We start from the raw sequence: 72,089 nt of genomic DNA, 5'->3' as shown, positions 1-72,089 counted from the left end.
ATTATTATTATTATCATTATTATTATTATTATTATTATTATTATTATTATTATTATTATTATTATTATTATTGTAGTTATTAAATTTATCGAAATGCCAAATGGTTGAAAAATCTTTGATTATTATTCATTGAAGTTTAGGTACATGAGCTTTGAGTATACATGCTGATGTTTTTGATGGTTATTTAATAGCAAACTCTCTTTCAATGGAAATGTTATCAGTATGAAAACTTGCAAGCGTGCTTATTAGCGTATATTTATCATGAACTTCCCTAAGTGCTTCACCGCTCCGGTGGCCTAGTGGTTAGAGCGTCCGCCTCGGATGCGGGAGGTCGTGGGTTCGATCCCCGGCCGAGTCATACCAAAGACTTACAAAAAACGGTACTAACAGCTGCCTCGCTTGGCGCTCAGCATTAAGAGGTTAGTGTTAGGACTGGTCGGCCCGGTGTCAGGATAATGTGACTGGGTGGGACATCATGCTACATGTCTGCAGCATGATACCCCAGTGCTAGACATCACTATAAACTGCCACATTGCAGACATCGTAGCGATATGACTGAAAAATTGTTAAAGCTACGTTAAAAATCCAAATCACATCACACACACCCTAAGTGCTTCTATCTTGACTTTTGGAAAGGTTTCTTTCACTTGTACATTAATCACATATTAGTCCACGAAAGCGTGCATGTTCGTCAGTTCATTCAGAAGTATATAGTGGAACATTAATGAAGCACGGGAGTGTACGTTGTTCTTTGGAGGGTAAGTATACGTTGCTTTTCACAGTCAGTGAAGACACGATCGACGATAATGAGATTGGCAATATGTCTTTATCAATCTGCCCTTTGTTTTTTGTTTTGCTGGTTATTCAAGGATCGAATCGAATCCAGGACCTGGGACCGGCAGACCGGGGAGGCCACCAAGAAACCATGCACGCTTGAATGCCTGTGTTAGAGAAGCTGTCACTGCTACACATTGAGACTTTGAAATACGGACTGGAATTGATTCAGGTATGACCGCAGGTCTCAGTTGAGATCAAACATGGCGTATCAGTGATATAAATGAGCTGGTATCGATCTGCTGATCCACCAAGAGTAACATCCCCATAGTTTACTCAATCAGTTTCCGCATCAAGGTGGCACGGTCCAGTTTCGTAAAATGGCCCCTGACAAATTTCTTAATTAAAGGCTAAGGTGTGACTTTTTCAGCTATTATTGTTTACTATTTAAAGATATAGATACATTTGTGAACTAGTTGTTTCGGGCTTTTATTGTTCTTGAAAACTGATGTCAGGCATGTACACCTTCCATAGTTACTACGCAGTATGTTGATAGTGAAATACCAATAGTCGTCTAGGAAGAAGAGCTAGCCTCCCATATCAGTAAACACATGGGTTTGGGGCAAGTAGAATATCTCAAAAACGGCTTAGATGACAGCTATTTTCAATTGCATCAGCCTGTTTAGTACACACTGTTTTGTAGAATTGTCATCTAGGAAAAGGGCTTGTGTTTGCACTGTGAGCATCACATTATTATGTTACCTGTGTAGGCTCGAATAAACAGTAACACAAGAAAGAGTGAAAACAAAAAGCTATACAAAATTTAACAAATTCTTTATTTCCCTGGAAAAATACTGTAAAAATGAAAAAATAAGAACTTACGGTTTTAAGAATCAAATCCGAAAATAATCCAAGAATAATGCACGAATAAAATGTAAGAAGTCCTAACAATAAAATGTTCTAATGATTTCAAGTTTGAGTCCCGACGAAGAATCCAAGATGGAAGGCGATGACGTATGCTGTATCCTGTACTATGTTGAAGTCTACAGTTCTTTGTAGAAACACAAGAAATAATCCGGTGTTTGAATAAACGAAATTTCTTTGTTCAAGAATTCCGTATGAGCACTCAAAATATTTCCAGAGAAACGAATTAATCCTTTAAATCCAAATAATTTAAATAAACATTAAAATGTATTTACCAAAAAAGACACAACAAAAGAAATGCCTTTACGTCCCAATGATTAGAAGCCGGACTGTGAGATCTCTCTCTAAGTAATGGTTTAAAACTTGAATATAACGTCAAAACAGATGCCCGGATAAGGGTCACGTGATCACGTTTACATCACGTACTCTTAGCTTGGCCCTGACAAGAACCAATCATTTTACGTCACTAAAATCTAATTACAAGTCGAAGGTCACGTATCTAACACAACCTCGATCTCAACCTTATTATTTCCACAATAAAAATAAATTTAAAAAATCTTGTTGACGTGACTGTTATTAATTTTGAATTAAGGTCGGGAACCAGGTCAGCCTTATGTGTTTACAAAAATGAACAGTCAAGGTCAAACTATTCTGGAAAAAGTATCGAGTTCCTAGTAAACAGAACTACGTTATTTTGACATAAAATTAAATTAAAAAATAAAATGATTTTTAAAACTTACAAACAATTAAATCAGATATAAATTAAATCAAATATACATAATTCACATGGTGTCAAAAATGACCTTCGGACATGAACATTGCAGGAAGAAATTTGGGGTTTGGGTACATAAACGTCTTCTGCTATGAACTGCCATTGACTTCTTTGGTCAAGTGGATAATATACTTATGCTTTGTTTTAATATAGGTGTCCAAAAATATGGACCTTTTTGACCTCACTTGTGTATTTGATTTTTTATGATTTTTTTACACTAGGTTGCTGATTGCGGCATTAAATTTGTACATAAAAACTGGCCCCTGTCCCCAAGAGTAACATCCCTTTAGTTTACTCAATCACGGTTTCGCATCAGGAGGAGCCAGGACAAGGATTCTGGTTCGAAAGCCCCCAAAGATCAGATAATCCTATACACATCACATGTGATAACCGTGCTTACGTCAGACGCCTGAACGATATATTCGACTGCTTCGAATTTACAGTTGAACAGTTAAAAGTGAAATGAAGAATTGAAGGCTCACAACATCTTACAAGAAAAGTGAATGATCTAACTGAATCAATGTCAAGTCTACAAGTAAAACTGTTGGACAGAGAAAAGAAACTTAGCAGTCAAGAAGCGCAATCACGCAAAGACCACTTAATCTTTAAATTCTTCATACATTTAACACATGACCGAATATACTGTGTATTGGTATATTGCTGGTATTTTTACATATTTAGGTAAACTATGAATAAAGCAGTGAAATGCATTAGGGTGCCTCAAAAATTAAGTCATTATGCATTTTATGTATTATATGTATTAACCTAAGTAGCAAAGGGTCATGTTAATATATATATATATATATATATATATATATATATATATATATATATATATATATATATATATATATATATATATATATATATATATATATATATATATATATATATATATATATATATATATATGAAACACTTGTATGATAACACAAAGTAAAAGTTATGTTCTTCTGTGTAGTGTTTAATAAATTAACATGTTATTTTTTCAGATCCTGTTCAAAATGCATGCAGAAAAGTGCTTTAAGTCGACTCTCTTGATTCTGGTCTCTTGGTCATGATACAAAAGGTAACTAACACCTTTTATATGATTGCTGACATGAACAAAATCTTATATTTTGATTTCATTGCTTAGATTGAATTATTTCCAGGCATATTAACCTATTGCATGTACATAAAGGATGTTCTGTCGTTTCTATATTGCACTTTACTCCTTTTGGAAGTTTGGTTATTATTATTTTTTTCCCTTCAAGGTACGCAAATGAAACACAGTGCCTAGGAATCAGTTTTGATACGTCGTCAATTGAAAGAAACGTGCGTTTATACTTTAAATTGAATCTAATAATAATGTATAATGTTTTTCATTAGAACTGCAGCATTTCAACTTACTGTAAAACCAAATTAAATATTTATCAGAAAATACTAAATCCCTTATTGCCCCTTCCAGATGGAGGGTCATTGGCAGGAATCAGGTTTACGCAATATTTATGTTTTGGGTGGTAGCATTGCAGGATTAGGCAAATATCGTTCGGGTGTCTACTATGGAATGAAATAAACAGATACATGTGAAAGCCCATTATTTATTTGGTTGAAATTACTACTGACTGCTGGATACATCTAACCAAAAGAAGTACCTATGCCATACTAGCATACAGTAATGTGGAATGTGTTGTTGGACAGCATGCTGTCGCTCTCTCTCTCTCTCTTATGTTACCACTGCTTTACATTCCTAATCTATTGATACAAACGATTTTATTCTGCGAACGCCATTCATGAAAAATGGGTGCAACAAAGGTAACATTAAATACCATTTTTTATTTTTTGGAAGAGGTTTTTAAAATGTTCGTGTAGGTTGATACTTTGGATGTGTTTAGTAAAAAGAAAAATATTTTTATTGGATGACGTTACGTTGGACGGGTTCAGTAATAACGTATTTTGATGGGATGAAGTCAAGTTGAAAGGGTTCGGTAATAAAGTATTTTGATAGGATGAAATCAAGTTGGACTGGTTCAGTAATAAAGTATTTTGATCGGATGGAATCAAGTTGGAAGGGTTCAGTAATAAAGCATTTTGATAGGATGAAGTTGGACGGGTTCAGTAATAAAGTACTTTGATGGGATGAAGTCAAGTTGGACAGGTTCAGTAATAAAGTATTCTGATGGGATGAAGTCTAGGTGGATTGGTTCGTAATAAAGCATTTTGATAGGACGGTACAATATTTTTCCGTAGCGCTCTCATCTCACACTACACCCAGCCTATCTTCAGATAACGGCTATTAAATTTCTTCGGTCACGCATTCATTCACATCGAAATACTCATACGTTCTTGTAAGGTAAAACAGCGTCCTAGAAAAGCACGGAATCAGTTGCTTCTCATACATATTTCAATAAATTGCATCACATCAGTACATGTTCCTAATCCCATTATACTAAACAATATCACAACAATCAGACGCGTTTCTTTACCTTACAACTCGTACAAAATAACAAATATTCAAATCTCAATGATTTGAATTATCCATACATCAATAGTAACTAATCTTACACACTTCGACGATTTTCCGAATTCACATTTCAAGCATCTGTAAATTCTAACATAGCACATTAATACATACACTTGTTTACTACGAAGTAACAGTAGTATAGTGGGGCTGTTTGGGAACAATGGAAAACCCAGTCAAAAATGTCGCTGGCACGAATGGGGACAATGGGAATTTAACAAGGACAAACCCTGGGGCTTTTTAGGGACAATGGGAATTTAACATGGGGACTAATAAATATATATATGGCATGTATAGGGACAGTAGGAATGGAACAGTTGATGTGCCGTCACGGTAATGGAGATTGGTAACAATGTAGCAAGGGAATGACCTCAATCGGACCAAACAGCGGGGAAAAAACCCTGAACGCTTGGCGGGACAGAGACATATTATACATTCAACATACAACATACAAACACAAACAACAATTTTGTTTTAGGCAAGAAAGCAAATCTTTTCAAGGTATATGAGTGGCCCTGAAAAAGGATTTTGGTTTTATGTTAACATCATTCCGTTAACATAGAAGGCATCGCATAGGTCTTCTTCTCTTTCTCAAACTTCTTCTTACTTCTTGTCCGTATATAATGAGTCTCCTCAAACAGCCTTGTCTCTCCACATAAATTCTTCTTTTCTAAACGCTCGTATCTGTGATCCAGATAATTATATATGATGATTTGACATACATGGGTAAGTCCTTACATAACAGCATTGACAATATGAGAGGAGATGATTCAACATTAGTTAACATCTTGTGACGAGAACAGGGGAAGGTAATGCATTGAACTGCGGTTATTTATAGTGGAAGAGTGGATTGTAACGGATTGAGTTCTTTCACCAATCCTAATACGCGTGCAAAATCCAATCTCAGTCTGTGACGTCACATTCCCTATATAGATGCGCTAGCGTCTGTGCGCAGTAAATCCATGCGACAGAGTTTTAGAACATGACGGAAACTAAGAAGACGATAAAATTGGGGTGCACCGGCCGTGGAAACGAGAAACGATGGTATAGCAGCTACCAAAGTCAACACAGTCCTACTTCCAGAAGAGGTCGATTTTAATTGGGATTTAGTCAGATTTCTTTCTTCTTCGCAAGAAATTGTCCCAGTACCAGCACCTTCGCCACCTTCTCATTCTTTACCGCACATCGATGATGTTAAACAGAAAGAGAAAGAAGAATTGGATAAATTTTTACAACAGCAGAAAGAAGCAGAACAAGCTTTTCTCCTTCAACAGCAACAACGAAAAGAAGAAGCAAGAAGGAAAAGACAGGAAGAAGAAGAAGAAGCAGCAGAGAAGAAGCGAGGTCTAGGAGAGAAGGAAGACAGTGAAAGTCAAACGTTGACGGTACTCTTAGATATATTGGCAAAGATAAGGAGTCTGAAACAAATGTATCAGACTTCTTTATTACTACCCAAGAGAAAAGACCTTCCCGAGCCAAACAGCCCAACCCTGTTGCTACACCTGAAATTCCACCCAAAGTGATTTTTACCAAATCATTGACAGAAGCAAGTCCAGAAGTAGGCCGTGGCCGTGGTAAAGGCTTAAAGTAGTTAAATTTGATTACGTCCCGTTCCTTATTATTTTTTTAAATACACAAGGGTCCTTTTCAGGGCCACCCACTTCTCTCGAAAAGAGATACCACTCATTTTGCCAAAATCAATTAAAACTCAAAATCCTTTTTTTTTGTCCCATGAGGCACGTATGTGAATGCGCGAACGTAGGTTCTTATTCTAAAAAATCAAAAACAAGAGACACTTACGTCTTCTATCTGGTCTATTCTGGTACAAATTTTACAATCCAATTCACAACACAACCTTTTAAAAAACTTTTTTTGTCTTTTGTTCACTCTCTCTCTCTCTCTCTCTCTGTTTTGAATTTCTTCACTTTGATAGGTTTTTCCTCCTCTTCTTCCTCACTTTCTCCTCGTCTTCTCTTCTTCTCGTTTGTCTCTTTCTGGAGGTGTCTGGATTCTTCCTTTAGGGAGGGTACTTCTTCTTCTTTCTGTTCTGATCCCCTCTTTTCCGCGGGCTCTTGTTGTTTTTACTAGAGCATTCTGATGACCAATGTCCTTTCTCTTTACAATGAGAACAGGTATCTTCCCTTTGGTCTCTTATGGCACCTGTCATGCTTTTTTGAGGGCTTGCGCACTCTGTAGCCCAATGTCCTTTCTTCTTACAGATGTAGCAAGTATCTTGACTTGTATCTCAAAAGGACAGGGAGTAGTCCGTCGGTTTGTCTGAAGAAAACTTTCTTATGACACCTCGCAAAGCTCTGGTCAGAAGTTCGGTCTGTTTCGGTTCTTCCATAGTTCTGTTCGGCTTGAGAGTGAATACTGGGAGGGATGACACTAACCCTTTATATATAAGCTGGTCTGACATGGATAGAAATAGACCCATGGCATTTAAAATGTAGGCATTTGACTTTTTGCAGTCAAGATGAAACGATCGCATCATGTCATGGAGAAAAGAGAAGAAAGTAAGAGGTAGAAACATGATTCATCGCCTCGCACAGTAACTGAAGCCTTGGCTCAAATTCATGCCAGTGATTTGACGATGACATGAGTGAGCTAGAATCCACATCCAGACGCTCTACACCCAACCAAAGTCCACCAGTTTTACCCGAAACGTATTACCACATTGGAGAAACGGAAAAGCGCTCCTCTAGAAAATTTAGAACCACGGCTTACACTTACACGATGAAGTTTAAAGATTTCAAGTCCAACGTACAGCTGGAGCAAACATAAGAGTTCATCACCGAGGTGTGGGATTCTTTGTGAACGACAATGTGAAGCCAAAGAAGACGATCGCTTGAGACTTTTCATTCGTCGCGATAGTTTGAAGTCCCTTGTTTGGATCGAGTTTAGTAGCCCAGCAGAATCGACACCATCCAAAGTCATCGACAAGATTCAAAACGTACAACAATCCAACGACAAGTTTGACATCACAGATGGAAAAGCGACGCTGTTCATGACCCACGTGTCTCTTCCGCAAGGGACAGGACGCAAGAAGGTGTCATTGGTGGACGACATTCGCAGCACCAAAAAGAGTCTCGTCCTAGTCAATAACCCTCAAGACCAGATGTGTTTAGCCCGTGCTATTGTCGTGGGACAAACGTATGCTGACAAGAACGACACGGTAGAATGGAAAAGAGCACGGGGAGCACGGGGAGAACATTCGAAAATCGAACAGAGTCCAACAACAAAGAGAATCAGAACTCCTGTTACAGCAAGCGGGGCTATCCAAAGACACACCCTGTGGCATTCCTGAAATGCAAAAATTGTAAGATGTCCTAGCTCCACGCTACATCTTGAAAGTACACCCTCAAGAAGTGCGCGGAACTCTCTTCTTTTGAGGCAAATATTTCAAAGACGGAAAATACATTCACGTCTATTATGACGATGAACATTTTGAGAGAACAACACACACATTGTGGATCGAAATATGAGGAATGTTTGTCCTCTAAGCCTTGTCTGGAGGACAAAAGCGCATGCATTGCCCTGTTTGTCAGCGTACTTTATTCGGTCCTGCCAGTTACCAACAACTTCTAAAGACGCAAGGTTCACAGCAGAAAAGTGCTTGTCAACTCCTGCGATTGTGCCCTACGTGTGGACAAGACATAGGTGCCAATAATGCCTAGGTACACATATGTTCAGGAAAAATCGTGGACTTGGAACACGAATGTTGCATTAAAAAATACCATTCCAATCAAGAGGACGAAGACAATGAACAGAAGAAAGGACACTTAATATTTTTCTATTTCGAATGCATGCAAGAGACCGGCATTCACATTCCTAATTTCTGCGGGGCTCATCGTGCTTGCGAGAAGTGCATCCGAGAGCCTATCTTTAGTCATAGCCCTCTCTGCAGCAAAATTCCTGAAGGACGTAAATAAAATCTTTCGTGGAATGAACACGCTAGCCAAATTCGCCCAATGGATCTTAAACCCCAATGACGAGACGTGGAGTCAAGAGGACATCGAACGTTATGGAGATTGCAATCGCCATGCAACGGTGATGGCCCACAATTTCCCGGGATGCGATGGGCAATTTCTTCTTAGATACTATACGGAACAATGTACCGACCGTCCGAAAGTGACTTTGAACGTATCCCAAATCATTTCCATGCAAGTGGGACAAGTCCAGTTTAAAGATTCAGTGAGCTACTTGGCCATGCCATTGAGTTGAATGCTTAAACGTTTGGAATGACAGAAATGGCCAAAGGCCATTTCCGCACTTTTTCAATACCGAAGCCTGGAAGTAGCGGTTCTCTAGTAAAATTCATCATTCGCTCCCGCTTAAAATAGGATCCTAACGCCCCCAAAGTTCTCCCCGAGAAAAAAGTCACTCCCAAAATGAACTCTAAAGAGGAATAAGAGCAACGGTCACAACATTAGGTCATAATCCCAGAAAAAGAAAAGCCCACAGAAAACAGTTTTTACACGCAAGAGAGACACTTCACGCAGGACGCAACCCTACATTCACAAACCACGGCCTGCAGCGACGGTGACTGCGTCTCCAGTATCAGATTCTTCCACTTCTCTATTGCTGGGGATGGCAGCCAAATCCGATTTGACACCTGTTCTTCCTCGGTTGGAATCCCGCGTCTCCGAGAACTTCTTCCGCGGTGACAACCACCTCCTCTTTAGCTGCAGTGGCACCTGCTCACAACGTACCTGCTCCCAAAATCAAAGACCAAAAGAGTTTGGGCATGTTACGGAGTTTACGGGATTTGTCAAAGCAAGAACTGTCCCGATTTAGTCCGTTGTGAACCCTATCACAACGTATTATGCCTGTCATCAGGTTCATACGACGTAAAGACAATCAGTGGCGACGCGTTCCAGTATAAAAAAAGACCTGAGGCAAAGAATGGGAATCAGTGTTTTTGTTTTCATGAACACTCAAAGATGTCACATCCAGAAGCCATCCCTCTTCTAACCCCAAAGGAAAGAAAAGGAAAGGACTACCTCCATTAGTCAAACATGGGGACTTGTTGTCCGTTCTGGCCAAAGCTTCTCCACCCTTGGGAAAAAAACCTCATTCAAGCCTCCTCTAAAGATGTTATCGATACCGTGTGCGACTGTTGTTTGAACGTCTTGAAAGGCATGATACCTTAATCTAAACACCAGAAAAAATATGCTTAGCCAAACATCGTCACGTTCTTCGCCAAATAGTTCAAAAGAAAATACCCATTCGTCAAAAGAAAAAGATGTTGGTACAACGCGGAGGAATTCTGCCCCTGTTGTGGGACCCTGGCGGATAGAATACCATCGTTGACAAGAACAACAGACCCTGTATTTGCCTCTCAATCCGAATTTTACCGCGTTGTCCCAGTTACAACACGAATTGCAATCGTTGATGGGTCTCAACGATTTGTCCGAAACAGAAACATCGCAAACATAGTCATTTCTTGCAACGACTACAACTCTTTCACCAGAAATCTTTAAACGAAACAGATCTGCCCACTCTGAAAAATGTAAAACCTTGATGAGAAGTCCTTCCTCATCACATCACAACCACCCTCGGCGGTCAAGAGAGACTCAGCATCACGAGTGACTGAGGAAGAAGAGGTACGAGAAGTCTTTTAAACACCGTCACCAGCTTCCATTCCTAGTAATATTGAAGCATCCCTGTTAGACCCCTTCATATGCTCCTCAACGAGAAGAACTGAAAGCTTGGGTTAAAAAGATGATGTCCATTCCTCATTCAACAGAAGTGAAAAAGAAAGAAGGGAAACCAGAAGTGAAAATAGAAAAGAAGACCAAAGCCATCCCATCATCATTTCCATCGCCACCACTACCTTCGATTGCTACTCCCGTGGCACATCGGACACGTAAAGCGGTTTCCAAACCACCATTTAGAACCATCCAAAGAAGCATCAGCAAAGAGTGGGTGACGTATTAAAAAATGGAGAAGGTGGTAGACAGCATTTACTACGATCCATCCCAACCTGCAGGTTACGGAGGAGTTCAGAAATTGTATCGTGCTACCAAAATCCGTCTGAAAAGTCTCCGTTTATCTCAGTTGCAACGATGGTTACAAGAACACGCCACGTACACTTTACATAAACCCATTCGACGAAAATTTTTCAAAAGTCGCACCCGAGTGGAGGGCATTGATAATCATTGTTAAGCCGATTTAGCAGATGTCTCTCATTTGGCATTGGACAATCGTGGCTACAAATATTTGTTTTGTGTCATCGACGTCTTTTCTAAATTTGCCTGGCTCGTGCGATTGACTTCCAACTTGAGCAGTAAGCAGATGGCAAACTGACAAAGGCACCAAATTTCTGATCCAAGATTTCCAAAAAGAATTAAAGAAACGAGACATTCATTGTTTTCACCACCGAGAATCACGAAACCAAAGCTAACATCGTGAAACGTATTCTACGCACCTTGATCTAACGCATGTGCAAGTATTTTACGCATCAACACACTCTCAGGTACATCGCCGTCTTACCACACCTGGTTCAAGCGAACAACCAGTCTTACGATCTAAACATCGAACGTGCCTCCAAGAAGTGACACTCGACAATGAAGCGCCCCTATTTGAGCGACTAATTGGTACATCCACGACAGTGGCTGTCCCCAAGAAAAGTGGAGTGTTGGCCGCAGTAGATTGGGTGCGCATTGGCAAAACCAAATGCACTTTTGACCAAGGTTACTTACCCAACTGGACCACCGAATTGTTTCGTGCCACTGGACGAGTGCGAGGCCGTCATCTTGCCGTCTATAAATTGGAAGACATGAACGGGAAAGTGTTAAAGGAACCTTTTACTTGCCCGATTTACAACGTGTAACCAGAAAAGAAGACAAAGTGTACGATATCGAAAGTATTCTCGAATGCAGAAACCGTAAAGTGGGAAAACGTGTCAAGGAAGTCAAAGTACGTTGGAAAGGATATCCTCCCAATTTTGATTCTTGGATCGACGCTTCTCAAGTCATTGACTATAAAAAGAAGTAAAAACCATGCCCTTCCACACAGCCAGAGTGTCCACTCCTTCACCGAGTTCTTTTCTGCAAGATCTACAAAAGCAACCCTTGTAGGTATGGTGTGGAGAACGTGTGCCTAAATCGAAAATTTTCTTTTTCTGCCAAATCTTTGTGGTGCATTGTGTCATCGGTGCTGCCATTGTCAATTTGAATTTGCAGCAAGGAGACAAACATTGTGGACCATTTTACTGAGCAGTTGCCTCGGTTACCTGCTTCCCAATCCTTCCCTAAAATACTTGTCGAACGGAAACAACGAGAGTCTTGTGTCTAACGCAAGTCACCACCACATCAACAACCACAACATCAATCCTCTTTTAGACACTTTTCTGACTTCGAGTGACCCCTCAGACAGCAGCAGACCCCTGGAATTATGAACAACAACCAATTTTACTTAACCTTATCCAGTGATATTTCCATGGAGGTGTTTCACCACAACTCTTTGCCCTTTTTCACGGCCAAATTACCTCAGTTCATTGGGAAGTGGCTTAGGTGAAAATGATTCAACCTACACCAATCCAAAACATCACCGAACATCAATGCACTTTCCACGTCGAAATTTTGAACGAACAAGTGCAACAAGAGATGCCTAAAATCAAGTTTTCAGGTCCCACGAAACCAGTACGCAATCCATCATTCAACATCTACACTGTGACAATTCCGCCAGGCTATTATTTTAGCGGTCAACGTTTTTTGGACACAATTGCTGACAGGTTCGAGGGAACGTTAGCAAAGCCCTGTTCAAAGCCAAAAAAAAGCGTTACGATTGAATACCATCAAGTGGCTCATCGCCATATGATGAGATTTCAGGATACTGACACTCTGAGCACTACTTTTAAAGGTAATTGGTTAGAAATTTAGGGTTGGCATCCACAAATGGTAAAACAGAATTCCCCAACGAATTGGAAATCAAAGGACAGCCCGAAGATTACATAGATCTGAAAGTCAAAGTGAACGACACGGATGATACCGAACAGGATGACGATGAGAAAGTAGCTCTCATCAACAATTTCTTGCATTCCTTGTTCAGCTCAGTGGATGTATACTTGAATAACAAACTTATCAGCAGTAGGATGGATACTTACCCTTATCGAGCGTAACTAGAAAATTTCTTGACGTACGGAAAAGAAGCCAAAAACACCCATCTGGATGCCTACGTGGTATGGAAACCTGACACACCGGGCAAGTTTAAAAACCTAGATGACAACATGGTTTTAAAGACCGTAAAGAAAGAATTGCTAGAATCGGTAGTTTAGAACTGATGTATCGTTTGCATTTGGACATGTTGTTGCAAGAGAATTATTTGCTGAACGGGGTGAATGTTCGTTTGAGACTGAATAGAAGCAGTACCGCTTTCCATTTAATGTCCGAAGCTACTGTTATCAATAACAAAACCAGCATCCTAGAAGCCAGACTCTACGTGTGACACGTGGAAGTGTTACCTAAAGTGGGAAACGACATCAGTCACACTTTGAGCAGAACGACTGCCAAGTATCCGATACGACGCGTAGAAGTTAAAACCTTCACCATTCTCGCTGGACAGTGATCCATGATCGACGAACATCTGTTCCAAGGATAGTTACCCAAACGTGTAATCATTGCTATCATCAAGAATTCAGCCTTCAACGGATCTCTTGACGTGACTAAGATTGAAGTCAGTCGCGATGGTAATACTTAGTGTACCAGACCTTCCAAACCTGACTTTAAGCAGAAAAATTACTTGAGGTCGTACATGTCCTTGTAGGAAGCCACCGTGGAGTTAGGGACCAACACCAGTCACGTTATATCGTACAAGGATTATGCAGAAGGCTATGCTTTGTAAGCTTTAGATTTCACTAAAGACAAAGGCAGCGAGGACGGACATTTCCACCCTATAAAATCCGGCCAGATTAGTGTGAAACTTCAGTTTAAAGGATCAATGAAGGAGACAGTGAGTGTCATATTGCATCCCAAATTCGACAACACCATAAAAATCAATAGTTTGAGAGAAGTCATTCTAGAATATTACAAGCTATGGAAGACTGTAATCCCTCTTTGACTGGTGGATAATCTATGGAAATCGAATGGAAGGATTCCACGGAAGCAGAACCCCACGACAAAGACGAAGAGAACATAGGGATGAAGTCCAGATGGCCAGAAGAAGAACAACATTTAGTCTCCTGTTTTGCCAAACACCTGGCAGAACAAGTTACGGAATTCATCAAGAAAGATTGCAATGGATATCAAAATGATCATCCCAGTCAAATTCAACGATACATGTCTGATGCTGAGACAAGAAAAAACAATGGACGAGTATCTGGACGAAGCTTGGAATCTCATCTCGGAAGAAGACGTGTTGCATCAGTGGTATAAAGATTTGCTCTCCTCCATAGATGAAACTAGAGATCCATCACATCGAAGCTCACTTGGTTCAAAGTGCGGAGACGAATCGAAGAAACGGTTACTTTTCAGACATTTGCAAGCAAAACTTAACGATTGAATTGATAACTTATTATTACCTGTGAAGAAGAAGAAAGAAAAAACAAGAAAAAACAACACAAAAGTGGATACCTGGGAACTTTATTACCTTTTGAACCATAGTTCGTACATTGCTTCTTGGAAGGCTGTCGTGTGTGCTAAAGATGAAATGCCTCATCGCAAACCTCAAAACCATCAAGCTTATGTCATCAGGACGGACAACAGTCATCTTTCAGGAACCCACAGAGTAGCCGTCTACTTTCCTAAAGATGGTTGTGTGGAGTATTTTGATTCGTATGTATTGCCACCTTTGGAAGACGACATCATCGACTTTATGAGAAGAAATGCCCAGACGAGACGATTTGATAATGTGAAATTACAAGGCACAGATTCCATGGTGTGTGGACAATACCGTGTTTATATTTTTGAACAATGCAGTCATGGATATTATTTAGAACATTTAGTGACTTATTTTGATTGTCATTCTTCTAGAAACGATGAGAAAGTAGATCGACGGTTTTGTGACCATTAATGTTATCTTTTGTCTTTAGCTATAAAATGTAGTCGAAATCAGTAACCCAATGACTTCCATCAGTGGAAGTCTAGCTAGACTTCACACCGTTGTCAGCCTTGTCAAAAATAGGTTATTTTAAAAAATGTTTGATTGTTTGTAAAAAATGTTAATTGTTGGTTGTTAGTTAATTGATTAAAAATTTTGTTTTGAAAAATATGCGCCTGTTATTTGTTCTCATCCTAGCGTACCGACTCTAAACAGTGTAGGAGTGTTTTCTATCGCGTCCGCGCTTGAACTATATAAAGCGCGGCAGTCTCCAGTCTGACCATCCATTGTTGACTCATTCTCCTATGAAGATGCGCTCAAACCTAGCCAAGCTGAACGAAGCTTACGTGAATTATATCGTGTCAGGCAAAACCTGATATCCAAACGTGAAGAAATGAGACAGTCAGACCTTTAATAGTGACTGAAGACCCGATAGAAGAGCTCTTCAGAGAGGAAATCAAGAAAGAAAAAGAAGAATGGACAGAGAAGTACAGACTTCAGAAGCACAGAGAGCAGAGAGAGCAACATCATGAACCAGACAGACGTTTTGTCGACTACCATGTAGACACAAAACTGTTCTCCTTCTCTTTCCTAAGAAGCAGACCCTATCCTGTGGGAAAGCCTACTGCCAGATGGGGACGCAATCTTAGACGATAAATGATTGCCATAACGTCCTCGTCCACAAAATAACAGCCGTTTCCAAGGCTACCCAATACTCTAGAAAAGTGATACTAATTCAGTTGCCAATGGTATGTTAATAAGTTAAAAAGTTGAAATATGTCTATAAGCACTTCGTTTGTTTGACTCTTTTAGAAGTGTATATATAAGCACTTTGTTTCCGTAACTTGTCAAATAGTGCGTGAGTTTTGTTAGTAGTTAGGGTTTGTAAGTAAATTAGTGAGTGAGTATTTCTTATAAGCCCACGCGTTCCATGTTTCTTTGGGTAATGACATGGGCAATGAAGGTTTTGGTGACAGGAATGTTTTCCTTCACGTCCGTGCTTGCCAAAATATAAAGGGAAACGCTAGCCAGTCTGGCCTCCCACCATACTGGAATTCTAAGGGGGACAATAGTAAGTTTGGTTAAACCTTCGGGTAATGATATTCTGTGTTGTTTCTTTTTCCATATTTAAACAACAATTAATCCCATCTAATCCTAAATTATAATTTACATGATTTAAGTACATAATTAATTAATCTAAATTAAAGGTAAAACTCTTCTCTACGTAACTATATTAACAATTCCTACTAAACTTTCTCAGCACAACTATCAGTTTATTCCTAAAAACAACCCTTTTAAGTGATTAATTTGAGCAATGGAGTAATCAGTATTGAAATTCGCAAACAGGCGCTAGGAACCAGACTAGCACTCGTCTGGATGTAATCCTTGCAAGCCAATGAAAGCTCCATTTGATGACCTCTGTAAGATTTTGCGTCATTGATTCTGAGCGGGTTATATTCGGTTGCTCTTCATTTAATTATAATACACAATTCATTTAATTCATTAATTTAACTCATAATTCACTTTTTACGGATTATTACTACCTGTGCACGATAACTGCGTACATTGGCTGATGGAGACCACCAAAACCTTTTTAGTGGCCTCCTGCTTAATCAGTGATTACATATTGATTTTTACGAAACGTCTAGATGTACAGATATTGGTTAAGATCATCAGTACATACAATTACACATTTGAAGATATTATAGGTTGACATTGTGGTATTTGGATTTGGATTGGACAAATTTCACTCACGACGCCAAACAATCATTTCGTTTAATATTACCTCACTTCATCGGCTTTAAGTATCAGAAAATGATGGTACCTCTCAATTAGTGACTGATAAGCTCTCTTGATAGTGGGAACAATCCACTTGGAAATAGTGGAAGCCGAAATATGAGAAACCATAAAGGGGTAGAAGGAAACGATTCCGACCTCCCCTTCTCTCTTTAGAGGAAACCAAATAAAACTTCAAAGTCATATTTGACTACAGGAGAATATATTAATCAACCCCAGCACAAATACAAGTAAGAATGATAATCTCATTAGAAAGATGAGCTCCTTAAGGTAACTGATCCTTAACCAGCAATCCAGGATGGCAAAGAAGAAAAACGAATTATAATTACCGTCTAATAATAAGCAAACCTTTCCTACCGACGACGCAAGAAGATCTTTCCTTCTTAGGAATCACGCTAATGAGGGCAGGATAACAATGGAGGAATCCGTAGAAACTCGAGAACGCTAAAAATGGCAGTGATATGGACAGTAATAATGGACACTCTACATTTATTTTATTTCCTGGAAAATGATTGCAGAAAATCAGCAAATGTGTTTAAAGTGGAATAGCTAGGATCAGTGAGTTTCCTACTGCCCTAATTACAGAAAATTATCCACTTTGCATCGTAAACACCGGAAGCAGGTTCATGGCGGATTCATTGCATAAAATAGGCCGTAAGTAAGGTTGGAAGATCAACGAGCTACTGTGGAGTAAAGATACCCTGTCTCCCGGACTCGTCTGCCAACAGATCTAATCGACAGTTGAAACACCGCCTTTGGAACTGCCAGAATAAACGGAGCAATGACGATCCTGACTTGGTGTGGCACGTGGGAGATTGGTTTGAAAAGTCGGATAGCGTACGCGTACAGATGATCCCTCTTTAGACTGAAAATGTATGGTACTGAAGATGCATAGAAAGGGCATTTGTTGTTCAATCTCGTTGCGAACATGTCCACCAAGGGTGTCCCAGCAGCTTAACAAACCAACAGTGCTACAAATCGATATAAAGACCATTCCCTGAGGACTACAATTATGTCTGTGAGGATATTCCTATAGTCTAGAATATGGCGTACTTGGAGAGTGATCCCCTTTTAGGCTTTTGTTTTTAGGAGATTTATATACAGATTTCATATTTTGCAGTACCAAAAGAAACACCAATTTTACGTTTACTTTATTACTTTGATGCTGCCATTTTATGATAGGCAGTCAAAGTGATAATGCCAACGGAAAGATGCCCTCTAACCAATCTTACTTTACCAACACAGAGGGTTTAACAAGATAAATGGTAACGCTAATAAACCCATTAACTTTAAGGAAAATAAACATAGAGTAAATTCAACGCACATAGACATACAATATTAAAACATCACAAAATATATTAATTGAATTGAAAACCACTAACAATATATATATATATATATATATATATATATATATATATATATATATATATATATATATATATATATATATATATATATATATATATATATATATATATATATATATTACAGATTTTAGTGATAAAATTTAAACGATAAAATATGCTTTTATTTCGACCCGTTTTTCAACAAATTATATGTAAGTTTGAACAATCGAAAACAAAGAAAGAGTATGTTGTCGAACGAATCGTTAATAATGTGTGTAGGACAAGGGAGTATGGGCAAAATAGACGGATAAAAAACTACGTATAAAAAGAGATTAAGCGGATTAGCAAGATCTTATAACGATAGAGATCTGTTCTTTTTGGTAAATGTTATTAAACTGGCCAGATTTAGCCATCATGGTGAGAAGCAACACAATGATACCAGTACCCAACTCTGAAGAACCACACTGACCCTTCTAACTATAGTCCTATAACACTAGCCAATTTTTGACCTTTCTAACTATAGTCCTATAACACTAGCCAAAATTTGACCCTTCTAACTATAACACTAGCAAAATTCTGACCCTTCTAACTATTGTCATATAACACTAGCCAAGTTTTGACCCTTCTAACTATTGTCCTATAACACTAGCCAATTTTTGACCCTTCTAACTATAGTCCTATAACACTAGTCAATTTGTGACCCTTCTAACTATAGTCCTATAACACTAGCAAAATTTTGACTCTTCTAACTATAGTCCTATAACACTAGCCAAAATTTGACCCTTCTAACTATAGTCCTATAATACTAGCCAAATTTTGACCCTTCTAACTATAGTCCTATAACACTAGCCAAGTTTTGACCCTTCTAACTATAGTCCTAGAACATTAGCCAAATTTTGACCCTTCTAACTATAATCCTATAACACCAGCCAATTTTTGACCCTTCTAACTATAGTCCTATAACACTAGCAACATTTTGACCATTCTAACTATTGTCATATAACCCTAGCCAAGTTTTGACCCTTCTAACTATAGTCCTATATCAGTAGTCAATTTGTGACCCTTCTAACTATAGTTCTATAACACCAGCAAAATTTTGACCCTTCCGAAAATAGTCCTATAACACTAGCAGCAATTTTTTTAACCTTCCAACTATAGTCCTATTAACGCTTATTAGTTGTATTTGCAAAGGAATGGAAAACGTGGCAATGACATATTTCTCTGGTCTTTGAATAAATTACTAGGTGTCTTCTCCCAATTATGTGCATGATGCAGAATTATACAAGTTAGAGAAACGAAGGAACGTTTGGACATTTTCCACTAAATTATTGTTTGTCCTCTAGGACTCTCTATAACAGTTTCTTAAATTTTAAATTTAACTTTTTATTTGGCAAATTGTATTCTGTTAACAAAATTTGTCTTTTAACTCATGTTGCAGAATAAAGATATTATCTTCGATTCAATCCGTTGTGTGTGATTGTGTTTTAATACCTTGTAGACTAGATGTATACATTTATATCAAGTCTTTTTTCTCCGTGGTACAGACGTAACATTGAAGAAAGCGATTACCAAAATTTTCTTGAATGGTTCTTGTATATTAATATATGCATGTATGATAATGTTTGTGTGGGGTTTTTTTTGCATTGCGTATCAAATAATTTCACCATGACCTATGGTTTTCACGTACATTTCACAACACCGTTTCGCACATAAATACAATAATTTATCGTAAATTTACAATTCTAAATTTTCAAGACTTGCCATAAAGCAGGATTTCCTTAGAACGACTGCGTCGTTATTCTTGCCATCCAACTATGTTGAAGTATAAACATTAATTGTTGTTGTTGTTGTTGGGTTTAACGCCATTTTTCAGCACACGATAGGCCAGTATTAATGGTGGAGGAAGAACCCGATAAAACCCTGGAAAGAACCACCGACCCGTGAGAAGCTACCGGCAAGCTTTCTCACCTACCCACATTGGCCGAATCCGAGACTCAAACCCACGCAGACAGAGGTGGATGGAAGTATCAATAACGGTGAGCGCTTTAGACCACCCGGTCACTCGGGGTCCCACTTTAATTTTGTCTTCACTGGGTTATTAATATTTGTGCAACTTTTAGAGATTCAATAATCAAAGAATCAAGTGTTCGTTTTCATACCCGTGATACACTCCGCATGTAATTCATATATTCATTTTCATTATGATGTCACAATAGCATATTTTGTCAAATTTTACCAATACACCGGAAACACGGGTGGATAAAAGCATGAATGTATATCTGAGCAAGAAACAAATGTACACATTAAAGGTTTATTTTACACACACACACACACATCCATCCATACATGTGTGTGTGTGTGTTTTAGTACCTTTCTCTGTCCGTGTATATTTTATATAGGTATAATAAAATCTGAATCAGCACATAACCAGTCTGGAAAATTATTTAGCAGTGTACAATTTTTTCTTCTCTCTCTCTCTCTCTCTCTCTCTCTCTCTCTCTCTCTCTCAGAGGAGACAAAATTATTTTGCAAAGGTTATGTTAATCTTTAAAAAATAACAGTTTGAAACAGTCGATTATGGAACCTTCATAGAGAGTCAAATTTGAAAGAATATCGATGGAGGAAAATTGTATTTCTCATGATATTTCTCGAGAATAATAGCAGGAAACAGTATTTTTGATCATGTATTCAGCCTTGGGAAAAGGAATAGTGAGTGTCAAAGGTCACATTCTCATAGATGCTATGCACACCGCCCAGTACCTTTAACTACAAAAACACCAAATGAACAAAAAGGAGATCAGATTTGAGACGTTACGCTTGGACGAGTCAGTAAATACGAATATTTAGAAATCCGAACGCAGCCTTCAGAATAAAGGCGAGGATGGTTGTAAAGAGTGAAAAAAAAAATGTCGATGTTTGCGATGTTTTCCATATCTAGGTGAAATCGTTTGAAATCATAACTCGATTGAGACGGCAGTGGCATCACTAGGGTTGGTGTCACCACCATGGACTTCCTTCCGTAACAGACCATACAGAATCCTTAGTAACGTTTTTTTGTACTAATGTTACTCGTAAATCGTAATTTCCGTATATCACTGAATGTAATGGCAATAGTGACAAACAACTATCAAAATTAAATTTACACCTTTAAATTATAATATCAAACGCATTTGGTGTCACCTCCTCTGATCGTGTCACCCGGTGCGTTCCACCCCCTAGTGACGCCACTGTGAAATGGCCTTTTTCTATATTGTTCTGTTACGTACATTTGATTTATTTATAATTGATTTAATTGTGTTTGCTTTTTTAAAAATATTATTCCATTACATGTTATCGTAATGCAATTTTGTTTTACTGGATTTTGACATTTTCCAGAAATTAGTTGGACTTCTTTCGTAAACACCTAACTTTAGAACTTTTGTATCTTAATGCTGACCTAGTTCCTGACCTTAATTCAAAATTATTAACAGTTGAAGTAAACAACTTTTTTATTTTACTAGTGTGGATTTATAGGGTGGAATCGAGGATGTACTGGATGTACGTAACTACACACGTAGGTAGCCTCTATTTCAAAATTCTGGTTTTACTGGAATTGCGCAGTATTCCGGTTTAATACTGCCGTTTTGAGAAATAATCTCAGTTGGGCTTTTAAACACTTAGATATCAATGTTTTTTCTCTTGTAGCCAGTTGAAGCTACGTTTTAATTTTTCTTCAAATTATTTGGATTCTAAGAGATTAATTCTTTTCCTTGTAGAATATTTAAGTGCTCACACATTTCTTGGACAAAGACATTTATTGAAATTTTATTCGAAATTCAAACAAGGGAATATTACATATGGTTCAACGAAGAACTGTATAGACACGTCAGTGCTATATGGACTACAGTATACGTCATCGCCTTCCAGTTTGGATTTTCGTCCGGATTCGAACTCACATTAGAACATTTTATAACTAGGACTTCTAAGTTTTAATTCTTGGATTATTCCTGGATTATTTTTCAATCTGATTCTTAAAACCGCAAAGTCTTTCTTCATTTTTATCTTGTTTTTCTAGGGAAATAAATTTGTTAAATTTTACAAAGCTTGTTGTCTTCCCTCTTTTTTTGTTGCGTATTTTAAGAGCCTAAACGGAAAACGTTCACACAGTAGAAGTTTCACCAAAAGTAAATGTACATGTAAATGCATGCCGCTTCATTCCATATTAAATTATCAATCTAATTATGATTAGTGATTATTTATAGTTTAATACATCAATGAAATAATCGAAATTTTAGACACTTATATAAAGGAAATGCATGCCTTTAAATTGCCAAGTCATCATCATCATCATCATCGTCGTCGTCGTCGCTATTATCACCGTGGTTGCCATTGCTATTGCTATATCATTGTGTAGCTGCAACCTAATTCTGCTAGTTTATTTAGAACTTGACCACCTAAAATGTTCCCATCACAGAATCCATAGACGTGTCTGATTATAGAATAGGAGTTACAAATTTGTCGGGGCCCCGAGTGGCCGAGTGGTCTAAAGCGCTCACCGTTCTGGATCACTGCCATCTCACCTGTGTCTGCGTAGGTTCGAGTCCAAGGCTTGGCTAGCGTGGGTACGTGGGAAAGGCTGCTAGTAGCTTCTGGTGGGTCTTCCCTGGGTTTTCGAGGGTTCTTCCTCCACCAGTTATACTGGCCGCCATGTATAGCATGTCGTGTGCTGAAAAATGGCGTTAAACCCTACAACAACAAATTTGTCACAATAGTGTAAACTTTGTAGGATTCGCAGCTACAGCTACAGTGTATTATAACTTTAAAGCTGAAGTCCGTTATTGCATGTCGAATAGATTTGTAAATATATAAATAAATATCTTTTTCAAACTGAAAACAAAAGAATGAATATAAGCACATTATGTAAATGCAGTCAGATGAACACATAAAATTTAAAATAAAACTCATAAATGGTATTTTATTAAAGGCTGCATTAAATATTGAATGACGTTTTGAATCAATGATTGGGACAACATTTGTATTTTAATGTCATTAGAAAAGATGCATTCGCTTTTACCGTCACAATTTCATATGTTCAAGCGAATTCATTATTTTAAATTTCAATAGCCATATTTTTTGGGACGTTGAAACTGTACTAAACGGATTTTAGGGAAGGGGACATTTTGATATGCATATTTGTTTTTTATGGATGTTTATTTCATTATATTCAAAAAGGTTTCTTCAAATAAAGGATTTGCCTTCTTATCTCTCATTTCATAACAGTGGCCGAGTGGTCTAAAGCGCTCTCTGTTACGGATCACTGTCTCTCACCTCTGCGTGGGTTCGAGTCTCCGATTCGGCCAATGTCGTTAGTGAGAAAGCTTGCCAGTAGCTACTTGTGGGTCGGTGGTTCTTTCCGGGGTTTTTCCCGGGTTCTTCCTCCACCATTAATACTGGCCGCCATGTATAGCCTATCGTGTGCTGGAAAATGGCGTTAAATCCTACAACAACAACATTTCATAACAGCAATTTAAATTCAAGACATTTATTAATAAGCCTTGTACCATTGTTATGCAACGGACATAAATACGCTTGAGGGTACTGAGCAGTCAGTCTGGAAAGTGGAGTTCGACTCTACTATATAACTAAAAAAAAATTGTAGTGGACACTTCAATAGTAAACGTGACTGGCCAAAACAGTCAAATGTATGATTTAAAAGCATTATCTAAAGACATTTTAAAATAGTCGAAATGAAAAATGTTTAAAACCAAACTATAATGTTCTTTCTGACCCGTAGTTGTGATTCTCAGTGCTCCCATACGTCTGCGTTTGTGCGTTAATGGCAGCACATTTCCAGGTCTGTAATCTTTATGGAGATAAAATAGCTTGACCTGGCGTTTAGATCCAGAAAATTGATAAACGATATTTAGGAAGATTGTGAAAAGTGGCAAATTTATGGTAATATGCAACGAGTGCAGCCATTTGTGCAGCGGCACTTGTATTACTTGTATAATCCTCATGTTCAATGAACTGCAGCGGCACCTGTATTAATTGTATAATCCCCATGTTCAATGAACTCTCGTCCGATTAATGTTTTTAAATTTACGGATAAACCACATTTTGTGTACGAGATCTTTAATCTAATGGTTTTGAATGTTTTGGCCTCTGGATTTATTTTAAAACTTTTGTCTGAAGAATACATACAAAGGTACTTGTGGGCAGACTAATATTTGGGACGGTAATCTAGGTTAACCGTCATATGCACTAGTGTATGGTGCTGTACCCAGCCATTGCACAACTTCCCGTACAGTATTGTTGCTATTGGCTCCAGGTCGTGTGCGTGTTTTGAACCCGCGACCCTCTCTTTACGTGACCGACGCTCGACCAACTGGGCTTACGCTACTCGCGTAAAAAAGATTTAACCATTAAATTTGAAATGCACTTGCCTGGTGTTACACTTGTCACTATTTTATTAGCTTTTGTCTCTTCAATACTTTAGGTTTTTCCCCCACTTCATGGCTAATGAATGCGTAGCAAGGAATACTTAACGGAGGAGAATCTAAATACTTGAGATCGACCAGTCATCGTTCTAATTGTGAAGTTGCGCATTGCGTCATTTACATTGACGTTCGTATTAAGCGGTCTGTCTGACCGGCTGAGTAGAACATGCATGTAGTTCTCCATAAACTTTAACTTGGAAAATTTCCATGTTGAAGTTTATGGAAAACTACATACACTAAGCCATCATCGTCTCAGTACAGCAGTTGAAGAGGTATTGCACGACTTGGCAACGTGTTGGATGGATGACCTTAAACGACTGATCTAATTTTAGTATTCAATTTAGCATGCTGGAGTAACGCGCGAGGCGCTCTAACAATTGCTCAAGTCGGTTTAACGACCTTACATGCTAATTCGGTAAAGTTTTTACCGTAATACTAATTGTAACAATTCCTTGATGATAATTATTCAAGATTTTAGCTCGATTCAGGAATGGCTATTCCACAATGAAGAGTAATTGTTACAGCCTCATTTGAATTTATTAAAATACAAAAAGACTTGCGCGCTTGTTGATGTCAAAAGCGACTTCGTTAATGTTTGGAGTTGGATTATATTAAACTGTACTCGGTAGGTAAGAGGAAAAATGTTTTGTTATATTAAGTATTTAATATGATATCAAAGCACGCGTCTTTGTAAATAAATGTTCGAGGGTGGTGTGTTCTGATGTGAAAAAGGTGCTATGACAAAGGGTAAAATATATCCATTATTTTTCTCTATAGTCCTAAATGACCAAGAATCATCACTAGTAAATGGGTATCGAGGATGCGCTGTACCCTCGAAACATATCAGACTTCTTAAACATGTTAAATACTATTTTGCCATGTTTTTATTTTCACGATAAAAGATTTATACCTCATTTTTACACTGCCATGACTAACGTTTATAAATATAATCAATACAGTTAAAGTACGACTCTAATTATTTGCATGTTTTGAGATTTGTTTTCCGAAATCCCCGTTACACATTTAACATCACACCCGATTGCGTTTTCCGAAATCCCTGTTACGCATTATTTGTCGCACCCGATTTAATTTTCCGAAATCTGTTACGCATTATTTAACATCACAACTGATTGTTTTCCGAAATCCCTGTTACGCATTATTTAACATCACCTTATATTCGTGTATTGTTTTCCTTTAATGCCTCCTATGTTGTAAACTGCACAACCCAAGTAGTAAAGTCTTGTCTTGTCGCTTGGCACAATTGCATCTCCAGTTATCTACATTGTCCCAACGTTCCACGCTTCCGATAATGATGTATACGCTGTCAAGTTTAGAAATTCTATCCATACGGCATTATTCACGAGTATTGACATTTACAATATTTAACGCTTAATTTCTTTAAATTACTTTTAGTTTCTGGAAAACTCTTAAGGACAAATGTACAGAAAACATACTGAAAAAACACCCACTATAAAGCGTAGGATTATTCATACATAAACTTCTTACTGAGGATAGAACAGATGACAAAATCCATAATTCTTTATGAATCAGTTTTTTAATTCTCAACAGAATACCAAAAAGAAATGCACATTCGCCAACAGTTTAATGAAGACTTCTGCATGTTTCTACCAACCATTGTTCACAGTAAATTGGCCTGAAAAGAAAGTTAAAACAAAGATTACTAAATATAGAAATTTCTTGTCAAAAAACAAGTACTTTTTACTTTAAATTCCATTTCCATTTTTAAGGTAGCGTTTAAAAGCTGATTTTCATCAAACTTCCGAAATGACCTTTCCCAAAGGGTTAAAGATATGGAAAAAGTGATGCACATTTCCTTTTGCATAACATCTTTCAGAGCACATTAAAGGGGTCGACATTGCTATAGTATGCAAATATTGCCCTTGGTTTGGGATTATACGGAGCACCCCCAACACCACCCCGGGGGTACGCGTTATGCTACCCTTAGGTTAGAATAAGGAAAATCATAATTACATCAATACATGTGACACAATTTGAGTCATTATACACCACCAATTAGTTTATTTTTGTACAACATTTCTAATCAATTATAAAATTAGTCGTTACAATCGTGGAAAATCCAAGTACTACAGTTCCGTAGTTAATAGATTTAAATACTTTTTATTGCAGAAAAAATACGAGATTCAACCAAGTAAAAAGGTATTCCGCACCAAAACTGATCGAAACGCAAGTCCATTTAATTATAGGTGACATTCGATTGGTCAGTCATTGTATGTTCACAGGCGGTAATGGACATTGTACCTACACTTAATGAATAAATGTGAGCTTCAGCATGGTTGCTTAACAGTGTTGGTAAATCACAAAAATTAGGTAACATCGACCTTTGGCTTTAAGGTTTAATAGTAATGGTGATGCATTAAATTAACGAGTTTTATGATTGGAATATAACATTCAGCAACTTTTATATATAATTTGCGTACATATAATTCATCATGCTGCTTGTACTGGCCTAATTTCGCTTATATTTTATTACTTATAGCATGAACAGTAAAAATATCGAATTGAACCAACCAAAGTCAGTCAAAATGTGAAATATAGGTCAGACTTACTAATTTGTAGGATGAATATGCAACCTTTCGTCAGGTTAACAGTATTGTACAGTAGCTATAAACTATGGCTTTCAGCTAAATGGGAAAAAAGCATCACGAGCCTAAAAAATGTTAAGCGTGGGACACGATGGCCTCTTTGTTTGTAGTTGCATTAACATATCGGTATGATCACATACTGTGATGATTCTGGCATGAACACTGATAGTGACTGAACTCACAGTGAAGCATGAAATAAGGACAACTGACAGGAGAATGTAGTACTCGTCAATAATAAATAATAATAATAAAATGTTTAGATACTGCTGATAAAAGGCTATTTGACAAAGTTGAAGACCCTTAATCTAAGTCAGTAAAACAGGAAATGTAAGTCAACCTGGCATGTTGTTAAAAAGGTGCATGCACTAAAAAAATTCATTCAATCACCTAGTTTAACTATTCAAGCATGAACAGAGCTTGATACATAAACGTAAAACAAAATTTAAATCGTCTGAAGCGTGAAAAAATGTTAGTGAACCACTTTTGAGGCAATGGTGTGGTGTTAGCAGGGGTTTACACAATCGTATTAGTTATATTTCAGCATGAATAGATCTTGATAAATAAAATTAAACCAGAAACTTTAAACAAAGTCAGTGAAACAAAATATAGTTAATAATGACCTTTCGTGATGAGAATAGAACTCTTGAAGCTATATCCCCAGACTAAAATTAATGATCTACGTGTAACGGTACTTAAATAGGTTTTCACAAACCCTGAGTTAATTACGAAAGCTTAGCCAAAAATGTACAATTAATGTCCACGTTTGTATCAAATTAACCCCATCAAGCCCCTCCACTGGGGAGAATAGATGCTATAAAACCCACTTGAAATGCTTGCTTATGCCGCAGGACGAACTGATGGTGAATATTCAGTGAGGGTGTAACGCATGCTTCTGCTTCATAGGGGGTAGCTCGAAATAGTTTCATTTTCAGAATAAATGAGGCAGTTTCATTTTCGGAATAAATGAGGTACTCATTTCGCAAAATATACACTGACCCATCATAACACCACACGCACCGACACGTACAGTACAACACCTTTACCTAGAAGTGGCGCTGACCGCGTGCGTTGCAGTCCGCATGTTTGCTATATTGGGGTACACAACGTTTCATCGTCTTGCTATACACGAAATGGAGGACACAAGTTCTCTTCTCCAGTTTCCCGTTATTGCAATGGTAGTAGCTGTAACAATTATTCCAAACAGGAAAAGTTTCTCCGGAGATGCAGCTGTCTGTCTCAGGGGTTGGACTACTGCTCGCTACTTGTTCTGCGTTTTTGAAAGAAAAAAATAGAAATAATTGTGTCAATCTCATTTAAAACGTAAACAGTTATTGACCTCTGGCTTAGAACCAACCTGTAAACCTTGTGTTACTAAAAAATTAATTTTATGTAGAATTCAACGTGTCGATTGTTAAGATACGTTCAATCGCTGCATTCCCATACATGCAAATACGAAATAATACTAATAGAAAAACGCCGAGACTTTATGAAACTTCAGCAGAATGTAGTCCGGGATTACATAGCTCGCCTCTAGTAACATATTTTAGTCTCCGGTAGCATTTGTAATAATTATCATGCAGAAAATAAAGCTAGACTAGAGAAATCCCGATATCGAAATGTTGGCCACTTCACTAACTAGCGTTTTTTATTGTTTTTTTTGTTTGTTTGATTTTTGCAATATTTATATTTATAATTTTAGAACTCAGCGTTTTAACTGGCAATATAGCGCTCGTATTGTGTTGAATTTTGTTAAAACTAGAGTCGTACATATAAACATACGTGACGGGTATTTAAAACAAAGAAACCAGGGTTTCCAATAAAGTAGTTTTTTATTTTAAAAAATTGATATAACAGTAAAAAAAAATGTTATGTTATTGAAATCGGTTTTAGATTATTGCAGTACAGCATAGAAACCAGATTTTACTGGGTGAAAATCACAGGCTTTGAGTGAGATCGGAGTGACATCTAACACAAAGATAGTTAAGTATATTATGTAGACAAATGACCCTGGGTAAATAACCTTGGCTTGTAAGGGTGTAGTACTAACAATTATCCAGTTTCATAATGCCAGCATGAAAGAAGAGTTTGGTACCACGAAATATTTTGGAATGCGGTACACCGCTGTATATCTCAAGATATCTTGATGAGTATCACGGAATGCCGCAGTGATGTTCGGGACCAACAATTTCGTGTTCTGGGTCAGGGGAAATATCCGTCCATCAATAGTTGAAATATATCTGGCTCCGATTTACAATTTTGTTTTATCCATTACATTTTTTTACAAAAAAATACTTTCAGACAAAACTAATGATCGGTACCTTATAGCAAATGAATTTGCCAATGTTTACGCTAATTGTTGTGTTAATAGTAATCCAACAAACTAAATTTGGATAAGTAAGCTTGCACTGTAGCCGACGCCTTGTAAAAGGCATTGTCCTAACATTAGGTTAATTAAAAAATGGAAGCGATGACACTAAATCCTCCAAATTACAAGTGACTAATATAATAGGCTTGGAAACTTTGAATGCGATGACACAGGTGTCAGATATTTATCTGAGAAGGCCAGCAAATATGAAACTCAATTACCTAGGAAACGACTAAATGTTCAGTGGACCAGAGTAATAACGTAGAAATTAAACTGAAAACTCTTTAAATTTTTTAGATGATTCATGGTCTTGCAAAACGATGCTTGTACTCAACACATTAACATATCTTAGCAAGCAACTAAAAATGATACGTTTTAGTTTGTTTTATTCAGGAGTATTCTAAAAGTTGAATAAGACCCGAATGTCTTTCACATTCTCATTTGTCCACCACATGTCCAACACGTGACTAAAGGATCATAAAATACATGTACATTTAATCTGTATCGTGCTTGACCTTTGTCCGCAATGAGGGTAGAGGCTTGTCTGTAGAATCGTCTACTGTTGTAGTCGGATATAATCTGAGGAATTATTTAATATTAATTAGTATTACAAAGTGCTTAGAGACTGTTTCGACTAAACCACTTTTGGGGATTTTTGTGAATTCATTCAAAGACCTTCTCGATTATATTATGATATATAAAGACGTTTGGCACATCAACATATTCAGGACTGTTGGCGCATAAGCACATACTTTTGGACGAGTTACGGAACTTTTTAGCACTTTCCTGAATCACAATACTTCATCTTTAAGTTTCTCTTTAAGTTTCACTTTGTAAGATAGAAATGAATTTGTTCATTTTAGTAGAAATTTGTTACGCTTCTTCCTGTCACTAAGGCCGTCTTTTCGAAACGTAGTATTTGCATTATTCACGATTAATATATGACAAATGCAACTGTTCGAAAAAGTTTGAATTATGCCACAAAAAAAGGAAAACATGCTGCCTATATCAAATTCGTAATATTGCTCTGGAATTTCCGTACATTCCTTACTGATGGATACTGTCCAAGTACCAACAGTGAAAAAATACCTTGGTACATACTAACAGAAACTACCGCGGTAAAATGGCGTACCTGTATTACCACGCACTTCTAATACAATCCTTCTACGCCCTTTACCTAGAAACCAAACCTAAAACAAAGAATCTTAACAAAAACACTGAAGCCGCATAGGTCAAATACCTCTTTGCAAGATGGATGTATTACTTACCAAGATGCCTTCCGTCACCAAATAGTATATACATTATTGTGGGTGGGTTTTAGATTTTTTAAGGTAGCTTAATTCGAGTCATATCGCTACGATGTCTATTGGGGCAGTTTATAGTGGTCTAGCACTGGGGCATCATGCCGCAGACATTTTGCATCATGTTCCACCCAGTCACATTATTCCGACACCAGGCCGACTAGTCCTAACACTAACCTCTTAATTCTAAGCGTCAAGCGAAGCAGCTGTTAGTACCATTTGTACAAATCTTTGGTAGGACTCGACCGGAGTTCGAACGCGCGACCTCTCACATCCGAGGGTACGCTCCAATCACATAGGCCATCGAAGCGGTACTATTATGTGACTGCCCATGAACTAGATGTTTCTAGTATCTGATTTGTTTCACTCATCAAGAAACATTACAAGAATTTCATCTGTCGTAATATCAGTGCTATTTGTCAAAATGGTGACCAGACAGGCAGAATACCAGGCTTAAATATAATGTACCATTGTTAATTTGTTTAAAATTGCTATCAAACTTTCGATTTAGAAAATTGTTACTGCCCGTATTATACGTGCCAATCTACACAAAACACGGCAGAACGTGAACGGTACACAATTGGCATTAACGTAAGAAATTTGTTACTTCAGTTTGATACTTGGCTTCTACTGAATAGGGGATACATTTCATCTCAAAAGAAATATTCCAGAATATACCTTTTATATATTATGCCAAAACTCATCTGGTCAATCGTAAAATGAGCACTGAAAGCCAATAAAGATATAGGTTGAGCTGACCTTTGTTCTAATGGTGTAGTAGTAATAAATGCATACAATCATCACTTTCACAAAAGTGTTGACCGCATCTAAGAAATAAACAACTTTAACCCAAGCCGCAGAGGCCGCGAAATGTGGGTCACAGACCAGTTTTGTCATCAGTGTACGAATAATTGTATACAAGTATGCAGTTTACAAAAAAAGAGTTATTTGGTCATCAATCGAACTCGTGAACTTGCTCTAAGAAAAATGCAAAATATGGGTGACCGTGATTCTTTTGTAACAATGCGAGGTAATCAAATAAATGCATATATTTTGCTAATTCTAGAGAGAACAGAACCTGAAAAGGACAAACTAAACTGCTTACAGGCGAGCTACTTTTGTGACGAGCATTAAATGTAGAGTTTCCTCTCTTCGCCAAATTTCAATACGAGTTTTCTAGAGAATTATATTTTAAGCACTATGAATTTTATATGGGTGATCTGCTTACAGATCAAAAACCTATATTGGGTTGAAACAAACCTCCATATATATGACCTACTTTTGTGACAAGGTGTTAGACGTTAGGTTTCAGTAACAGTTTTCTATAAGCAACGTTCTTTTTTTTAACATAATATATATACTCTATGTTAGTGATATACTTGCAGATCCAATACCTATTACCGATTTTTATAATTTTTAAAGCTAAATATGGTCGCAACACTAATTTCTTGCTTCAAGGTATAATTTAGTCCATACAGGTATGTAAAAGTTGAACGTAACAATACTGGTCAGACCATTTTATCTCGTTCCATTTGGAAGTTGTATTTCATAATTGAGTGTAAAGACCTCTATAAACCACTTTTAAAAATGGATTTAATCCAACAATAGTTGGGATGAAATGAAAGGAAAAATTCAATCGCAATATGGGCCAACATGTGCTAAAGGTTTTATAATAAACTAAACATTAAACGGTTTAAAGTTCGTGTTACTCGTATAATTTTACCAACAAATTAATTTCTGTACAAAGTAAAATGGTCTTGCACTGATAAATGTACTTCTACTTTCCAGGAAACAATACTACATTTGTTTTGGAAATATCTAATGTAATAAACAAGTTGTGCAATGACGTGTCCCTCTTGTTTCGGAACAAAGTGAACAGATATTGTGCCTAGTGCAAAGACTAGATATAAGTATTTATGGAATATATGAGCAACCTTTGTATTTTTGGTTTTTTCTAATCAAATAATGCATCTATATATGTAAATGAAAAAGTTGTGCCTAGATTCGACGGTCCGAGTTTTTCTTAAGATCACCATAAATTGGAAAAATTATATTGCAATTAACTCTAAAAGAAGAAACATTAATGTTGATTTGGAAACAGAGGGATCTATTAATACACTAGTTAACTAAGAAACACTGTTTTACAATTCAAATACACATCTTGTGGCACGATTCCCAGTAGTTTATATAACGTCATTTCATGCCTGACCAAATGATATGGTCTGAAAACTTATCATACAGTGACCAAACATTATATATATATGGATATCAACGGCTTTCGGACAATTCATTCGATACTTCTGACCATGCGGTCATGACATTCAATACTGACCAGGCTTCAATAACTTTAAACTTGTACAACGCTTCAAGAACAAAAGTCCAAACCGAAATCATTAAATATCTATTCTGAACAAATATTTGTAAAACAATTGCACGATCGCATCACTTGTCAGATTTGAAAATATTGCATTTCAAGGTTTCCAGCATTTTTTTAGTCTTGTCAGTAATAGTTCATAGAATTCAAAGTATTGTAATCCTCCCACACCGCGTCTCAACGCGACACAATTTGATCAGTTCACTCACAACGAAACTTGAGTGGCGGAAGGTGAATTAATCAGAACGATCTGATTAGCATGTACAAATCTTTTAAAATCTGAACACTTGCATCTTTATCTTGCATATAAATTGCTTACTTTACACATTCGGAAAGAATTCGCATCGACTTTCCAAAGTTGCATATTAGCTCAGTAAAATGCCAACACTGCAAATTACATTTGCATACCTTCTTGCACAACTCGTTTCCTTCTAGCGGATTCAAAATATTAAATTATGAATTAAATTTTACTTTTGCTTTCTTGAGGATTCTATTTTTTAGAATAACAATCTTCAATTGCTGCAATATATTCCCAACATTAACGGATGTGTCCTTAAAACCATGTTCTTTGTAAGACGAACAAAACCACATGTTTTTTTTAATAGGTTTCATCAACTATTATACTAAGCCGAGTTCACCTAAGATCTTAACCCATTAGGTGAACTGCTATCTCGCAATTCCAAGGCTCTGATGATAAAACCTTTAGCTACCAAGTTAAACATTTTCTGCCCACGGTGGCAGTTAGGGTGATCTCCCATTGATGCAAATATCTGCGCCAAATCCCGTGAATTATACCATTACTACAGGTGCAGAAGGCGCGCTATCTATATGAATGCAAGTGTGAAGATGAATTGAGGGATTATGCGTGTTATAATTTTAACTATTATTGAAGAAACATTTTACAGGTAAAGTTGGTTGCTTCTTTAAATACGTTACCCGAATTTAATACCTTAGGGAAACTAGAGGTAGATAGAGATGCATTACCTTACCACGGAAGAATCATCTGTTCCCAAAATGTATGCGATGCAGCTTAGAAAACCCAATTAGCGAACAAGACTGTTGTAGAACGGCTGCAAAATGGACAAATTTCTCTCTGCAAATCTAGAAGTGGTAGTAAAGACGCGTCATTATGAAGCTTTCGAACTACCCGGCTGTTGCGCCAAGGCAAAAGGTCCAAACATACGAATTGAACCTTTTTAGGATGAGAGATCTCCCAAGATAAAAGCTGGAGAAGTGGACTCGGATCTTCATTCCACGGCACAGATAATGTCAGAACAGTTTCGCTGAAACGCAATGTTTGTGGCAACTCCCCTCGACTTCATGAGTCAAGATGCGAATCTGTCACTTGCTCTGGTATAGTTTTTGAAAATGCGGAAAGATTAACCTACATTATAAAGGATGAGAGTGTGGGCTGATATGTCGTCCTTTTCCTCAGAGTGGTAAGAAGAGGCAAAGTCTATCTCGACGTATCGGCTCAGTCTTTAAATACCTCTCCAGAGCTCGCTCTGGGTCCTGTACACTAACAAGAGTGTTCAAAATATAGAGGAATTTCATTACAAAAGTCAGATTATCAATGAAAGCAATGGCCGCGTTGAGTGATACTGATCCATTTTATGAGAAATAAGTAGTTCGGCTCCACAAAGAGCATGCAATTCGCCGATTCTACCTGCCGTTCATTAATGCAGTAAGCAGGTCTTGTACAAGCGGGGTGAACCAATGAGGCTGTCGCTGATCCAGTGGTACACTGCACAGCGAGGCAAGTGCCTATGATTTATTACTTGTGGCAAGATCCCAAGTTTTTGGACGTGTGTGATCAAACTGGACAGAATATCGTATAGGTGTATGCTTTATCCAATATCCACTCTTCCATGACGAAGATTGTCAGTGATCGTGGAACGGTAGCCTTTACCTGGGATTGGTTCCAACTGTTTCTCGTCAAAGAACCGTAGGAAGATACACTTTGTACGCTATTTTATTTGCCTTAGTTCAACAATTAAAAGAAATCTTAATTCTGAGCAAAAGATAATCTCATGACGAACGGCCATGCCCGAGTCGACGACAGGGCGAAATGTGCCTCGTTTGTTGCCGAAGGAACCATGGACATGGGAGGTGGTCCGGTGAAATTGATACAGAATCCATCCAAAATTACTCGTCAGATCTGCAGGTCGTCGTGGGATATCTTGTCGCATTCAGAAGCGTACAACTGAAGCTCTCCCACTGCCGGAATCTTACAAGGGAAACCTGGAGATGATTACGTTTTTTAATGGGTATAACTGGTCTTCAAAGAATGCAGACTAGGTACGACTGATTCACAGCGACTGCAGCTGATTGCCATGAAAATCCCTCCGCTGTAGCTGATACTGGGAAAGGTCGGACTGGTCTTCTTGGTATTTTGTTTGCGGATTGTAGTCATCCTCACCATTAAAGAGTTCAGATGAAGGTTGCAAGCGTTGATTGACATTATGCTCTTAAGGTACAAGGCGAGAGCAAGGCATCTCGTTTAGCCAGTTGCATGTTGGTAGCTGCTGTTATGACATTGACCAAAGTATGTTGGACAGCTATGCTTAAGATGAAAGACATTCTGGAGATTGACACGTATGTTCTGTCGTATTGTGTGGAAGAGGATGCACTGTTCCTCCTGTCAAACGAAATCCATAGATACTAGATTAAACAATCCATGACCACGACTTTCCGCACCAAATGGTGTATGTCGTTAAAGGAGTCCCAGTTCAGGTGTACAAAGGAAGGCTTTGTCATCCCCAAACCTACGACTTAGGAGGTATCCAAATGTGAATGGTGAGTTGAACTCGTAAAATCGACTAAACGTTAGAGAAAAAGCGTCTTTGGGAGAAATAAATGAGTCGGTTAAAGACTGGGTCTTAATTTAAGATATTATGCAGCCTAGAATGACAATTCTGCCAGACTGTTAGTAGCTAAGTATATCATTCATTCATAGTTCAACTGATGCTTGAACGTAGACCAGACAGATCTTGTAGAGGAAGGGAGAGATTAGGGCATCGGTGTCAGCAGGCTGACCACTACATTAGTCGAAGCGCTAAGGCTCAGTCTTCGAGCGCCAAGAAATATCTCATAATGATGGGAACTAAAACCCGTTTCATCATCTTTGGTTACATGGGCTGAAGCGAGCGTCTCCAGTGCTGCATGGCAGGTAATTGTAGAGGAATGTTGATTGAGATTTGACTCGCTCGCAGAACTCGCAGCGTTTGAAACGGTTTAGTCCAATCTGTTCTTAAGTACACGCTCCATTTCAGAGGTTATTTTAGTCGTCTTAAGTTGTTTCTGCAATAACTACTCCAGTTAAATATTCCGGCCGGTGGGAATATGGATTTGAGAACTACAAGAATAATTTATCGCTGGTCTACCAAATACCGAATATACCAACATAAAATGTGGGCAGAGCATTATATCAGTGCTAATCCATGTACGAGCGAGGCGATTATTCCATTTATACCTGCAACTTCATTGTTCCAACGTTTATAGGGGTATTTGAAAAGAAAAAATACTATGGAAAATATCAGCTAATTATGATATAATCAAGCAGGATCATTTTTCTTCCGCAAGAAAAGACATTAACCATGCTCTGGAACTTACTTCACTTTTAACACAAGTATGGCTAACATGTTAACACTTTCTAGTGGTGTACACAATTTGGTGGACAAAATGTGCCAAACAACCGGCCCTAGGACCAGAGGTGAGATTTGTACTGACCAGCCTGAAACTTCACATTTAGTAAAGAAAAGAATAGGAAGTTCCCTTGAAAAAATTTAAGATACATTTAAGTCCAAGCAAGCACAAGCAATATTAATGAAGGAAATATTTCAGAGGAGCACGGTAAGCGTACCACATGCGTAAAAAATGTTAATGGAATTTTGCTGACGAGTTTATCTGTTATTTACATAGAAATACGGTATTTTTTAGAACGTCTGATTTGAAATGCAGCGGGCAAATTGATTTTCCTACATAATTTTCAGGGAAATTTGCACTGATTGTCTTCAACTATTACTGATGTTAGGCCAGCTTACATTGTACAAACGTCTTCGTTTTATATCACGTATCCCTCCCTCCCTCTCTGCAATTATTTGGGAGTGCATTTACGATATTGACTGCCGTCATTTGAAGCTTGTATGCAATCATCAAACCACTATACATACATTTTTTCGTCAAGGTTCATTACTAATAATAATGCCAATTTAGCCTCATCAGTTAGCAAATTGAAACTGTCAAAAAGACTTACCTGGTAGTGCTTCCGTCGTCTTCGTCGTTTCTGCAAGATAAATACATACAGTCCAGTAAATTCTCTTTCCTGGTCGTGAAGTACGGGTTTATTTAGCTACAATACGAACATTATTACATGTCTCGAAAATATCAATCGTACCCAACATAAAGTGAACGCACAATACAAAAGCAGAAAATAGACTGAGTATAATCGATGTATATGGGAGACCGGTATTCTATTCGAGTTTTACATAACTTTATTCTAGCAACTTATTTATAGCACAGTCTAAAAGAAAGATAATATTATCACAGCGAACTCGTAATTCAGCAAGATTTGCCGTTTGCAAGAAATATCAGTGACTGTTCCGGAAATGTTTTCTACTTACTATAACAGGAAGCGTATGGTGATTGTGACAGCACGCACTTTCCAGCCAACTTGCTGTACACATAATTCCTGGGACACGATATGAGAATCAACCGGTTATAGGAACAAACGTAATATGATTTGCAGTCATAGGTGTTGGGACTAGTTTCTCCGTCCTTACATCTCTGGTAACCTGTACCTTTCGTCGTCCTGATAGCATACTTGACTGCTGAAAATTGAAACAATTTATGCATTGAAAACTGTTCGATAGCTTGCGTTTTCAACTATAACATTTTATCCATAGCTCATTGTGAAAATCGTGCGACTCTTTTCAAGGGCGATTCGTTGGCAATGAAACGGACTTTTATACCCGAGATCGTCTCTCAGTTAATAACGAACTTGATGCAGATATTACTCCTTCATGCATACAATGACTCAAGATTTTTGGAAGATGAATACACATTGCCCCTTCTTAAATGCTCCCGACACCCGACCCCAAAATAACTTCCGTTGTTTAATTTAAGGAACATTCGCCTTTCACAAGATTATATCAGTGACTGTTCTGCAACTTGTGTATACTTACTGGGACAGTAATTGTATTCTGAGTATGACAACAAACTTTAAAACAGATTTATATATATAATTTGGTTGTAATAATGAGAATCTACCGGTTGTAGGAGAAGGCCTAGAACTATTTGCAGTCAATGTTAGGGCAAGTTTCTCCCTCCTTACCTTTTGGATAATACGGTCTTTGCGTCGTTCTGGTAGGATACTCGACTTCTGAAAATTAAAACAAATTTTGTGGAGTCTACGTTTTAAACAGTATTCAATATTTGGTTGGTATTTTAAATTACAATTATTTCCTCGAATGTTCGTTACCAGACTCGAACCAACTTTTATGATACTTCGATGGCGATGAAGAGGATTTGTACTGTAGATTTTCAGCTATAATGGACAAACGAACACGTTTTATAGCTAATGCGTACAGTGGAGCCAAGGCATTGAGATGATGAAAACAAATGCCTTGTGGAATGCTATCACAACCTCATGCCAAACGAACTACGTTTGTCAATGCAGTTTTCAAGCATACCCAAGAACGCCATTTTAATTGCTTGGACAAGTCAAAATCTTCCAATGCTTAGTCAAATCATACATGGCTACTATAACGAGAACATCGCCAATCCTTTCCGAGTTTTTATAACTTGCTGAGACTTTTGTTCTTTTGGGAATACGATTTGTACAGTTACATCTAAAACAGGTCTGATGCAACTCAGTGGTATGCATACCTTTAATTTTTTCTAAACTAAACGTTGACCAAGACAGATTTGTTGGTTCTACAAGTGTAGTAAGACTGAGCATCACTTAGCGTCTATTCAAAGCTCCACGGTTATTTCAATCGGATACCTTTTGGCCTCAGGGTAGTTGATAAAAATCACATTCATGCAATGATACTCGCGATCACTTAAGGACGTGTCATTGCATTCCATGTTGCAAAATAATGTGGCATGTAGCCTGTGTAGGCCAGTGCAAATCTGGTATAAAATGGTAAAATATTAACACATCACTGCATGGCACTCGTAAAGAGATAGTTACAACTAGCTATATATCCCCATCATTATGTTGACAAAAGCAATAGTTACAACTAGATTTTGGAAGGCTGCATGTGAGATACAAAGTAGGAAGCTTCGGCAATTATTAATGGTAATTTGTTCAAAGACGGTTAACTTGAAACATTTGGTTGGTGACTTATTTGGAACTTATTTCTGTTTGCACAAGTTTGGATAAATGCGAGGATCAAATATTTGTTATCTGGTATGTCCAATTGAATTGTCTTTCCGGACCATACGGAAGTCATTAACTACAATACGAAGAATACGTCACTGGTCTATAAATACCAAATGTACCAAACATGAAATGTGTGCACATTAGAATGGCTGAATGTCAATTCGAAGCGTTAATCTGTATGGGATGGTGGGATATTCAAGTTTACATGCAACGTCATTCCTCCAGCTACGATACTGAACTTTGTGAAAATGTCAATGAAAAGTAATATGGCAGCGAATTCTAGTAATTCAGAGGAGCATTTGCCTTCCCGAAGAAATGTCAGTAACCAGTTATATTCTGCAACTTTTTTGTATTTGCTCGAATACTAATTATACGTTTAGTATCATATCACTTTCCAACGGACTTTCTGTACATATACTTTGGGTGAAAGAATTGGAGAAACTACGGGTTGCAGCAATAAACCTAGAACTATTTGCAGTTGTAGAGGTTAAGACTAGTTTATCCCTCACCTTTTGGATAATATGGCCTTTTCGTCGTCCTGGTCGTGTACTCGTAGACTGAAAATAAAAACATTCTGTAGTTTCTGCATGGTAAATTATGTTCGATGTGTGGTCTGTAGTTGAAAATATTAGATTTCCACGAAAGTTTGTTAAGACCATTGCACAACTGATTTTCATATGTTGCTTCGATGCTGATGGAAAGGATTGTATAGTCTAGATGTTCAGCTTATGTGCTGACTAACGACATGAGCTTTATCGCTAATGCATACAATAGAGCCGAGTCACTGAAGAAAATAAATGATACCCTCTTGAAGTGCCCTCGATGCCCAATGCCAAATGTGAAATACGAAAAACTACATGTTGTAGGAACAGACCTACAACGATTTGCAGTTGTAGATGTTAGGACCAGTTTCTCCCTCTTACCTTTTGGATAATATGGCTTTTTCGTCGTTCTGGTAGTATAGTCGCCTGCTGAAAATCAAAACATACTTTGTAGTTTTTAGTTACTACTTTGTAAACAGTGTTGGATATGTGGTCTGTATTTTCAGATTATATATATCAGCGTTACAGTCTCGTACGATTAATGTTTCTGATACTTCGATGGCGATGAAAGGATTTATACTCTAGAATTTCAGCTGATGTGTTGACAAATGAACAATAGTTTTATAGCTGTGTGTATTTTAACCGAGCGAATATGATGAAAGCATGACAACCCTTCAAATGCCCTCGACGCCCGATGACAGACTTATGACTATGGTTTTCGAGCAGACCTAGGAACGATAATTTGCTTTTAAATATTTTACAGAACCAAATCTTCGGATATTTCGACCGATGATAGCGGTCAACATGAGACAAGAAATATGCCGATTATTTCAAGTTTTAATAACGATGGTATGTTAATACTTTTAGGAGTTGTTACACGTTAAAACAAGTCTGATGCAACATGGTCTGCACACAAATGTGCATCAAACGTGTAATGACACATACGGTATTGTCGGTTCTAACGTGTATTAATACGTGGCTTATCTAATCGTCTATCCATGGTTCCACGTATACAGAGTGCAAAACCATTCGTAATGAAGCTTGTTCGCATGTGCGCGAGACTTTGCTTATGTTTTGTTTGCAAGCAGAGTCCAATAATGATCAACGAACATCAGGTAAAATCTGGAGTATGATGTCGCAAATAATGACTTCGTCATGAACAAAATGAAGAATCAGATTTTAACGTGGAAGTACTTGTTCCCTCTATCTGTGCAAGAAATTAATCTGAAAATCACATGGTATTTATGCATAATTCGTATGGTATTTATTCGGAATAATTTGTCTTTCTGAAAATGGTAAAGCATTATGCAATACTTGCAACTGTCGTTTGAATTTACTTTTAATACCAGGAATTTCATTGGGACTGCCTAACTGACCTCACACGTTCTCTTTAAATTAAAATCTCCCTCGCGCCATGATACTCGCATTCTCTAGCAATTTCTTATCCAACGTCTCTTGCATCACATTTGCCAGTCTAGTAACATCCAAGGAAATGATTTCAAGTTAATTTAAATTAGTGAATCTGTTTTCACTCGATTTCTTACATCACTGCCCAACAAGATAGGTCTATGAACATTTGCTTCTAATTCAGAGCAATTTATCAGTCCTACGTTTTCTGCATTTCAGGTCAGCATTTTACACCATGTCTCCAAAGGACACTCACTAATAAGGAAATTATTCAGGGAATTTATTCAGGGAAATTATTCAGGCAGAATGCAAGATTATCATATCCTTAAAATGTAAGGTTTATAAGAATTATTTACGGAAGTTCTTTACAAGGAATTAACCTATTTTTGAACGTCCAATCAAACGGATGAAGTGTAGCGGACACCCTCATTTCCCTAAATTATGGGATTATATTTCAGAAATGGTGCATCAATCGTCTTCAACTGTTACGTACAGTAGTCCAACTCTTGTCCTTTGTTTTAAATCCCACCTCAGTCATTCTGTATGTCATTCTACCCTTTCTTTACCTCTCTCCCCCACTCTCTCCCTCTCTGCAATTATATCGGAGAGGGATTATATGAAATGGACAGCCCTCATTTGAATTTGTTCAAAATAGCCAAAGTGTTTTACACAATACACATTTTGTTCAGTCACGTCATTAATATTGGCAAGTCAACTTCAAAACGCAGACTAAAGCAGGTCTAACAAGGTTCGTGACAAAGTAGAAAGCAAATTCACACATTTTATCTCGCAAACGTGTCCTTCAAACATACTTTTGGTCGTCCTTGCACCAGTTTCGCTAAAATAAACTTAGTCCAGTTAAGTTTCATCTGGATTTGTGTGAATACGTTGTTGTTTATATACAATATGAAGAATACATCACTGGTCTATAAAATACCAAATATATCAAAGAAATTGTGTGCATAATACAATGACAGAACATCGATTCGGAGCGCTCATCCGCGAACATAATGGACGGCCATTCAAATTTTACATTTAACTTTGTTTCAATAACGCTAATGAGTAATTTATAAACGTGACGTTTTCAATATAGCGAATTTTTGCAATCGGAGGACCACTTCCCCTCCGCAAGAAGTATCAGTGACCATGATATGTTCTGCAACTTTTTACACTTCCACCGATTGTAAACTTAAAGAATATAAAACTTTTCAACAGACTTGTCCATATAATCTGGGGGACATAAAATGATATCTAATGGTTGCAGGAACAGAGCAAAAACGATTTGCAGTTGTAGAGTTAGGATTAGTTCCTGCATCCTTACCTTCAGTATATGGCATTTCCGTGGTCTTGGTAGTATACTTGACTGCTGAAAATTGAAACAAATTTTGTAATTTTTGCATTGCAAACTATATTTGGTATGTGGTCTGAAGATTAAATTATTGCATTTCATCGAAAGTTTGTTACGACCCTCGTACGACTCATTTTTATATGCCCTTTTCGATGGCAATAGAAAGGATTTTATACTGTTTTCAGCAATAGTGTTGACAAACGAATAATTCGCGAAAAATGCCGATGTCTTTGACTTTACCAACATGATGGTATTTCCATGCTTTTAGGACTATTATCTGCACAGTTACATTTAAAGTAGATCTACTTCAACACGAGAGGTCTGGACACTAACAAAGTACGATCTAAACGAAATGTGGACCGAACGAGAGAATTTCGTTCCGTCTACAAGTGAATCAAAATTGATATTCAATAAATATCTAGTCAAAACTCCATACGCATAGACTGCAAAAAATATGCATAATGTAGCTTCTTCGTAACTGAGCGAGACGTTAACGTTTGATTGCAAGCTCAATCCACTAACGATCATCAGGTAACATCTGGAGACCGAGGCTGTAAGTGAAGAATCCGTTAACAGATTGGGGAACAAGATTTTAACAGTGGAAATTGGGTACAAAAACACTTACCAACACGAAAGTCATTGTACCAATCAGATGTATAGCACTCGATCAGGACAGTTATAATTTGTTACAGCTAACAAAGATCGATAAGAAAACATTCGTCTAAGCAAGTTAGCAAAGATGTTACATCGGTATACTGTAGTCTTAATTAAACTCGTTAATATTTTTCCATGAGATTTGCTAACTAGTGATAAAAGCCGCTTTCTAATTAATGGAAAGAAACATTTTCAGCAAAAGGAACATTGCAATTATCCTATAGTTCAACATCTTGATTTTGAGTACGATAAACAAAAACAGAACGTTTATATTCGACGAGTCGAATAGACGTCATTAGAATCACAAGCTCTAGTCAATTCATGTCCAAACAAATAACAGGATCACTGCTTAACAAAAGCAAGCTACTACTGAGAAAGACAATTCACAAAAAATTACGAGGATATATTTTATATCGATTCAATACTGGGACATTTACAAAGAGTGCATTAAATTTACCCACCGCATTACCTAATCCTGTAAAGTATTTTCCTTCATTTAGGTATTTGCTACACAGGATGGAGAAGGTCAAGTCCGATCAGATGCAAAATTTAACTTCACAATTCGCAATATATTCAATTTCCAGAAAAGCCAGTTCGCAATTATTGCAGGATTATCTCATCATATAAAAACAGCATATCGGAAAATGTCAAGCACCTCGATGATAAAATACATCAGTGGTCTATAAATTACTAAATGTACCAAAAAAAAACGTGCCCACAATACAATGGCAGAACATGGAATCGGAGCGTTAATCCGTCTATGGAATGGACGGATATTCCCATTTTAGTAACGTTATTGAAAAATACGACAATGGTCATGAGTCAAGGAAAAGAAGAAAATCCAACACCAACGAGTTTATAAAAACTAAGCAATTATTAAGGTTATACATACAAATTGTGAGAGGAACTTGCAGTATTATAAGGTGAATCCAAACTAATCCTTATAGAGGCACATGAAAGTCTTAATTGAAAAGTTCACTACAAATTTCAAAACCGGAAATGTACCGGTTCTCCAAGAACCGTGAGGTTGTCAAGATGGCTTTGGCCAGAATCCCATCCAGTAGTGTATAGCAGTGCCAGAATATTACTGTGGTCCAAATAATGAGCACTTTCCAATTCCAGTGAGCAGTTCAAACAAATCTGTTTCCTCTCGAATAATATGTAAGTAAAACACAACCCGTATGTAGATCTCCAACAGGAAGACAAGAAATGTGAATGACTAAAATCGAAATGAAACGGATTGCTCAATTCTCTATATATACATGCTCTACTGCGACTATTTCGTAAAAAACCCTATGTGACAGAATATCCACTACTCATTTTGCATCAAATTGGCTTATTCATTTTGCCTAGAACAATGGAACTTCCAGAATTCTTCTAGAAACGTCCAAACCCTATCAGCCAACGAGAAATTAAGTCAACAGTGACATCATTCAAGTCTTAATAGCATCATTCTTATCACCTGCGAAAGCGTCTATTTATAAAGCCTATGAAATGCTTTGCTTTTAAAGGATTCAGGTCACTTAGGCAAAAGTAAAGACATTCTGTACAGTTTGCGTCTATCAATAAAAATTGTAAAAATTAGATAAAATCATGTACCAGAGGATAAAGATCTAGATATTAATAGCACTGAGCTATTTGAAAATGTCACAATGAAAGCTATTATTAAAGTAGCGAATTCTCGTAATTCAGAGGAACATTTGCCTTCGGCAAGAAATATCAAGTGACCATGTTATGTTCTGGAACATGTTTCTACTTACTCGAATAGTAAACGTGTGGTTGGTACGACAACATACTTACCAACGAACTCGCTGTACATATAATTTTTGGGACATAATGAGAATCTACCGGTTGTAGGAACCGACCTGCAACAATTTGCAGTCGTAGAGGTTAGAACTAGCTCCTCCCTCCTTACCTTTTACATAATATGGCTTTTTCGTTGTCCTGGTAGTATACTCGACTGCTGAAAATTAAAATAAATTTGTGATTTTTGCATTGTAAACTATGTTTGGTATGTGGTCTAATTTAAATTACATTTCTTCGAAAGTTCCTTACGAACCCCGTTCGACTGATATTTCTGTGCTGCTTCGATGACGATAGAAAGGATTTTATACTATAGATTTTCAGCTAATGTGTCGACTAACGAACAAAATGATAAAGCTTCATCGCTAATACATACAAGAGCCGAGGCACTGGAGAAGAAAACAGATGCCCTTTGAAATGCACTCGACACCCGATGACAAACGTACTTCTCCTGGTCTATATAGTTCTCGAGCATACCCAGGAGCGCTACTTTAATTGCTTTTACTGATTGTACAATTCTAAATCTTCAGTGGCAAGTATTCGAGAAAAATACCGATCCTTTCGCGTTTTAATAACTTGATACTTTAATTCTTTTGTGGGTATCAGTTAGACAATTACATTTTTAAATAGACGATGCAACATGAGATGTCTGCACACTTATGAATGTATCGAAACGAAACTTGGACTGACCGAGACAGTTTTATCAGTTCTACAAGTGTAGTAATACGGAGCTTCACTGAGCGTCTATTCAAAGCTCCACGTGTACAGGGTGCAAGAACCATTCGTAATGAAGCTTGCTCGCATGTGCGCGAGACTTCGCTTATGTTTTGTTTGCAAGCCGAATCCACTAATGAGCAATGGTCAGGTAACATTTGCAGAAAGATTTCGCAGGGACGACGCAGTTACCAAGAAACTGGGAAATCGGATTTTAACCTGGAAGAGCTTGCTCCTCTCTCCGTGACAGAAACTAATCTGAAAAAAACATGGTATTTATGCCAAATTTGTATCATATTTATTCCGAGCAAGATTTCGTTTTGAGAATGCAACCTCCTTGCACTAGCCTTGCAAATCTCGTTTCAGTTTACATCACTAAGAGAAATTTCATTCGGATTCCCCATATTGTGGTCCTCTGGGTAGTTTTCACAATTACATAGCCTCCTGATATGATACTCGCAATTTCCTAACCAATGTGTCCTATTCCATGTTGCAAACTTATGCTGCATCTAGCCTGTGTAGGACAGTGCAAACCTGGTACAGCATAAGACACGACCCGAGTCATTCAACCAATCAGATGTATGGCCCCCGTCCTGGACACAGTCACAACTTGTTACAGATACCAAATATCGATATGCTAAGAAAAGGTTCGTAGAAGCAAGTTAGCAAAGATTTTATATCGGTATATTGTAGTCTGAATTAAACTCGTTAATATTTTTCCATGAGATTTGCTAACTAGTGATAAAAGCCGCTTTCTAATTAATGGAAAGAAACATTTTCAGCAAAAGGAACATTGCAATTATCCTATAGTTCAACATCTTGATTTTGAGTACGATAAACAAAAACAGAACGTTTATATTCGACGAGTCGAATAGACGTCATTAGAATCACAAGCTCTAGTCAATTCATGTCCAAACAAATAACAGGATCACTGCTTAACAAAAGCAAGCTACTACTGAGAAAGACAATTCACAAAAAATTACGAGGATATATTTTATATCGATTCAATACTGGGACATTTACAAAGAGTGCATTAAATTTACCCACCGCATTACCTAATCCTGTAAAGTATTTTCCTTCATTTAGGTATTTGCTACACAGGATGGAGAAGGTCAAGTCCGATCAGATGCAAAATTTAACTTCACAATTCGCAATATATTCAATTTCCAGAAAAGCCAGTTCGCAATTATTGCAGGATTATCTCATCATATAAAAACAGCATATCGGAAAATGTCAAGCACCTCGATGATAAAATACATCAGTGGTCTATAAATTACTAAATGTACCAAAAAAAAACGTGCCCACAATACAATGGCAGAACATGGAATCGGAGCGTTAATCCGTCTATGGAATGGACGGATATTCCCATTTTAGTAACGTTATTGAAAAATACGACAATGGTCATGAGTCAAGGAAAAGAAGAAAATCCAACACCAACGAGTTTATAAAAATTAAGCAATTATTAAGGTTATACATACAAATTGTGAGAGGAACTTGCAGTATTATAAGGTGAATCCAAACTAATCCTTATAGAGGCACATGAAAGTCTTAATTGAAAAGTTCACTACAAATTTCAAAACCGGAAATGTACCGGTTCTCCAAGAACCGTGAGGTTGTCAAGATGGCTTTGGCCAGAATCCCATCCAGTAGTGTATAGCAGTGCCAGAATATTACTGTGGTCCAAATAATGAGCACTTTCCAATTCCAGTGAGCAGTTCAAACAAATCTGTTTCCTCTCGAATAATATGTAAGTAAAACACAACCCGTATGTAGATCTCCAACAGGAAGACAAGAAATGTGAATGACTAAAATCGAAATGAAACGGATTGCTCAATTCTCTATATATACATGCTCTACTGCGACTATTTCGTAAAAAACCCTATGTGACAGAATATCCACTACTCATTTTGCATCAAATTGGCTTATTCATTTTGCCTAGAACAATGGAACTTCCAGAATTCTTCTAGAAACGTCCAAACCCTATCAGCCAACGAGAAATTAAGTCAACAGTGACATCATTCAAGTCTTAATAGCATCATTCTTATCACCTGCGAAAGCGTCTATTTATAAAGCCTATGAAATGCTTTGCTTTTAAAGGATTCAGGTCACTTAGGCAAAAGTAAAGACATTCTGTACAGTTTGCGTCTATCAATAAAAATTGTAAAAATTAGATAAAATCATGTACCAGAGGATAAAGATCTAGATATTAATAGCACTGAGCTATTTGAAAATGTCACAATGAAAGCTATTATTAAAGTAGCGAATTCTCGTAATTCAGAGGAACATTTGCCTTCGGCAAGAAATATCAAGTGACCATGTTATGTTCTGGAACATGTTTCTACTTACTCGAATAGTAAACGTGTGGTTGGTACGACAACATACTTACCAACGAACTCGCTGTACATATAATTTTTGGGACATAATGAGAATCTACCGGTTGTAGGAACCGACCTGCAACAATTTGCAGTCGTAGAGGTTAGAACTAGCTCCTCCCTCCTTACCTTTTACATAATATGGCTTTTTCGTTGTCCTGGTAGTATACTCGACTGCTGAAAATTAAAATAAATTTGTGATTTTTGCATTGTAAACTATGTTTGGTATGTGGTCTAATTTAAATTACATTTCTTCGAAAGTTCCTTACGAACCCCGTTCGACTGATATTTCTGTGCTGCTTCGATGACGATAGAAAGGATTTTATACTATAGATTTTCAGCTAATGTGTCGACTAACGAACAAAATGATAAAGCTTCATCGCTAATACATACAAGAGCCGAGGCACTGGAGAAGAAAACAGATGCCCTTTGAAATGCACTCGACACCCGATGACAAACGTACTTCTCCTGGTCTATATAGTTCTCGAGCATACCCAGGAGCGCTACTTTAATTGCTTTTACTGATTGTACAATTCTAAATCTTCAGTGGCAAGTATTCGAGAAAAATACCGATCCTTTCGCGTTTTAATAACTTGATACTTTAATTCTTTTGTGGGTATCAGTTAGACAATTACATTTTTAAATAGACGATGCAACATGAGATGTCTGCACACTTATGAATGTATCGAAACGAAACTTGGACTGACCGAGACAGTTTTATCAGTTCTACAAGTGTAGTAATACGGAGCTTCACTGAGCGTCTATTCAAAGCTCCACGTGTACAGGGTGCAAGAACCATTCGTAATGAAGCTTGCTCGCATGTGCGCGAGACTTCGCTTATGTTTTGTTTGCAAGCCGAATCCACTAATGAGCAATGGTCAGGTAACATTTGCAGAAAGATTTCGCAGGGACGACGCAGTTACCAAGAAACTGGGAAATCGGATTTTAACCTGGAAGAGCTTGCTCCTCTCTCCGTGACAGAAACTAATCTGAAAAAAACATGGTATTTATGCCAAATTTGTATCATATTTATTCCGAGCAAGATTTCGTTTTGAGAATGCAACCTCCTTGCACTAGCCTTGCAAATCTCGTTTCAGTTTACATCACTAAGAGAAATTTCATTCGGATTCCCCATATTGTGGTCCTCTGGGTAGTTTTCACAATTACATAGCCTCCTGATATGATACTCGCAATTTCCTAACCAATGTGTCCTATTCCATGTTGCAAACTTATGCTGCATCTAGCCTGTGTAGGACAGTGCAAACCTGGTACAGCATAAGACACGACCCGAGTCATTCAACCAATCAGATGTATGGCCCCCGTCCTGGACACAGTCACAACTTGTTACAGATACCAAATATCGATATGCTAAGAAAAGGTTCGTAGAAGCAAGTTAGCAAAGATTTTATATCGGTATATTGTAGTCTGAATTAAACTCGTTAATATTTTTCCATGAGATTTGCTAACTAGTGATAAAAGCCGCTTTCTAATTAATGGAAAGAAACATTTTCAGCAAAAGGAACATTGCAATTATCCTATAGTTCAACATCTTGATTTTGAGTACGATAAACAAAAACAGAACGTTTATATTCGACGAGTCGAATAGACGTCATTAGAATCACAAGCTCTAGTCAATTCATGTCCAAACAAATAACAGGATCACTGCTTAACAAAAGCAAGCTACTACTGAGAAAGACAATTCACAAAAAATTACGAGGATATATTTTATATCGATTCAATACTGGGACATTTACAAAGAGTGCATTAAATTTACCCACCGCATTACCTAATCCTGTAAAGTATTTTCCTTCATTTAGGTATTTGCTACACAGGATGGAGAAGGTCAAGTCCGATCAGATGCAAAATTTAACTTCACAATTCGCAATATATTCAATTTCCAGAAAAGCCAGTTCGCAATTATTGCAGGATTATCTCATCATATAAAAACAGCATATCGGAAAATGTCAAGCACCTCGATGATAAAATACATCAGTGGTCTATAAATTACTAAATGTACCAAAAAAAAACGTGCCCACAATACAATGGCAGAACATGGAATCGGAGCGTTAATCCGTCTATGGAATGGACGGATATTCCCATTTTAGTAACGTTATTGAAAAATACGACAATGGTCATGAGTCAAGGAAAAGAAGAAAATCCAACACCAACGAGTTTATAAAAACTAAGCAATTATTAAGGTTATACATACAAATTGTGAGAGGAACTTGCAGTATTATAAGGTGAATCCAAACTAATCCTTATAGAGGCACATGAAAGTCTTAATTGAAAAGTTCACTACAAATTTCAAAACCGGAAATGTACCGGTTCTCCAAGAACCGTGAGGTTGTCAAGATGGCTTTGGCCAGAATCCCATCCAGTAGTGTATAGCAGTGCCAGAATATTACTGTGGTCCAAATAATGAGCACTTTCCAATTCCAGTGAGCAGTTCAAACAAATCTGTTTCCTCTCGAATAATATGTAAGTAAAACACAACCCGTATGTAGATCTCCAACAGGAAGACAAGAAATGTGAATGACTAAAATCGAAATGAAACGGATTGCTCAATTCTCTATATATACATGCTCTACTGCGACTATTTCGTAAAAAACCCTATGTGACAGAATATCCACTACTCATTTTGCATCAAATTGGCTTATTCATTTTGCCTAGAACAATGGAACTTCCAGAATTCTTCTAGAAACGTCCAAACCCTATCAGCCAACGAGAAATTAAGTCAACAGTGACATCATTCAAGTCTTAATAGCATCATTCTTATCACCTGCGAAAGCGTCTATTTATAAAGCCTATGAAATGCTTTGCTTTTAAAGGATTCAGGTCACTTAGGCAAAAGTAAAGACATTCTGTACAGTTTGCGTCTATCAATAAAAATTGTAAAAATTAGATAAAATCATGTACCAGAGGATAAAGATCTAGATATTAATAGCACTGAGCTATTTGAAAATGTCACAATGAAAGCTATTATTAAAGTAGCGAATTCTCGTAATTCAGAGGAACATTTGCCTTCGGCAAGAAATATCAAGTGACCATGTTATGTTCTGGAACATGTTTCTACTTACTCGAATAGTAAACGTGTGGTTGGTACGACAACATACTTACCAACGAACTCGCTGTACATATAATTTTTGGGACATAATGAGAATCTACCGGTTGTAGGAACCGACCTGCAACAATTTGCAGTCGTAGAGGTTAGAACTAGCTCCTCCCTCCTTACCTTTTACATAATATGGCTTTTTCGTTGTCCTGGTAGTATACTCGACTGCTGAAAATTAAAATAAATTTGTGATTTTTGCATTGTAAACTATGTTTGGTATGTGGTCTAATTTAAATTACATTTCTTCGAAAGTTCCTTACGAACCCCGTTCGACTGATATTTCTGTGCTGCTTCGATGACGATAGAAAGGATTTTATACTATAGATTTTCAGCTAATGTGTCGACTAACGAACAAAATGATAAAGCTTCATCGCTAATACATACAAGAGCCGAGGCACTGGAGAAGAAAACAGATGCCCTTTGAAATGCACTCGACACCCGATGACAAACGTACTTCTCCTGGTCTATATAGTTCTCGAGCATACCCAGGAGCGCTACTTTAATTGCTTTTACTGATTGTACAATTCTAAATCTTCAGTGGCAAGTATTCGAGAAAAATACCGATCCTTTCGCGTTTTAATAACTTGATACTTTAATTCTTTTGTGGGTATCAGTTAGACAATTACATTTTTAAATAGACGATGCAACATGAGATGTCTGCACACTTATGAATGTATCGAAACGAAACTTGGACTGACCGAGACAGTTTTATCAGTTCTACAAGTGTAGTAATACGGAGCTTCACTGAGCGTCTATTCAAAGCTCCACGTGTACAGGGTGCAAGAACCATTCGTAATGAAGCTTGCTCGCATGTGCGCGAGACTTCGCTTATGTTTTGTTTGCAAGCCGAATCCACTAATGAGCAATGGTCAGGTAACATTTGCAGAAAGATTTCGCAGGGACGACGCAGTTACCAAGAAACTGGGAAATCGGATTTTAACCTGGAAGAGCTTGCTCCTCTCTCCGTGACAGAAACTAATCTGAAAAAAACATGGTATTTATGCCAAATTTGTATCATATTTATTCCGAGCAAGATTTCGTTTTGAGAATGCAACCTCCTTGCACTAGCCTTGCAAATCTCGTTTCAGTTTACATCACTAAGAGAAATTTCATTCGGATTCCCCATATTGTGGTCCTCTGGGTAGTTTTCACAATTACATAGCCTCCTGATATGATACTCGCAATTTCCTAACCAATGTGTCCTATTCCATGTTGCAAACTTATGCTGCATCTAGCCTGTGTAGGACAGTGCAAACCTGGTACAGCATAAGACACGACCCGAGTCATTCAACCAATCAGATGTATGGCCCCCGTCCTGGACACAGTCACAACTTGTTACAGATACCAAATATCGATATGCTAAGAAAAGATTCGTAGAAGCAAGTTAGCAAAGATTTTATATCGGTATATTGTAGTCTGAATTAAACTCGTTAATATTTTTCCATGAGATTTGCTAACTAGTGATAAAAGCCGCTTTCTAATTAATGGAAAGAAACATTTTCAGCAAAAGGAACATTGCAATTATCCTATAGTTCAACATCTTGATTTTGAGTACGATAAACAAAAACAGAACGTTTATATTCGACGAGTCGAATAGACGTCATTAGAATCACAAGCTCTAGTCAATTCATGTCCAAACAAATAACAGGATCACTGCTTAACAAAAGCAAGCTACTACTGAGAAAGACAATTCACAAAAAATTACGAGGATATATTTTATATCGATTCAATACTGGGACATTTACAAAGAGTGCATTAAATTTACCCACCGCATTACCTAATCCTGTAAAGTATTTTCCTTCATTTAGGTATTTGCTACACAGGATGGAGAAGGTAAAGTCCGATCAGATGCAAAATTTAACTTCACAATTCGCAATATATTCAATTTCCAGAAAAGCCAGTTCGCAATTATTGCAGGATTATCTCATCATATAAAAACAGCATATCGGAAAATGTCAAGCACCTCGATGATAAAATACATCAGTGGTCTATAAATTACTAAATGTACCAAAAAAAAACGTGCCCACAATACAATGGCAGAACATGGAATCGGAGCGTTAATCCGTCTATGGAATGGACGGATATTCCCATTTTAGTAACGTTATTGAAAAATACGACAATGGTCATGAGTCAAGGAAAAGAAGAAAATCCAACACCAACGAGTTTATAAAAACTAAGCAATTATTAAGGTTATACATACAAATTGTGAGAGGAACTTGCAGTATTATAAGGTGAATCCAAACTAATCCTTATAGAGGCACATGAAAGTCTTAATTGAAAAGTTCACTACAAATTTCAAAACCGGAAATGTACCGGTTCTCCAAGAACCGTGAGGTTGTCAAGATGGCTTTGGCCAGAATCCCATCCAGTAGTGTATAGCAGTGCCAGAATATTACTGTGGTCCAAATAATGAGCACTTTCCAATTCCAGTGAGCAGTTTAAACAAATCTGTTTCCTCTCGAATAATATGTAAGTAAAACACAACCCGTATGTAGATCTCCATCAGGAAGACAAGAAATGTGAATGACTAAAATCGAAATGAAACGGATTGCTCATTTCTCTATATATACATGCTCTACTGCGACTATTTCGTAAAAAACCCTATGTGACAGAATATCCACTACTCATTTTGCATCAAATTGGCTTATTCATTTTGCCTAGAACAATGGAACTTCCAGAATTCTTCTAGAAACGTCCAAACCCTATCAGCCAACGAGAAATTAAGCCAACAGTGACATCATTCAAGTCTTAATAGCATCATTCTTATCACCTGCGAAAGCGTCTATTTATAAAGCCTATGAAATGCTTTGCTTTTAAAGGATTCAGGTCACTTAGGCAAAAGTAAAGACATTCTGTACAGTTTGCGTCTATCAATAAAAATTGTAAAAATTAGATAAAATCATGTACCAGAGGATAAAGATCTAGATATTAATAGCACTGAGCTATTTGAAAATGTCACAATGAAAGCTATTATTAAAGTAGCGAATTCTCGTAATTCAGAGGAACATTTGCCTTCGGCAAGAAATATCAAGTGACCATGTTATGTTCTGGAACATGTTTCTACTTACTCGAATAGTAAACGTGTGGTTGGTACGACAACATACTTACCAACGAACTCGCTGTACATATAATTTTTGGGACATAATGAGAATCTACCGGTTGTAGGAACCGACCTGCAACAATTTGCAGTCGTAGAGGTTAGAACTAGCTCCTCCCTCCTTACCTTTTACATAATATGGCTTTTTCGTTGTCCTGGTAGTATACTTGACTGCTGAAAATTAAAATAAATTTTGTGATTTTTGCATTGTAAACTATGTTTGGTATGTGGTCTAATTTAAATTACATTTCTTCGAAAGTTCCTTACGAACCCCGTTCGACTGATATTTCTGTGCTGCTTCGATGACGATAGAAAGGATTTTATACTATAGATTTTCAGCTAATGTGTCGACTAACGAACAAAATGATAAAGCTTCATCGCTAATACATACAAGAGCCGAGGCACTGGAGAAGAAAACAGATGCCCTTTGAAATGCACTCGACACCCGATGACAAACGTACTTCTCCTGGTCTATATAGTTCTCGAGCATACCCAGGAGCGCTGCTCTAATTGCTTTTACTGATTGTACAATTCGAAATCTTCAGTGGCAAGTATTCGAGAAAAACACCGATCCTTTCGCGTTTTAATAACTTGATACTTTAATTCTTTTGTGGGTATCAGTTAGACAATTACATTTTTAAATAGACGATGCAACATGAGATGTCTGCACACTTATGAATGTATCGAAACGAAACTTGGACTGACCGAGACAGTTTTGTCAGTTCTACAAGTGTAGTAATACGGAGCTTCACTGAGCGTCTATTCAAAGCTCCACGTGTACAGGGTGCAAGAACCATTCGTAATGAAGCTTGCTCGCATGTGCGCGAGACTTCGCTTATGTTTTGTTTGCAAGCCGAATCCACTAATGAGCAATGGTCAGGTAACATTTGCAGAAAGATTTCGCAGGGACGACGCAGTTACCAAGAAACTGGGAAATCGGATTTTAACCTGGAAGAGCTTGCTCCTCTCTCCGTGACAGAAACTAATCTGAAAATAACATGGTATTTATGCCAAATTTGTATCGTATTTATTCCGAGCAAGATTTCGTTTTGAGAATGCAACCTCCTTGCACTAGCCTTGCAAATCTCGTTTCAGTTTACATCACTAAGAGAAATTTCATTCGGATTCCCCATATTGTGGTCCTCTGGGTAGTTTTCACAATTACATAGCCTCCTGATATGATACTCGCAATTTCCTAACCAATGTGTCCTATTCCATGTTGCAAACTTATGCTGCATCTAGCCTGTGTAGGACAGTGCAAACCTGGTACAGCATAAGACACGACCCGAGTCATTCAACCAATCAGATGTATGGCCCCCGTCCTGGACACAGTCACAACTTGTTACAGATACCAAATATCGATATGCTAAGAAAAGGTTCGTAGAAGCAAGTTAGCAAAGATTTTATATCGGTATATTGGAGTCTGAATTAAACTCGTTAATATTTTTCCATGAGATTTGCTAACTAGTGATAAAAGCCGCTTTCTAATTAACAGAAAAAAACATTTTCAGCAAAAGGAAAACTGAAATATTTCTCGATTTCAACCTCCTGATATTGCGTAATATAAGCAGAACGTTGGTATTTGACTAGTCCAATAGAAGTCGTTAGATTCCCATCTAGCCAATTCCTCTCCGAACAAATAATTGGAAGAAAAAAAAATCAAAAATTGTGAATTAGTGTTTTCACACGATCACTGCCCAACAAAAGCTTGCTGGTCATGGTGCATCTTAAATTACATCAAAGGTAATAGATTTTATTTAAACATTTAGATCAATAAATAACGTATGTGAGGGACAGATGGGGTACTGGCACAGACCATTTACAAAGCATTCAATAATTTTACCCACTGCCTTACCTAATCGTGTATAGTATTTTTCTTCATATAGGTATTTGCTACACAGGATGGAGAAGGTAAAATCAGACCAGATGCAAAATTGAAGTTCAGTACAAATCGCCAATACATTTAACTCTCAGCAAAGACCAGTTCGCCAATATTGCAGGATTATCTAAGCTGACTATTTCAAGCACTTTTCTGGCCGTTGAATATTTGCATCTCAATTTAGAGCAATTTATCAGTCCCATGTTTTCTGAATTTCAGGCCAGCTTTCAAAACCACATCTCCACGGGATACAGTCACCAATAATAAGGAAATCTTTCAGAGGAGGAACTTAAACATACCACATCCGTAAAATAGAAGGGTTACGAAAATCATTTCCGGAAGTTTTTCTTTACAAGGAATTAACCTATTTATTTATGGAAGTTCAATCAAATGGAAGTGTAGCGTACACCCTCATCTCCCTACATTATCCAATTATATTCCAGAAATGTTCCATCGATTTTCTTTAACTGTTACTTATGGTAGCCCAGCTTTTGTTCTACTAGACGTTCATTGTTTCATACACTCTTCAGTCTGTCTATATGACTTTTTCAGCCCTCTCTGACCCCGTCTCCCGCTCACTCGAGCAATTATTTGGGGAGCGGGGTTACACGACATTGAAGGCAGTCATTTGAAGCTGGAGGACAATTGTCAAAGGATTATATACATTAATCCATCTTTTGTCAAGTTCCGTCATTAATAATGCCAATCTGGCTTCATCAAAAGGTAATCTAAACAGTCTCTCACAAGGTACTTGACGAAATGGAAAGTAAACTCGCATTTATTTTATCAATGAATTTTTATTCCAAAAACTTACCTGGTGTTCTTTTGGTCGTCTTCTTAGTTATTTCTGTAAAATAAATAAATACAGTCCAGTTAATTCTCCTTACAGACCGTGGGAGTACGGGTGTGCCTAGCTACAATACGAAGAATATATCGGTGGGCTATAAATTACTAAATATACCCAAAATAAAACGTGTCCACAATACAATGGCAGAACATGGAATCGGAGCGTTAATCCGTCTATGGAACGGACGGATATTCCCATTCTAGTATCAGAGTGTTAATCCGTCTATGGAATGGACGGATATTCCCATTTTAGTAACGTTATTGAAAAATACGACAATGGTCATGAGTCAAGGAAAAGAAGAAAATCCAACACCAACGAGTTTATAAAAACTAAGCAATTATTAAGGTTATACATACAAATTGTGAGAGGAACTTGCAGTATTATAAGGTGAATCCAAACTAATCCTTATAGAGGCACATGAAAGTCTTAATTGAAAAGTTCACTATAAATTTCAAAACCGGAAATGTACCGGTTCTCCAAGAACCGTGAGGTTGTCAAGATGGCTTTGGCCAGAATCCCATCCAGTAGTGTATAGCAGTGCCAGAATATTACTGTGGTCCAAATAATGAGCACTTTCCATTTCCAGTGAACAGTTCAAACAAATCTGTTTCCTCTCGAATAATATGTAAGTAAAACACAACCCGTATGTAGATCTCCAACAGGAAGACAAGAAATGTGAATGACTAAAGTCGAAATGAAACGGATTGCTCATTTCTCTATATATACATGCTCTACTGCGACTATTTCGTAAAAAAACCTATGTGACAGAATATCCACTACTCATTTTGCATCAAATTGGCTTATTCATTTTGCCTAGAACAATGGAACTTCCAGAATTCTTCTAGAAACGTCCAAACCCTATCAGCCAACGAGAAATTAAGCCAACAGTGACATCATTCAAGTCTTAATAGCATCATTCTTATCACCTGCGAAAGCGTCTATTTATAAAGCCTATGAAATGCTTTGCTTTTAAAGGATTCAGGTCACTTAGGCAAAAGTAAAGACATTCTGTACAGTTTGCGTCTATCAATAAAAATTGTAAAAATTAGATAAAATCATGTACCAGAGGATAAAGATCTAGATATTAATAGCACTGAGCTATTTGAAAATGTCACAATGAAAGCTATTATTAAAGTAGCGAATTCTCGTAATTCAGAGGAACATTTGCCTTCGGCAAGAAATATCAAGTGACCATGTTATGTTCTGGAACATGTTTCTACTTACTCGAATAGTAAACGTGTGGTTGGTACGACAACATACTTACCAACGAACTCGCTGTACATATAATTTGTGGGACATAATGAGAATCTACCGGTTGTAGGAACCGACCTGCAACAATTTGCAGTCGTAGAGGTTAGAACTAGCTCCTCCCTCCTTACCTTTTACATAATATGGCTTTTTCGTTGTCCTGGTAGTATACTTGACTGCTGAAAATTAAAATAAATTTGTGATTTTTGCATTGTAAACTATGTTTGGTATGTGGTCTAATTTAAATTACATTTCTTCGAAAGTTCCTTACGAACCCCGTTCGACTGATATTTCTGTGCTGCTTCGATGACGATAGAAAGGATTTTATACTATAGATTTTCAGCTAATGTGTCGACTAACGAACAAAATGATAAAGCTTCATCGCTAATACATACAAGAGCCGAGGCACTGGAGAAGAAAACAGATGCCCTTTGAAATGCACTCGACACCCGATGACAAACGTACTTCTTCCTGGTCTATATAGTTCTCGAGCATACCCAGGAGCGCTACTTTAATTGCTTTTACTGATTGTACAATTCGAAATCTTCAGTGGCAAGTATTCGAGAAAAATACCGATCCTTTCGCGTTTTAATAACTTGATACTTTAATTCTTTTGTGGGTATCAGTTAGACAATTACATTTTTAAATAGACGATGCAACATGAGAGGTCTGCACACTTATGAATGTATCGAAACGAAACTTGGACTGACCGAGACAGTTTTGTCAGTTCTACAAGTGTAGTAAGACGGAGCTTCACTGAGCGTCTGTTCAAAGCTCCACGTGTACAGGGTGCAAGAACCATTCGTAATGAAGCTTGCTCGCATGTGCGCGAGACTTCGCTTATGTTTTGTTTGCAAGCCGAATCCACTAATGAGCAATGGTCAGGTAACATTTGCAGAAAGATTTCGCAGGGACGACGCAGTTACCAAGAAACTGGGAAATCGGATTTTAACCTGGAAGAGCTTGCTCCTCTCTCCGTGACAGAAACTAATCTGAAAATAACATGGTATTTATGCCAAATTTGTATCGTATTTATTCCGAGCAAGATTTCGTTTTGAGAATGCAACCTCCTTGCACTAGCCTTGCAAATCTCGTTTCAGTTTACATCACTAAGAGAAATTTCATTCGGATTCCCCATATTGTGGTCCTCTGGGTAGTTTTCACAATTACATAGCCTCCTGATATGATACTCGCAATTTCCTAACCAATGTGTCCTATTCCATGTTGCAAACTTATGCTGCATCTAGCCTGTGTAGGACAGTGCAAACCTGGTACAGCATAAGACACGACCCGAGTCATTCAACCAATCAGATGTATGGCCCCCGTCCTGGACACAGTCACAACTTGTTACAGATACCAAATATCGATATGCTAAGAAAAGGTTCGTAGAAGCAAGTTAGCAAAGATTTTATATCGGTATATTGTAGTCTGAATTAAACTCGTTAATATTTTTCCATGAGATTTGCTAACTAGTGATAAAAGCCGCTTTCTAATTAACAGAAAAAAACATTTTCAGCAAAAGGAAAACTGAAATATTTCTCGATTTCAACCTCCTGATATTGCGTAATATAAGCAGAACGTTGGTATTTGACTAGTCCAATAGAAGTCGTTAGATTCCCATCTAGCCAATTCCTCTCCGAACAAATAATTGGAAGAAAAAAAAATCAAAAATTGTGAATTAGTGTTTTCACACGATCACTGCCCAACAAAAGCTTGCTGGTCATGGTGCATCTTAAATTACATCAAAGGTAATAGATTTTATTTAAACATTTAGATCAATAAATAACGTATGTGAGGGACAGATGGGGTACTGGCACAGACCATTTACAAAGCATTCAATAATTTTACCCACTGCCTTACCTAATCGTGTATAGTATTTTTCTTCATATAGGTATTTGCTACACAGGATGGAGAAGGTAAAATCAGACCAGATGCAAAATTGAAGTTCAGTACAAATCGCCAATACATTTAACTCTCAGCAAAGACCAGTTCGCCAATATTGCAGGATTATCTAAGCTGACTATTTCAAGCACTTTTCTGGCCGTTGAATATTTGCATCTCAATTTAGAGCAATTTATCAGTCCCATGTTTTCTGAATTTCAGGCCAGCTTTCAAAACCACATCTCCACGGGATACAGTCACCAATAATAAGGAAATCTTTCAGAGGAGGAACTTAAACATACCACATCCGTAAAATAGAAGGGTCACGAAAATCATTTCCGGAAGTTTTTCTTTACAAGGAATTAACCTATTTATTTATGGAAGTTCAATCAAATGGAAGTGTAGCGTACACCCTCATCTCCCTACATTATCCAATTATATTCCAGAAATGTTCCATCGATTTTCTTTAACTGTTACTTATGGTAGCCCAGCTTTTGTTCTACTAGACGTTCATTGTTTCATACACTCTTCAGTCTGTCTATATGACTTTTTCAGCCCTCTCTGACCCCGTCTCCCGCTCACTCGAGCAATTATTTGGGGAGCGGGGTTACACGACATTGAAGGCAGTCATTTGAAGCTGGAGGACAATTGTCAAAGGATTATATACATTAATCCATCTTTTGTCAAGTTCCGTCATTAATAATGCCAATCTGGCTTCATCAAAAGGTAATCTAAACAGTCTCTCACAAGGTACTTGACGAAATGGAAAGTAAACTCGCATTTATTTTATCAATGAATTTTTATTCCAAAAACTTACCTGGTGTTCTTTTGGTCGTCTTCTTAGTTATTTCTGTAAAATAAATACATACAGTCCAGTTAATTCTCCTTACAGACCGTTGGAGTACGGGTGTGCCTAGCTACAATACGAAGAATATATCAGTAGTCTATAAATTACTAAATATACCCAAAATAAAACGTGTCCACAATACAATGGCAGAACATGGAATCGGAGCGTTAATCCGTCTGTGGAATGGACGGATATTCCCATTCTAGTATCAGAGTGTTAATCCGTCTATGGAATGGACGGATATTCCCATTTTAGTAACGTTATTGAAAAATACGACAATGGTCATGAGTCAAGGAAAAGAAGAAAATCCAACACCAACGAGTTTATAAAAACTAAGCAATTATTAAGGTTATACATACAAATTGTGAGAGGAACTTGCAGTATTATAAGGTGAATCCAAACTAATCCTTATAGAGGCACATGAAAGTCTTAATTGAAAAGTTCACTATAAATTTCAAAACCGGAAATGTACCGGTTCTCCAAGAACCGTGAGGTTGTCAAGATGGCTTTGGCCAGAATCCCATCCAGTAGTGTATAGCAGTGCCAGAATATTACTGTGGTCCAAATAATGAGCACTTTCCATTTCCAGTGAACAGTTCAAACAAATCTGTTTCCTCTCGAATAATATGCAAGTAAAACACAACCCGTATGTAGATCTCCAACAGGAAGACAAGAAATGTGAATGACTAAAGTCGAAATGAAACGGATTGCTCATTTCTCTATATATACATGCTCTACTGCGACTATTTCGTAAAAAAACCTATGTGACAGAATATCCACTACTCATTTTGCATCAAATTGGCTTATTCATTTTGCCTAGAACAATGGAACTTCCAGAATTCTTCTAGAAACGTCCAAACCCTATCAGCCAACGAGAAATTAAGCCAACAGTGACATCATTCAAGTCTTAATAGCATCATTCTTATCACCTGCGAAAGCGTCTATTTATAAAGCCTATGAAATGCTTTGCTTTTAAAGGATTCAGGTCACTTAGGCAAAAGTAAAGACATTCTGTACAGTTTGCGTCTATCAATAAAAATTGTAAAAATTAGATAAAATCATGTACCAGAGGATAAAGATCTAGATATTAATAGCACTGAGCTATTTGAAAATGTCACAATGAAAGCTATTATTAAAGTAGCGAATTCTCGTAATTCAGAGGAACATTTGCCTTCGGCAAGAAATATCAAGTGACCATGTTATGTTCTGGAACATGTTTCTACTTACTCGAATAGTAAACGTGTGGTTGGTACGACAACATACTTACCAACGAACTCGCTGTACATATAATTTGTGGGACATAATGAGAATCTACCGGTTGTAGGAACCGACCTGCAACAATTTGCAGTCGTAGAGGTTAGAACTAGCTCCTCCCTCCTTACCTTTTACATAATATGGCTTTTTCGTTGTCCTGGTAGTATACTTGACTGCTGAAAATTAAAATAAATTTGTGATTTTTGCATTGTAAACTATGTTTGGTATGTGGTCTAATTTAAATTACATTTCTTCGAAAGTTCCTTACGAACCCCGTTCGACTGATATTTCTGTGCTGCTTCGATGACGATAGAAAGGATTTTATACTATAGATTTTCAGCTAATGTGTCGACTAACGAACAAAATGATAAAGCTTCATCGCTAATACATACAAGAGCCGAGGCACTGGAGAAGAAAACAGATGCCCTTTGAAATGCACTCGACACCCGATGACAAACGTACTTCTCCTGGTCTATATAGTTCTCGAGCATACCCAGGAGCGCTACTTTAATTGCTTTTACTGATTGTACAATTCGAAATCTTCAGTGGCAAGTATTCGAGAAAAATACCGATCCTTTCGCGTTTTAATAACTTGATACTTTAATTCTTTTGTGGGTATCAGTTAGACAATTACATTTTTAAATAGACGATGCAACATGAGAGGTCTGCACACTTATGAATGTATCGAAACGAAACTTGGACTGACCGAGACAGTTTTGTCAGTTCTACAAGTGTAGTAAGACGGAGCTTCACTGAGCGTCTGTTCAAAGCTCCACGTGTACAGGGTGCAAGAACCATTCGTAATGAAGCTTGCTCGCATGTGCGCGAGACTTCGCTTATGTTTTGTTTGCAAGCCGAATCCACTAATGAGCAATGGTCAGGTAACATTTGCAGAAAGATTTCGCAGGGACGACGCAGTTACCAAGAAACTGGGAAATCGGATTTTAACCTGGAAGAGCTTGCTCCTCTCTCCGTGACAGAAACTAATCTGAAAATAACATGGTATTTATGCCAAATTTGTATCGTATTTATTCCGAGCAAGATTTCGTTTTGAGAATGCAACCTCCTTGCACTAGCCTTGCAAATCTCGTTTCAGTTTACATCACTAAGAGAAATTTCATTCGGATTCCCCATATTGTGGTCCTCTGGGTAGTTTTCACAATTACATAGCCTCCTGATATGATACTCGCAATTTCCTAACCAATGTGTCCTATTCCATGTTGCAAACTTATGCTGCATCTAGCCTGTGTAGGACAGTGCAAACCTGGTACAGCATAAGACACGACCCGAGTCATTCAACCAATCAGATGTATGGCCCCCGTCCTGGACACAGTCACAACTTGTTACAGATACCAAATATCGATATGCTAAGAAAAGGTTCGTAGAAGCAAGTTAGCAAAGATTTTATATCGGTATATTGTAGTCTGAATTAAACTCGTTAATATTTTTCCATGAGATTTGCTAACTAGTGATAAAAGCCGCTTTCTAATTAACAGAAAAAAACATTTTCAGCAAAAGGAAAACTGAAATATTTCTCGATTTCAACCTCCTGATATTGCGTAATATAAGCAGAACGTTGGTATTTGACTAGTCCAATAGAAGTCGTTAGATTCCCATCTAGCCAATTCCTCTCCGAACAAATAATTGGAAGAAAAAAAAATCAAAAATTGTGAATTAGTGTTTTCACACGATCACTGCCCAACAAAAGCTTGCTGGTCATGGTGCATCTTAAATTACATCAAAGGTAATAGATTTTATTTAAACATTTAGATCAATAAATAACGTATGTGAGGGACAGATGGGGTACTGGCACAGACCATTTACAAAGCATTCAATAATTTTACCCACTGCCTTACCTAATCGTGTATAGTATTTTTCTTCATATAGGTATTTGCTACACAGGATGGAGAAGGTAAAATCAGACCAGATGCAAAATTGAAGTTCAGTACAAATCGCCAATACATTTAACTCTCAGCAAAGACCAGTTCGCCAATATTGCAGGATTATCTAAGCTGACTATTTCAAGCACTTTTCTGGCCGTTGAATATTTGCATCTCAATTTAGAGCAATTTATCAGTCCCATGTTTTCTGAATTTCAGGCCAGCTTTCAAAACCACATCTCCACGGGATACAGTCACCAATAATAAGGAAATCTTTCAGAGGAGGAATTTAAACATACCACATCCGTAAAATAGAAGGGTTACGAAAATCATTTCCGGAAGTTTTTCTTTACAAGGAATTAACCTATTTATTTATGGAAGTTCAATCAAATGGAAGTGTAGCGTACACCCTCATCTCCCTACATTATCCAATTATATTCCAGAAATTTTCCATCGATTTTCTTTAACTGTTACTTATGGTAGCCCAGCTTTTGTTCTACTAGACGTTCATTGTTTCATACACTCTTCAGTCTGTCTATATGACTTTTTCAGCCCTCTCTGACCCCGTCTCCCGCTCACTCGAGCAATTATTTGGGGAGCGGGGTTACACGACATTGAAGGCAGTCATTTGAAGCTGGAGGACAATTGTCAAAGGATTATATACATTAATCCATCTTTTGTCAAGTTCCGTCATTAATAATGCCAATCTGGCTTCATCAAAAGGTAATCTAAACAGTCTCTCACAAGGTACTTGACGAAATGGAAAGTAAACTCGCATTTATTTTATCAATGAATTTTTATTCCAAAAACTTACCTGGTGTTCTTTTGGTCGTCTTCTTAGTTATTTCTGTAAAATAAATAAATACAGTCCAGTTAATTCTCCTTACAGACCGTGGGAGTACGGGTGTGCCTAGCTACAATACGAAGAATATATCGGTGGGCTATAAATTACTAAATATACCCAAAATAAAACGTGTCCACAATACAATGGCAGAACATGGAATCGGAGCGTTAATCCGTCTATGGAACGGACGGATATTCCCATTCTAGTATCAGAGTGTTAATCCGTCTATGGAATGGACGGATATTCCCATTTTAGTAACGTTATTGAAAAATACGACAATGGTCATGAGTCAAGGAAAAGAAGAAAATCCAACACCAACGAGTTTATAAAAACTAAGCAATTATTAAGGTTATACATACAAATTGTGAGAGGAACTTGCAGTATTATAAGGTGAATCCAAACTAATCCTTATAGAGGCACATGAAAGTCTTAATTGAAAAGTTCACTATAAATTTCAAAACCGGAAATGTACCGGTTCTCCAAGAACCGTGAGGTTGTCAAGATGGCTTTGGCCAGAATCCCATCCAGTAGTGTATAGCAGTGCCAGAATATTACTGTGGTCCAAATAATGAGCACTTTCCATTTCCAGTGAACAGTTCAAACAAATCTGTTTCCTCTCGAATAATATGTAAGTAAAACACAACCCGTATGTAGATCTCCAACAGGAAGACAAGAAATGTGAATGACTAAAGTCGAAATGAAACGGATTGCTCATTTCTCTATATATACATGCTCTACTGCGACTATTTCGTAAAAAAACCTATGTGACAGAATATCCACTACTCATTTTGCATCAAATTGGCTTATTCATTTTGCCTAGAACAATGGAACTTCCAGAATTCTTCTAGAAACGTCCAAACCCTATCAGCCAACGAGAAATTAAGCCAACAGTGACATCATTCAAGTCTTAATAGCATCATTCTTATCACCTGCGAAAGCGTCTATTTATAAAGCCTATGAAATGCTTTGCTTTTAAAGGATTCAGGTCACTTAGGCAAAAGTAAAGACATTCTGTACAGTTTGCGTCTATCAATAAAAATTGTAAAAATTAGATAAAATCATGTACCAGAGGATAAAGATCTAGATATTAATAGCACTGAGCTATTTGAAAATGTCACAATGAAAGCTATTATTAAAGTAGCGAATTCTCGTAATTCAGAGGAACATTTGCCTTCGGCAAGAAATATCAAGTGACCATGTTATGTTCTGGAACATGTTTCTACTTACTCGAATAGTAAACGTGTGGTTGGTACGACAACATACTTACCAACGAACTCGCTGTACATATAATTTGTGGGACATAATGAGAATCTACCGGTTGTAGGAACCGACCTGCAACAATTTGCAGTCGTAGAGGTTAGAACTAGCTCCTCCCTCCTTACCTTTTACATAATATGGCTTTTTCGTTGTCCTGGTAGTATACTTGACTGCTGAAAATTAAAATAAATTTGTGATTTTTGCATTGTAAACTATGTTTGGTATGTGGTCTAATTTAAATTACATTTCTTCGAAAGTTCCTTACGAACCCCGTTCGACTGATATTTCTGTGCTGCTTCGATGACGATAGAAAGGATTTTATACTATAGATTTTCAGCTAATGTGTCGACTAACGAACAAAATGATAAAGCTTCATCGCTAATACATACAAGAGCCGAGGCACTGGAGAAGAAAACAGATGCCCTTTGAAATGCACTCGACACCCGATGACAAACGTACTTCTTCCTGGTCTATATAGTTCTCGAGCATACCCAGGAGCGCTACTTTAATTGCTTTTACTGATTGTACAATTCGAAATCTTCAGTGGCAAGTATTCGAGAAAAATACCGATCCTTTCGCGTTTTAATAACTTGATACTTTAATTCTTTTGTGGGTATCAGTTAGACAATTACATTTTTAAATAGACGATGCAACATGAGAGGTCTGCACACTTATGAATGTATCGAAACGAAACTTGGACTGACCGAGACAGTTTTGTCAGTTCTACAAGTGTAGTAAGACGGAGCTTCACTGAGCGTCTGTTCAAAGCTCCACGTGTACAGGGTGCAAGAACCATTCGTAATGAAGCTTGCTCGCATGTGCGCGAGACTTCGCTTATGTTTTGTTTGCAAGCCGAATCCACTAATGAGCAATGGTCAGGTAACATTTGCAGAAAGATTTCGCAGGGACGACGCAGTTACCAAGAAACTGGGAAATCGGATTTTAACCTGGAAGAGCTTGCTCCTCTCTCCGTGACAGAAACTAATCTGAAAATAACATGGTATTTATGCCAAATTTGTATCGTATTTATTCCGAGCAAGATTTCGTTTTGAGAATGCAACCTCCTTGCACTAGCCTTGCAAATCTCGTTTCAGTTTACATCACTAAGAGAAATTTCATTCGGATTCCCCATATTGTGGTCCTCTGGGTAGTTTTCACAATTACATAGCCTCCTGATATGATACTCGCAATTTCCTAACCAATGTGTCCTATTCCATGTTGCAAACTTATGCTGCATCTAGCCTGTGTAGGACAGTGCAAACCTGGTACAGCATAAGACACGACCCGAGTCATTCAACCAATCAGATGTATGGCCCCCGTCCTGGACACAGTCACAACTTGTTACAGATACCAAATATCGATATGCTAAGAAAAGGTTCGTAGAAGCAAGTTAGCAAAGATTTTATATCGGTATATTGTAGTCTGAATTAAACTCGTTAATATTTTTCCATGAGATTTGCTAACTAGTGATAAAAGCCGCTTTCTAATTAACAGAAAAAAACATTTTCAGCAAAAGGAAAACTGAAATATTTCTCGATTTCAACCTCCTGATATTGCGTAATATAAGCAGAACGTTGGTATTTGACTAGTCCAATAGAAGTCGTTAGATTCCCATCTAGCCAATTCCTCTCCGAACAAATAATTGGAAGAAAAAAAAATCAAAAATTGTGAATTAGTGTTTTCACACGATCACTGCCCAACAAAAGCTTGCTGGTCATGGTGCATCTTAAATTACATCAAAGGTAATAGATTTTATTTAAACATTTAGATCAATAAATAACGTATGTGAGGGACAGATGGGGTACTGGCACAGACCATTTACAAAGCATTCAATAATTTTACCCACTGCCTTACCTAATCGTGTATAGTATTTTTCTTCATATAGGTATTTGCTACACAGGATGGAGAAGGTAAAATCAGACCAGATGCAAAATTGAAGTTCAGTACAAATCGCCAATACATTTAACTCTCAGCAAAGACCAGTTCGCCAATATTGCAGGATTATCTAAGCTGACTATTTCAAGCACTTTTCTGGCCGTTGAATATTTGCATCTCAATTTAGAGCAATTTATCAGTCCCATGTTTTCTGAATTTCAGGCCAGCTTTCAAAACCACATCTCCACGGGATACAGTCACCAATAATAAGGAAATCTTTCAGAGGAGGAACTTAAACATACCACATCCGTAAAATAGAAGGGTTACGAAAATCATTTCCGGAAGTTTTTCTTTACAAGGAATTAACCTATTTATTTATGGAAGTTCAATCAAATGGAAGTGTAGCGTACACCCTCATCTCCCTACATTATCCAATTATATTCCAGAAATGTTCCATCGATTTTCTTTAACTGTTACTTATGGTAGCCCAGCTTTTGTTCTACTAGACGTTCATTGTTTCATACACTCTTCAGTCTGTCTATATGACTTTTTCAGCCCTCTCTGACCCCGTCTCCCGCTCACTCGAGCAATTATTTGGGGAGCGGGGTTACACGACATTGAAGGCAGTCATTTGAAGCTGGAGGACAATTGTCAAAGGATTATATACATTAATCCATCTTTTGTCAAGTTCCGTCATTAATAATGCCAATCTGGCTTCATCAAAAGGTAATCTAAACAGTCTCTCACAAGGTACTTGACGAAATGGAAAGTAAACTCGCATTTATTTTATCAATGAATTTTTATTCCAAAAACTTACCTGGTGTTCTTTTGGTCGTCTTCTTAGTTATTTCTGTAAAATAAATAAATACAGTCCAGTTAATTCTCCTTACAGACCGTGGGAGTACGGGTGTGCCTAGCTACAATACGAAGAATATATCGGTGGGCTATAAATTACTAAATATACCCAAAATAAAACGTGTCCACAATACAATGGCAGAACATGGAATCGGAGCGTTAATCCGTCTATGGAACGGACGGATATTCCCATTCTAGTATCAGAGTGTTAATCCGTCTATGGAATGGACGGATATTCCCATTTTAGTAACGTTATTGAAAAATACGACAATGGTCATGAGTCAAGGAAAAGAAGAAAATCCAACACCAACGAGTTTATAAAAACTAAGCAATTATTAAGGTTATACATACAAATTGTGAGAGGAACTTGCAGTATTATAAGGTGAATCCAAACTAATCCTTATAGAGGCACATGAAAGTCTTAATTGAAAAGTTCACTATAAATTTCAAAACCGGAAATGTACCGGTTCTCCAAGAACCGTGAGGTTGTCAAGATGGCTTTGGCCAGAATCCCATCCAGTAGTGTATAGCAGTGCCAGAATATTACTGTGGTCCAAATAATGAGCACTTTCCATTTCCAGTGAACAGTTCAAACAAATCTGTTTCCTCTCGAATAATATGTAAGTAAAACACAACCCGTATGTAGATCTCCAACAGGAAGACAAGAAATGTGAATGACTAAAGTCGAAATGAAACGGATTGCTCATTTCTCTATATATACATGCTCTACTGCGACTATTTCGTAAAAAAACCTATGTGACAGAATATCCACTACTCATTTTGCATCAAATTGGCTTATTCATTTTGCCTAGAACAATGGAACTTCCAGAATTCTTCTAGAAACGTCCAAACCCTATCAGCCAACGAGAAATTAAGCCAACAGTGACATCATTCAAGTCTTAATAGCATCATTCTTATCACCTGCGAAAGCGTCTATTTATAAAGCCTATGAAATGCTTTGCTTTTAAAGGATTCAGGTCACTTAGGCAAAAGTAAAGACATTCTGTACAGTTTGCGTCTATCAATAAAAATTGTAAAAATTAGATAAAATCATGTACCAGAGGATAAAGATCTAGATATTAATAGCACTGAGCTATTTGAAAATGTCACAATGAAAGCTATTATTAAAGTAGCGAATTCTCGTAATTCAGAGGAACATTTGCCTTCGGCAAGAAATATCAAGTGACCATGTTATGTTCTGGAACATGTTTCTACTTACTCGAATAGTAAACGTGTGGTTGGTACGACAACATACTTACCAACGAACTCGCTGTACATATAATTTGTGGGACATAATGAGAATCTACCGGTTGTAGGAACCGACCTGCAACAATTTGCAGTCGTAGAGGTTAGAACTAGCTCCTCCCTCCTTACCTTTTACATAATATGGCTTTTTCGTTGTCCTGGTAGTATACTTGACTGCTGAAAATTAAAATAAATTTGTGATTTTTATCATTGTAAACTATGTTTGGTATGTGGTCTAATTTAAATTACATTTCTTCGAAAGTTCCTTACGAACCCCGTTCGACTGATATTTCTGTGCTGCTTCGATGACGATAGAAAGGATTTTATACTATAGATTTTCAGCTAATGTGTCGACTAACGAACAAAATGATAAAGCTTCATCGCTAATACATACAAGAGCCGAGGCACTGGAGAAGAAAACAGATGCCCTTTGAAATGCACTCGACACCCGATGACAAACGTACTTCTCCTGGTCTATATAGTTCTCGAGCATACCCAGGAGCGCTACTTTAATTGCTTTTACTGATTGTACAATTCGAAATCTTCAGTGGCAAGTATTCGAGAAAAATACCGATCCTTTCGCGTTTTAATAACTTGATACTTTAATTCTTTTGTGGGTATCAGTTAGACAATTACATTTTTAAATAGACGATGCAACATGAGAGGTCTGCACACTTATGAATGTATCGAAACGAAACTTGGACTGACCGAGACAGTTTTGTCAGTTCTACAAGTGTAGTAAGACGGAGCTTCACTGAGCGTCTGTTCAAAGCTCCACGTGTACAGGGTGCAAGAACCATTCGTAATGAAGCTTGCTCGCATGTGCGCGAGACTTCGCTTATGTTTTGTTTGCAAGCCGAATCCACTAATGAGCAATGGTCAGGTAACATTTGCAGAAAGATTTCGCAGGGACGACGCAGTTACCAAGAAACTGGGAAATCGGATTTTAACCTGGAAGAGCTTGCTCCTCTCTCCGTGACAGAAACTAATCTGAAAATAACATGGTATTTATGCCAAATTTGTATCGTATTTATTCCGAGCAAGATTTCGTTTTGAGAATGCAACCTCCTTGCACTAGCCTTGCAAATCTCGTTTCAGTTTACATCACTAAGAGAAATTTCATTCGGATTCCCCATATTGTGGTCCTCTGGGTAGTTTTCACAATTACATAGCCTCCTGATATGATACTCGCAATTTCCTAACCAATGTGTCCTATTCCATGTTGCAAACTTATGCTGCATCTAGCCTGTGTAGGACAGTGCAAACCTGGTACAGCATAAGACACGACCCGAGTCATTCAACCAATCAGATGTATGGCCCCCGTCCTGGACACAGTCACAACTTGTTACAGATACCAAATATCGATATGCTAAGAAAAGGTTCGTAGAAGCAAGTTAGCAAAGATTTTATATCGGTATATTGTAGTCTGAATTAAACTCGTTAATA

The 72,089-nt window shown here is 37.5% G+C and overlaps 1 protein-coding gene and 1 long non-coding RNA gene across 2 annotated transcripts; both read right to left on the bottom strand.

Annotated features, from left to right (window-relative positions):
* Positions 1-26,169: 26,169 nt before the first annotated feature.
* On the bottom strand, positions 26,170-54,905 carry LOC149800557 (uncharacterized). The gene is made up of 9 exons (XM_089954205.1): positions 54,858-54,905; positions 42,953-42,997; positions 40,606-40,653; positions 40,192-40,239; positions 38,630-38,677; positions 37,920-38,126; positions 37,553-37,582; positions 28,301-28,524; positions 26,170-26,287 (listed from the first exon to the last, which is right to left on the bottom strand). Exons 2-8 carry the CDS (start codon positions 42,966-42,968, stop codon positions 28,301-28,303), a joined length of 621 nt encoding a protein of 206 aa, XP_089810331.1. The 5' UTR covers positions 42,969-42,997; positions 54,858-54,905; the 3' UTR covers positions 26,170-26,287.
* Positions 54,906-61,403: 6,498 nt separating this feature from the next.
* LOC149800556 (uncharacterized) lies at positions 61,404-66,855 on the bottom strand. The gene is made up of 4 exons (XR_016420412.1): positions 66,794-66,855; positions 65,382-65,414; positions 62,816-62,863; positions 61,404-61,436 (listed from the first exon to the last, which is right to left on the bottom strand). It is a non-coding gene; the product is annotated as an uncharacterized LOC149800556 (long non-coding RNA).
* Positions 66,856-72,089: the final 5,234 nt, after the last annotated feature.

This window comes from Sinohyriopsis cumingii, chromosome 4 (genome assembly GCF_028554795.1).
Source record: "Sinohyriopsis cumingii isolate HCF-2022 chromosome 4, ASM2855479v2, whole genome shotgun sequence".
Taxonomy (NCBI): domain Eukaryota; kingdom Metazoa; phylum Mollusca; class Bivalvia; order Unionida; family Unionidae; genus Sinohyriopsis; species Sinohyriopsis cumingii.
The sequence above is the reverse complement of the archived record's forward strand: the minus strand, read 5'-3'. Positions and strand labels throughout refer to the sequence as shown.

Excerpts from the sequence above, each read along its gene's own strand:
- LOC149800557 (XM_089954205.1), bottom strand. Across the intron at positions 38,127-38,629 it reads AAGACCGTATTATCCAAAAG|CAGTCAAGTATGCTATCAGG; the intron begins GTAAGGAGGGAG and ends TTCAATTTTCAG. Across the intron at positions 37,583-37,919 it reads ACCATACGCTTCCTGTTATA|AAACGACGAAGACGACGGAA; the intron begins GTAAGTAGAAAA and ends TTTATCTTGCAG.